At 37.5% G+C, this 69,497-nt stretch overlaps 8 protein-coding genes and 1 long non-coding RNA gene across 12 annotated transcripts; 4 read left to right on the top strand and 5 right to left on the bottom strand.

Annotated features, from left to right (window-relative positions):
- The first annotated feature begins 1,061 nt into the window (after positions 1-1,061).
- On the top strand, positions 1,062-11,400 carry LOC141656572 (K(+) efflux antiporter 5). 3 transcript variants are annotated; one of them, XM_074463519.1, is made up of 21 exons: positions 1,062-1,524; positions 3,121-3,164; positions 4,219-4,286; positions 4,459-4,543; positions 4,651-4,712; positions 5,115-5,190; positions 5,366-5,440; positions 5,966-6,037; positions 6,213-6,296; positions 6,401-6,469; positions 6,558-6,635; positions 6,745-6,833; positions 6,961-7,057; positions 7,609-7,662; positions 8,239-8,334; positions 9,238-9,426; positions 9,515-9,592; positions 10,033-10,077; positions 10,208-10,303; positions 10,808-10,895; positions 10,979-11,400. In XM_074463519.1, the coding sequence occupies exons 1-20, from the start codon at positions 1,287-1,289 to the stop codon at positions 10,892-10,894; spliced, it is 1,782 nt and encodes a 593-aa protein (XP_074319620.1). In that variant the 5' UTR covers positions 1,062-1,286; the 3' UTR covers position 10,895; positions 10,979-11,400. The 3 variants fall into 3 exon arrangements, with proteins under 3 accessions (XP_074319620.1, XP_074319621.1, XP_074319622.1); XM_074463520.1 differs by having other exon boundaries at positions 1,079-1,524; positions 10,984-11,400; XM_074463521.1 differs by lacking the exons at positions 1,062-1,524; positions 3,121-3,164 and adding an exon at positions 4,019-4,120.
- A 5,179-nt stretch (positions 11,401-16,579) lies between these two features.
- Positions 16,580-30,219, top strand: LOC141656571 (protein transport protein SEC24 B-like). The gene is made up of 25 exons (XM_074463518.1): positions 16,580-16,823; positions 17,269-18,161; positions 18,719-18,940; positions 19,703-19,777; positions 19,873-19,971; positions 20,346-20,457; positions 20,826-20,953; positions 21,803-21,922; positions 22,501-22,581; positions 22,670-22,747; positions 22,849-22,941; positions 23,993-24,047; positions 24,733-24,809; positions 25,667-25,738; positions 25,847-25,930; positions 26,647-26,766; positions 26,897-26,965; positions 27,176-27,253; positions 27,373-27,511; positions 27,599-27,763; positions 27,888-28,033; positions 28,300-28,479; positions 29,366-29,454; positions 29,546-29,577; positions 29,712-30,219. Exons 2-25 carry the CDS (start codon positions 17,325-17,327, stop codon positions 29,822-29,824), a joined length of 3,264 nt encoding a protein of 1,087 aa, XP_074319619.1. The 5' UTR covers positions 16,580-16,823; positions 17,269-17,324; the 3' UTR covers positions 29,825-30,219.
- A 305-nt stretch (positions 30,220-30,524) lies between these two features.
- On the bottom strand, positions 30,525-35,701 carry LOC141656570 (uncharacterized). Its single transcript, XM_074463517.1, has 16 exons — positions 35,135-35,701; positions 34,393-34,524; positions 33,562-33,688; positions 33,360-33,447; positions 33,033-33,083; positions 32,799-32,893; positions 32,677-32,713; positions 32,542-32,592; positions 32,394-32,455; positions 32,221-32,293; positions 32,073-32,138; positions 31,893-31,955; positions 31,716-31,781; positions 31,590-31,631; positions 31,403-31,506; positions 30,525-30,930 (listed from the first exon to the last, which is right to left on the bottom strand). Exons 1-15 carry the CDS (start codon positions 35,301-35,303, stop codon positions 31,417-31,419), a joined length of 1,212 nt encoding a protein of 403 aa, XP_074319618.1. The 5' UTR covers positions 35,304-35,701; the 3' UTR covers positions 30,525-30,930; positions 31,403-31,416.
- Positions 35,702-36,863: 1,162 nt separating this feature from the next.
- On the bottom strand, positions 36,864-37,670 carry LOC141654745 (1-aminocyclopropane-1-carboxylate synthase 6-like). Its single transcript, XM_074461862.1, has 2 exons — positions 37,459-37,670; positions 36,864-37,206 (listed from the first exon to the last, which is right to left on the bottom strand). The coding sequence occupies exons 1-2, from the start codon at positions 37,668-37,670 to the stop codon at positions 36,864-36,866; spliced, it is 555 nt and encodes a 184-aa protein (XP_074317963.1).
- A 6,085-nt stretch (positions 37,671-43,755) lies between these two features.
- Positions 43,756-44,136, top strand: LOC141654744 (uncharacterized). The gene has a single exon (XM_074461861.1). The coding sequence runs from the start codon at positions 43,756-43,758 to the stop codon at positions 44,134-44,136; it is 381 nt and encodes a 126-aa protein (XP_074317962.1).
- Positions 44,137-47,927: 3,791 nt separating this feature from the next.
- Positions 47,928-50,607, bottom strand: LOC141655849 (1-aminocyclopropane-1-carboxylate synthase 6-like). The gene is made up of 4 exons (XM_074462875.1): positions 50,153-50,607; positions 49,897-50,022; positions 49,345-49,502; positions 47,928-48,762 (listed from the first exon to the last, which is right to left on the bottom strand). The coding sequence occupies exons 1-4, from the start codon at positions 50,456-50,458 to the stop codon at positions 47,928-47,930; spliced, it is 1,425 nt and encodes a 474-aa protein (XP_074318976.1). The 5' UTR covers positions 50,459-50,607.
- A 782-nt stretch (positions 50,608-51,389) lies between these two features.
- Positions 51,390-52,860, bottom strand: LOC141655848 (pathogenesis-related protein STH-21-like). The gene is made up of 2 exons (XM_074462874.1): positions 52,599-52,860; positions 51,390-51,763 (listed from the first exon to the last, which is right to left on the bottom strand). Exons 1-2 carry the CDS (start codon positions 52,786-52,788, stop codon positions 51,474-51,476), a joined length of 480 nt encoding a protein of 159 aa, XP_074318975.1. The 5' UTR covers positions 52,789-52,860; the 3' UTR covers positions 51,390-51,473.
- A 4,504-nt stretch (positions 52,861-57,364) lies between these two features.
- LOC141655847 (uncharacterized) lies at positions 57,365-58,492 on the top strand. Its single transcript, XR_012548206.1, has 3 exons — positions 57,365-58,013; positions 58,121-58,208; positions 58,346-58,492. It is a non-coding gene; the product is annotated as an uncharacterized LOC141655847 (long non-coding RNA).
- A 1,898-nt stretch (positions 58,493-60,390) lies between these two features.
- Positions 60,391-63,223, bottom strand: LOC141656569 (putative aminotransferase ACS12). Of its 2 annotated transcripts, none has more exons than XM_074463516.1 (4): positions 62,748-63,223; positions 62,491-62,616; positions 61,939-62,096; positions 60,391-61,351 (listed from the first exon to the last, which is right to left on the bottom strand). In XM_074463516.1, the coding sequence occupies exons 1-4, from the start codon at positions 63,051-63,053 to the stop codon at positions 60,523-60,525; spliced, it is 1,419 nt and encodes a 472-aa protein (XP_074319617.1). In that variant the 5' UTR covers positions 63,054-63,223; the 3' UTR covers positions 60,391-60,522. The 2 variants fall into 2 exon arrangements, with proteins under 2 accessions (XP_074319617.1, XP_074319616.1); XM_074463515.1 differs by having other exon boundaries at positions 60,391-61,360; positions 62,748-63,221.
- Positions 63,224-69,497: the final 6,274 nt, after the last annotated feature.

The raw sequence follows: 69,497 nt of genomic DNA, 5'->3' as shown, positions 1-69,497 counted from the left end.
TTTTTTGTTTTCGACTGTACTCCTCTTTTTTCGCAAAAAAACTTTGACCGTCAATAACTCTTGGCTACGAGTTCAGAAATTGGTATTTTTTTTAATGACCAATTATCTCGTAAAGGCCTTTGATTTTAAAAAAAAATTACCACTTTCTAAACTTGTAACCGAGACTTTATGGTTAGTCAAATTTTTTTAAACGAATAAAAATTTGACCGACCATAATTTTTGATTACGAGTTTAGACATTGCTGAATTTTTTTTCAAACTGAATATTTGGTAAAGAATTTGAAAAAACAGTTTACAGTTTTCTAAACTCGTAACCGAAAGTTATTGACGGTCAAAGTTTTTTTTATGAAAAAAGAGAGGTACATGTAAAAAACGTAAAATTTGAGGGGTAAAGTGAGAATATTCCAATAAATTATTATACAATCTCACTACTTAAAATTTAAGTGCTCGTTTATGTAGAGTTTTAGGGGTCGTTTGGTTGCATATAGGAATTTGTATTACCTAGGAAGTCATAAAATACGTGAATTTGGAATTTATGTGAATTGCAAAAAAATGTTTGGTTGCTTGTGGAGGAAGTCTGCAATTCATGTATGGGCGTTCTAACTTACCTGGGGGCGCTGGGTAGTAAGAACTTCCTCCATTGTGGAGGAATTGGAATTCATGGGAACTTCCAATTCATGTGAATTGGGGTAACCAAACAACATACCCATTTTGTAATTCACATGAATTTAAGTTCCTGCATTATTTAGTGGGTAACCAAACAACCCCTTAGTTTCTTTTTAATTACAAGTTTAAAAGGAGCTGAATTAAACTAAACTAAAATGAACTGAATAAAGTTAGAGTTAATTTGTAAAGAAATGAGCTGAAATGAATTAAGCTGGAGTTAATTTGTAAAAAATGAAGCTAAACTGAATTAAATACAGTTGTACTAAATTATAATGAAATAAAATTTAGTTAGGAAGAACTTTTTTTTTTTTGGTAAAATGTGAGCGGTAGGGAGAACATGTCTTGAATATTTTATTTAAATTAAAACGGATTGTTTCGAGGTACGAGTATAAGTGTATAACCAAACTCGGTCCACTTCTAACGACTTTATTTTTTGGGATTTATTTATTCCGCGAATCAAAACAATATACTTTTAGCCTTTTCCGCAAATTTCCCACCTCACTTCGTCTCTCTTCCTTGTTCAAACCTTGGAGGGAGTAAAAAAAAAAAAAAAAAAACAAAACAAAAAAACACGAAAAACCGAAAAAAAAAACCCTCAATATTTGTTCTTGAATTGTAATAATGGCGGACTTAACTTCAATTCATCAATGGAGATTTTCTGCGCTTTGTTTGTGTATAATGCTGATAATTTCGTCAAATTTTGATAGTTTGGGGATTTTTGCGAGATCTGATCAAGAAATTCGGGAGCGATTCTATGGTAGTATTTTTAATTCGACGCCGCCGGAAGGCGGCGATACTATTGCGAAGATGCTTGATCACGTTTTGGAGAAGGAATTTTCTGAGAATGATCAACCTGAAGGTTTGTAATTGATTGCTCAAGGAATTGATATTGTGTTGAATTTCGTGTTTTGACTGAAAATTAGGGTTTTTTGTGATTGAATTGATGATTTGAGGTTAGTTTTGTGTGACATTTTGGTGTAGGGATGCTAAAAGTTTCGATTTGGGGGTTTTGCGGTTATTTATCTTGTTTATATTGCTAATTTTGAAATGAATTAGATTAAAGTTGATGAAGTGATCAGTGGTGTGCTATGAATTTGCTCGAAAATGTGTGGGTTTCGTGTGTTTTGCTGTGGATGCTGGTGAAAGATAGTTAGATAGCCGGTGAATGTCCAGGGGAAGTAACCTAATTGTACATTTATATATAGCTCCTTGATAATTGTTGGTAAAAGTACCGTTTACTTGGTAATATGATTTCGTAACAAGGTTGATTTAAAGTAAAGATCTCGATTAGGCGAATGAGCGAAATTGAAGGAAAGTAAGTCCATAGTAGTTTCAGTTAGATTAATCTACAATCTAATTGTGTGGGCTTCTCTGCGAGGTTCCCACCTATGGAAGGGTTAGAGCGCGAATAAGTGAAATTGGGGAAGGAAAGTAAGGGCATACCATCTACAATGTGGTCAAATCAAGTCAATTGTTTGTTTTGGTCCATAATAGTTTCAATTAGATTAATTTAAAATTTAAATTGTGTGGCTTCTCATGTGGTTCCCGCCTATGGACAGGTTAGAGCGCGCATGTAGGTTGGCACATCTGTAGTTCTGTACTTCTGTGATGCTATATGGCCTTTAGTTTGGTATGTTTTGCGAGAGATAAGTATGCAGAATATGTTGATAGCTGCCCAGTGTGTTTGATTTTGATCAATTTAACCGTTCATGGACTATTGCCTCTTTTGCCTTTTAGAAATCTATGGAAATTTCTGCAGTCACTGCCTCAAGGGTAAGGATGCGCACATCCGACACCCTCTTACCCTGCAATTTGCGGGTTCCATTGAGGAGCTGGGGTAATGTTGTTGTAGTAAGTTTGCTTTTGGATTTGGCAAGACATTCCTTGGAACTGTAAGGAAACAAAACTACATCATGTTGTGTGCCAACTTGGTCTTTGGAGCGTTTCTTCATACAAACTGAGTCTCCACCTCCTATAAGACTATCATATTCATAGCCGATGGATTTTTTTGACCTTCATGCTCAATTTGTTTTTTTTTTTTTTCAAACTATGGATCAGTTGAGCTCTCAGGATTGTTCCCTTGAAGTTGTTGATGCTGGTTGTTTTATTAAAAACTGTCGTAGGCTTGTAGCACATCTATATCTTCTGCATTTTCTCAGATAATCCACTGCATTACGTTGAATTCGGTGGACGACAATGGTTGCTTGCCTGGGGTCTAGTCTGTTTCTAGAAATGTGTATTTGGAAGTCACTGATTCCCTTGTTTCTCTGTCATGCGTTGTTTGACCATGAAGCATTTTAAGCAAAGTTTCAATATTATTGCCGCATGTTATGTTTATTGTGTCTGCCTCTAATTGACATCACTGCAACTTTTGAGAAAATTATCCTGTTATTTTCTTGTATTTGTATTTTACTCTTGTTCACAGTCAGTTCCTGACATGTATTAATTCTGCCAGCTTCTGATGCAAACAGTTTTAACAACAGCGTTGCTGATCAACAAGTAGGTCAACCTGTTCTTTAATTAATTTCATGATTTCGTATCATTCAGTTATTTTCTTTTGTAATTCAAACTGTCGAAAGCATTGAAATTTAATATTTTTTTTTACTGTGCCTAATCTGCCAATTGATTTAACATCCTACCTTTTTCCACATTGTATTTTGTCTTATTTTTTTGTTTTATTTTTTTTGTAAAGTCATTGGGTGCAGTTATAGACTTTAATTGTCAAGCACATAACAGATTATTAATAGTGATGACTCTGATGACTGAACTGGTAGTTTTCTTGTATACATCATTCATGCAATGCCCTTTAGTCTGATTCTTAAGGTAATTAGCCATCTCATTTTCTTGTGGAGTTTATACTGAAACCTTTATTTCTGTTAAGAGCTCATATTATAATGGTTATGCTCATGAGGAGGGAGTTTACTACTTTAGAAACCTAGGAGTTACTCTTATCACTAATGGTTTTAGGATGAAACCTTCTTGGTCTTATGAAAAGGGGACGGGTCACACCGCGTGCCATATGTCCTTTTCATCATGAATTTAACAATCTCATTTTGTTAAAAAACGCTCAGATATATAGGATTTTGTTTTTTGTTAAATTATGTGTTCTCTTCTTATGTTAATAACCTTCCCTTTGCCCTCCGTTCGTGTAGATATGACCATATAATTGGTGCATGCTGACCGCAAACATTATTTTATGACCATTTTTGGAATACATTTTTAATTAGCATTATAATGAAATCACGGCCTGCTCAACTGATGAAACCAGGTCCGTGTAATATCACCTTCTGAATGTTGTAACCTTTTGCACTAGATACTTGAAGTGGATCCAGGTTGATTTTCAATTTTATTATGCTGCAAAGTATTAAATGCATTATAGTGACATTTTGCATATCCCTATTGTTTTTTATGGAAGGTTATGTTCTTGGCATTTCTATTGTGAGATTTGTGACGTAGTAAGTTTGCTTTACTCACAGGCTGCTTCTTTATGTTTGAAGCATGATGTTGTTCTTGAAATTAGTGTGCTTTATTCTCTAGTTTTAATGTTTCACAGGCTGAACTCGAGACTGTTGCTAAAGTTACTCATGACAAAGGCAAGAAGAATGGCACTGGAGAAGCAAAGTAAGGGAGTATAACAAAAACAATAAATGATGCAGAATAAAGCATTGTTATCTTGTTTTTATCTATTTTTGCTCTTTCTCTTGGAGTAAGATTGCAAAAAAGAAAGGAAGCTCTCTTTCCATATTATTTTTGATGTTTTTTTTTTTTCTTTTTATTGGGGATGATGTGCCAGCGGAACAAAGTCATTCCAGATTCAAGATGTTTTTTCATTGGAAAGTGAAGAATCTGATGATACTGCTACTTTGATTGACAAAAAGGTGCAAGGAGAATGAGAATTGTTTTTTTTTTTTTTAAGTATCAGAAAACATTCTATTAGATTATTGTAATATATCTTCACCAAGCCTCCAATACGTTGTTCGGGCAGGATAATGTGTTTGTGATGTCCAACAAGAAATCAAAGTATCCGATCCTTCAAGTAGATTTCAGGTATATGACAAATCTGTCTATTGCAGACGTTTAGCCTTCAACATCAGTGATGGAGCGAGGGGGGGATTAGCAAGGGCGCTCGCCCTCGATGGCTTTGAAAATTCCGAAATTTTTAGTTAAAATTTTCAATTTTTCCGATGTTACTTTATACTTTTACCCCCTCGCCCCGGCTGACTTGAAATCTTGGCTCCACCACTGTTCAATATCTAGTTATCTCTTCTTCATATTGAGCTATCTTTTTAAATATCTTGCAACTTTTTACTTGGTTATTAATTGTTGTTACATGTAATGACTCAAAGTTGTTTCTACTGACTGCTTTACTGTATTGTTGTCAAGTCCAGTGTCCTTTTAACAAATTTTTTACCGACCACGATTTTACAGCTTTTAATTTGATTGTGACAGACTAATATCAGATTTGGTCTTGCTGATTGTTTCTGCTGCAGTTGGTGGGATTATATTCTCTTGTTTGGGACAACCGGTACTTTTTTCCCTGCAATTGTCATTGTTGGCATAGTTTACCTTACGTTTCTAATAATAAACTTATATGTTCTGTTTACTTTTCACTTTCCTTCGCTGTTCTATTTCTACCCACAAGTTGCGTACTTGATTTGATATGACTTTACATCTAAGCTGTGTTAATTTTTTAAATAAAGGTTATTGTTGGCTATCTTCTTGCGGGTTCAATGATCGGACCAGGAGGGCTTAATTGTATCAGTGAGCTGGTTCAGGTATAAATGGCTGCATGCTGTTATATTTCTATTCTATGAATGAAAATGTATTGCTGTAAAGCCTGTAATGTCTTTTCCCATTGTTGGTAATAAAAGACATACTCTCTCCATTCCAATCATTTTTATACATTTGTGTAATATATGTGAGTTATATTTAGTCAAATGTATAGAATTGATTGGATTGGAGGAAGTATCATTTTATATTTTTGGATAGTGAGCTGCATGAGCATTTATTTTTTGAAATTTCGATCGAAGAGCTTGTTATAAAGGAAGTAGTGATAAGCAATTTTAATATCTCTTATGCTTGCTGCTCTTTGTAATGTTCCATCTGTTACTACATCTTGGCTTTGAAAGTTTCCGTTCATGGCTTAGGTTGTTTTGTTAATGACAATATCATCTTTTTCACCTGTTCTGACTGGTGATAATTTCATTGATGCAGTACTTGATGACTTCTATTGTTTACCTAATGCTTTTCATATTCCCACTTCCCAGAGTTAACGTTAAAGCTTTCATTGTTATACACAGGTTGAGACTGTTGCTCAATTTGGTGTAGTGTTTCTTCTTTTTGCTTTGGGTCTGGAGTTTTCCGTGGCAAAGGTATGGTTTTCCTTCTTTGCCAGTTATACACTTGTCTTTGTGGTTAAATCTTTTGAGTTTTGAGAAACTGAAAAGGAACATTAGAATTGTAACACCAATAAACCAACCTCCAATTTGCTCGCCTTGATTTCCTTTTTGAAAATGATAGAAGCTGTTTTACTATGCTTTTATGCAGCTCAGAGTAGTCGGGCATGTAGCTGTTCTTGGAGGGATGCTTCAAATCATCATTTTTATGTTCTTGTGTGGCATAACAGCTGTGGTAAGAATATTTTGTTTGATATAGGAATTGTGGAATATTTCAGGAGTCAAGCTTCACATTACAGTGCGTCTTTGAATTAAGTGTGTGTTTTTCTCTTTTCCTAGATTTGTGGAGGAAAGTTGTCAGAGGGAGTGTTTGTGGGCTCTTTTTTGTCCATGTCATCAACAGCAGTGGTATTTCCTCAATGTTCAATTTGTAGCCTAATATCTTTTCCAATGTGGAACTGCGTAAAATTGCTTACATTTTAAGAATTTTCTATAGGTCGTGAAGTTTTTGGCGGAAAGAAATTATAACAATGCTCTTCATGGTCAAGTTGCTATTGGTACGCTTATTTTGCAGGTAATAGTAGGAATCTTACCTTGGGAAATGTGGGAAGTACAATTTGTTGTATGTCGTTGTCCCTCCCTCATATGGCCATGAAGTAACTCGTGTTTTTGAGCATTTTTAGGATTGTGCTGTTGGATTATTGTTTGCACTCCTTCCAATATTGGGTGGTAGCAGCGGTATACTGAGAGGCATTTTCTCTATGGGTAGATTGTAAGTTTCTTCTTTAGTTGTGAGATTTTTTCTTTAAAAGTACCAATTTTTTATTACATTACTATGTTGCGTTCTTATCAATATCACGCTCACTTCATAACTAATTGATATCATTCTTAAATTTCAGGTTGGTCGTCCTGTCTCTCTACCTTTTTACTGCCTCAGTGTTGACTTGGTCTTTCATACCTCGGTTTTTGAAACTGATGATACAGCTGTCGTCTCAGGTAATTGATGGTTTCACATTGGAAGTAAGATTATGTTTTCATATGATAATTGCTAAAATTGTGGTCCTTTTACTCTATTTTGGGAAGATTAAAGTGTGATTCTTGAAACTCTTGTATAGCTGAACATGGAAGTTCAAAATATGTTTAACTGCCAAAAATTTGCAAATTGATCAAGTAACGCAGAATCAACTTTAACCTTAAAGTGGATACTGTTACTTCATTTGTGATACATTTGGCTTATATTGCCGTTAATCACTTGGTGCTTTTGGTGCATAATATATATTTTCTGCTACTTCTGTTCTTAGATGTTCTTATCAACTCAACTCATATGTTAGTGTCAGATTGGTTATTCCTGCTTATGTAAATTTTGTTTGATGTCAAACCTTTTATGTTAAAATTTTTACGTACCTTTTGAGAACAGCTGCTCTAGTCCTCTATTACAAAGACTGCACACATTTTCTCAAGTTTATATATGTGTGATTTTTGTACATTTATTTGTTGCTGTCTTGTTTTGTCATCATATTGATTGATAGAATGGTTTTCTTTTCCAGACAAATGAACTTTATCAACTAGCTTTGGTGGCGTTCTGTTTGTTATCTGCTTGGGTAAGCTCGACTAGTTCGTTTGTTTCTTCCGTTATATGATTGCTCTTATTGCTGCATTTCCTTCTAACCAAATCTCACTATATTAGATGAGCCAAATTATAGTAGGTTTTCCTGTTACATGTTTTCTAGCTTAAATATTGGTAATAAGTCAATAAATCTTGATTGCGACACAGCTTGTTGACCAATTATCTAGGTTTTGAGAATTACGGCGACCATTTATGCCGCAACAATTGTTATCAGGCGGCAATGACAGACGCCGTGATCATGTCTCAAATTATGATTTAATACCATGGCTGAGACAGCAATGTGTACTGTGTTCATAGGCCATCTCAAATTGATTTTTTCTTGGCTTCCCCTTTTTTTGTGCTTGGGGTGTAGAGGGGATGGAGAAATGTTTTCCATGCGTTGTTCCCATTTTTGTGCTAGGGGTGTGGAGGGGACGAAGAGATGTTTTTCCACTGTGTTAATCCAAAATTGATTATTCATCAACTGCTACATTATTGTGTTCTGGTTAGCATTGACCAAATGGTGCCCAGCTGCCTAATAATTTATTTTCCAATTGTTTTCTTTTTTCAGTGTAGCGATAAGCTAGGTCTTAGTCTGGAATTGGGATCATTTGTCGCCGGAGTGATGATATCTTCTACGGACTTTGCACCGCACACTTTGGAACAGGTATGCTTCAGTATACTGAAATTATGTACTTCGTATTATAATACCTTGTGTTAAATAATTGATGCAGACTTGGCATGGACAGTTACACTTTGTTTGGAGGGATGGGGAGGGAAAGTACTCTTACAATAGAGAAATTGGCTGGAGAGAGATCCAAACTTTGTTTGGATAACAAATGTGTAATGTGGAGAAAGGGAAGGAATAGTAATTGGGAGACCGGCTTTCCCTCTCTTTTATTGATAGAAGATAAATTCATTAATAGAAAGCCAAACATCATTTACAAAGAAGTGGTCATATTGAATTTTCCTTGATGAAAACCAAAGATTAAACTTTTCTTATAGAATCAAGAATTCAAACCCAAAGATTAACTTGTATCTATTGAAGTGATGCCCAACAAAGCATCAAGTCATTAACAAATCACCATTGACTAGAACTAAAGAAATCGTAAAACTAAAAAACCGAAAAAAGTTCTGAAAACACCTCACAATGAGTGACTGAAGAGTCCTGCAAAAAATGAGAATTTTATTAACTAGATTGTAAAATTTCATGTTAAAACAAGTTTGGAGGCTTACCATAGATTATTTTTCAATGGTAGCCCGGCCCCTAGGTGAATTTTCTGGAGAGAGAGAGAGGATGACAACTAATGTTTGAGGTGGGTTTTCACTCTAGAAAAATAAAAAATCCTCTCGAAATTGGAAATATATGGAGAGATCCTCTCCCTCTAATGGCATGTGCGTGTCTTGTCAATGATTATGGAATTACATATATGCGCATGTATATCTTATTTGAGCAATTTGAATTGCTCACACTTATTGTCTGACCCATTTACTGTTTGTATTGGAGAAAGTTTTACATAATCAATAATCAAGCCTCTTGTAGTAACCTGTTATTACCAATATATGGCAGGTGGAACCTATACGTAATCTGTTTGCTGCTCTATTCCTTTCCAGCATTGGAATGCTTATACATGTGCAATTTCTTTGGAACCATGTGGATATATTGCTTGCATCAGTTGTTTTGGTAGTAGTGTTTAAGACATCTGTTGCTGCCGGGGTAACAAAGGCATTTGGCTATAATCTCAGGACATCCTTTCTTGTAAATGCGCTTGCCCAGCTTTTCTGTTTTTATTAAATATAGAGATACATCTTAAACTCAGCTCACTTGGCCTGTATTTCTGTTACAGGTTGGCTTGTCACTTGCTCAAATCGGAGAATTTGCTTTTGTTCTTTTAAGCCGTGCCTCCAATCTTCATCTTGTAGAGGTAATGTCTCTTTTCTTAATAATGTTGTCAAATCACTCATATCTGTCTGTCGGATCTTTACGTAGATAGCATATGCTTGAAAACGTGTTTTTGTGAGCAAATGTGAAATTAAAGGTGGCAAGATTTCATGGTAAATTAGAAGTGGTGATTCTGGTGAACTCACAAATGTTTTCTGTATTCTCTGTCTTTCTGCTCAAGCCTTCATATCTATTGATATAAATCAAGTTTTGATTCAGAACACATATGTTTCGCTCATGAGTAATGCTGGCCTTTGTGTAACTGCCGTTTTTGTTTGATACTGGTTTTGAGATGATAACTAGGATAATTGATGGATAAAGAAGCCTTTTTTTTATTATCTGCTTAGATAAAATTTTAGCAGTTTCAATCTTTGAACTGCTATTAACGGCACTGACTGATGCAAGTTTTTGTTGTGTATATAGGGGAAAATGTATTTGTTACTTCTGGGAACAACTGCTCTTAGTTTGGTAATTCTTTTATATTTTTTTTACCTTTTTCTCGGTAGATGCAGCTTTTCTTATCTTCAATGTCTAGTAGGTAAACAATGCTTGTGTCTTTCAAAACGTATTTATGTTAAATATTTTGTCTTTGTTGAAGGTCACCACCCCCATCCTGTTCAAATTGATGCCAGCTTTGACCCATTTTGGTGCTCTCATGCACTGGTTCCCTTCAGAAAGCAGCAAGCAGAATGAGGTTCTATTTTCTTCCTGCTTTTTCTCGCTTAAGCTTGTGGATACTGATGCATGGACATCCTTGGCGTTAATGATTCATATTCCTTGATATAAATTTCCTCCTAAAACCTGTTAGTGGAGGTGCCTTTAAGATAGTTTCCTCTGCCATCAACATGTGTCATTTAGTTTGTTGTTCGACCTGTTATAGACTTCTTTAAGTTTTGAATTGAGTCATCATATATCAGCATCAAATGACTCCTGGAGTTTCGAGGTAGTTTTCACTCTGGTGCTGGCATTTTTTTAAAGCTCACACTCCACCTCTAATCCTCTATCATGACTTGCAGAAATTTCCTCAACTTAAGTGTCATTTGTTCAGACATCAGAGAACCCAAAAGGAAGTCTAACTAATATGAATCATAAACGCCAAGGAATATAATATATGAATAAACATGGTTTCGCAAGAATATACTGTAATATATATGAATAAACATGGTTTGAATACAAAGTGACTTGCTACTGACTCCAGGTTACCCATGAATCAAGAGCTCTCATAAAAACGCCCCATGCACATGAAAAAGAGATGTATGAAAAGACAAACAAATTGCCTCTATAAGGTAACTTTACTTCTTTGCGTGAAGCTCATACTCCTAACTGATACTGTATTCTCTATCGTCTTATTTGCTTAATTCTATCGCAGGACAGAGATTCCTGACTGATACGCATAATACTCTAGCATGTTGTGATGTACAAATGTGAATTCTCAGCAACATCAAATTGCCGTAGAAGGGATAACAAATGTTAAAACAATGCATTCTTGATTGTTTCAACTGTGGCCACAAAAATGCCGATTTTGACAAAAACTCGAGATTTCAGCATTTAGATGTACATATTCTTGCAGATTTTGTATTGTTTGGAAGGTGTACAAATGATTTTTGGTGGAAGCTTGTTGAATGCTTTCAATAGTAGCCGGTGCAGGTGTTGATCTTATTATCAGTAACCGTAGCGCTCCTATACGTGATATAGCAACAGTCAGAGAGCTGTAGAATTTTGAAACGAACATTTTGTTGAATTTCGTTGTAATATTTCACTGTAATTCTAGCTGAAATTTCAGTTATAGTTGTCATTTATCAATGCATTTATGCAAAGCTTATCACAGATTAATTGAAGGTGCAGGTTTCATGCGAGTATTTTCCAATCATATATATCCTAAATATCGCAAAATTCTTATTTCAGACAGACTATTTCTCGTCTGAAATAAGACGAATTAAATGTAGCCATTTTACGATAAAATGTTACTATTTTCTGATAAAATGTTACCGTTATAAGGTAAAAAGTGACAACTTTAATTATAACATTTTGTCATTAAATGATTACATTCTATTAAAAAAATGGGCACATTTGATCCGTCTTATTTCAGATTGTCTAAAACAAGACTTATTGCCTAAATATTAAAACAACCACCACAGAGTCTATGTGGCGCTATGTGGTTGAAAGTCAACAAAAGTCAAAGCCAATAAGTCTCAAAACATGAATCATTCATACAACTATGGCTTGTGTGTGCTTGGATTGCGAAAAGGTAGGGTTTCCCTACTCAATACAGTGTGTGATTGATTGAATTGTTGTGATTGTTCGTCATTGTGAGTATATTATTGTGGTTGTTGAGATTGTTGGATGTTTAAAGTATGGAGATGGATATTTCGAGTCATGTCGGGAGATGGTTTTACGCCCTTATTTCGCCCCTTGTGACTCTGTCACAAGGGAGATATGCACATTAATGAGCTTGAGTTCACTCATTGTGAAGACCGGGATTTGATGTCCAGTGCCGCGGTCTGGCATTGGCAGGGGTGAGTTTCCTATTGCGATGAGAACCAGGCAACTCATTGAGATGAGAGCCATTGGTGTAACACCCTCATATACCAAGGTGTCTTATCAAGGACCACCCTAGCATACAAATGTGCTACCATCTGTGTTGCCCGATGTACAGTATATCAAAAGTAACCATAAAGAAACATGATTTAAAGTTCGACTATTTTAATGTATACAATTGAAAGAACGAAAACAAAGTACTACAATTGGCAAAACAAAATATCCAAAACTATGACAACTGTCAGCGAAAGACTAAAGATTCCAAACTAGGTCGTGACTCCATTCCAGCTAGATCCTGTGAGCCATCCACAAGAGTACTTGCTAATCAACTGCTCACCATTCTCGAATAGATCTCCATAGTTTTGTAAAACATAAACTAGGATAGTTCACTGAATAACCAAGATAAAAAGACAACAATAAGCATCCAAGCCAAACATTCGCATTCCTCCAACCTTCAATTCATCACCAGTCACTGACTACACACTAAAGTGTGTAGCACTGCCCGATTACCCATCACAACAGGTAATCCACACCGCCAATGGGGACCGCAGCCTTACCACCTAAGCCCCGCTCACACCAAGAGTGAATAATCCACATCCATTAATGTGCACATCCCCTTGTGACGGGAACCAAAAAAAGGCGAATCAAGGGCGTGAAGCCATTCCCGATGATGACTCAACTCAACCGAGGGCGCACCTCGCGAACAACAGATACAACAAGAAACCAAACTCACAATACCAATATTTACATGCGAAATCCAAAGTAACAATCTCAACAATAATAGTAATCATGCCAGTAAAACAATCACACCATCTTATACTTAATTACACAGTCAGCTGAGTAGGGAAACCCTATCTTATTACGAATCTGCAAACCCAAGCAACAGCGAAAGCTAGAATTGTTCCTCTACAAATCCGTCACCTAACAATAATCACAACCATACTCTATGTCACAATCATACCAAAAATCCCTTCTTTCCCCAAACCAACAATTAGGGTAGAACCCATAAAGGACAAAATACGAATTGATCAACAAGGCACTAGAGACTTACTAACGAAAACAGGATAAAAGACGGAAGTGTAGACTCACAATCGATCGCACTTGACTTAGGAGTGACTAGGGTGATTAGAGGAATGGTATACGTAGTTTAGGTTTTGATAAAAAGGATTAGTAACTATTAGACGAAATATTTATAACCTATAATCACCTTAATCAAACCGCGGAAATTAAACCCGTCAGATCGGGTACTCGACCGAGTAGGTCGGCCGAGTACTCCTGGGCAGTAACCTGACCAGAAGTCACACGACAACCTACCCGACCGAGTTCGCCTATTCGGCCGGGTAGACTAGGATCAGAAAATTGTGGTATTACAATTGGTTACTATGGAGTTTGAAGATGGTAGACTAATGTTAAGCGATCTTGTGTATTGCATGTTCTTTGTGTTGTTTTGTGAATAATTGTATAGTGGTAATGGCCTTGCGTGGTGTTTCTTTAGTTGTTGTCTTGTTTGTTTGTGTCTGTGGTGATCCATTTGATATTGCCGGCAAATAGTGAGGAGTAAGACCTTTCTTTCAAGTTGTCTATGGTTGCTGGTTTATTTACAGGGGTTGGTTGATGAGGACGCGACAACGTCGAGTTCAGCTAGACTTCATGATTTTAGAATTCCACTAGTTGCATTTGAGTTAGTAGATTTTGGGATTGTTTATGAGTTTTATCATTTGTAAACCTTTTGTACTAAATTACTTATATTAATAGGTCTTTTATTGTCTAATGATACTTATACCTCGGGTAAGAGATGTTAATGCTTCCATTTGCTAAGGCAAGCCTTGGCAAGACATTTTGGTAAATGAGGGTGTTACAGTCTAGGCTAGAGGTCAAATCAAAAGAGTAGAAAATAGACTCACAAAGAGTGGCCTAGATTAGACAAATAAAGTATGTTACTTATTACTTTTGGACATTGAAGGATGTGTGATTGGAGTAAAGATTATCGAGGTCCATTACCTCTTTAATAAATCAGACTGAGCTTTTAATGAAATAACCAACACGATTGAACCGGAAAAAATGCCAACCTGAATGTCAAGTAGTTTGTTCCAAAAGGATAAAAATGGTACACTTGAAAGTCCATCCTTCTAATCACTGACCTAAATGATCACGGAAAACCTAATCAATACACACTAAAAGAGAACTAATGCAGAAGGAGGTGATTGCATTGATTTTGTGCGAAGGGTAATCACGAGGGGTCCAATAGAGTGAGTTGAAAATGAGCAACAAAAATTATTAGAATAAAGCCATTGCGGGTCCACGGGGTCCAACACTGAGTGGACCAAAGTCACCAAATGATTAATGAAAAAGATCAAAAGTAAACCAAGACGAGTTGGAGTGATTGGGGATTTGAAACTGTTTAGGCGAACGGTTAAATTAAAGGCGTAGAAGGTAAGAGGGAGCTGAGAAAACCCCTACACAATGTGAAGCGAGGGACAGTCCCACAAAATATAAAATATGGATTTTTTTTTTTACAACAAACGTTGAATAACTTACATTATTTCAAATGTTACAAAGTAAGCTATTCGACTAGGTAACACCAGAGACCTACCCATCAAATCTAGTGTTACCAAACCAAGACTAAAGATTACATAAACATGAAAAATGATAACAACCAGAAGAGCGACAAGGATATGATGGTGAATGCAAGCGAAAGAGCCATGGGCCATAAAACGAGCTTCATAAACACGGGAGACCTCCAAAATTCGCCGATACAGACGAGCCGCAGAGTGACAATAGCAAGGTGTACTTACAATCTTGCGAAAAGATCGTAGAAAGACAATGCGGTAAGCAAGACGACTAAGTCCGCCCCCGATGGAGATAAAACTCCTACACCTTAGATATTGAACCTTTGATCGTAGGACCAACAAACAAAGAAATCCGACATGAAATGTCCAACACGACCACGAACCCAAAGGGATAGGACACCCACGCTCAAAGTCGGGTGCGAAGACACCATAACCCTACTTGGAAAATGAGACATGGCACTACAAGCCACCCCAAAGATTAAGGGATAGGACACCCATAACCCACAGGATGTTATTATTATAAACAAAAACATAGAATAAAACAACAGCATGAGATAAAAGACAAAGACCACCGAAGCCATTCAATCCAACGCCACAACCAACTCCTCTTAGACCAACCCGAACTCACCTCAAAACGACTCTTTAACACCAACACTGACCCACACCAGTCAAGGCCACAACGATACATCACAACACCAAGGGCAGACATAGGAGCAACTCGCCAACGCCAAAGAAACCCAAACGCCAAACGATGACCACAAGAAACCCAAACGAAAACCCGACAACATCACCAATAAAGACATACATGCAACCCCACTAAAGGACAAAGACCTATACAGAGACAAAAACCACGCAAAAGGAACCAGAAACACTACATCGAAACCCGTTTCACCAACCGGCACCTCCCAGGACCACCGTCAAACAACCAACCAGACCCGAAACAAAACAGACGCACACGAGAGGTGAAGAAAAAGGGATCGAATGGTGGGAGGAATGAGGGGATCACCAAAACAGACCCAAATCACGCCCTCAAGGAGCCACAGACGGATGAGCTATACTCATCGACTCACACGGAAAAAAAAGACAAAGAGAACCAGCCAAGAGGTGGGGGGAGTGGGGGGATCACCTCTGGGATGGAACCAAAAGCGACGATGACAGGACAAGGTGATGGAAGGGCGGAGACGACAAAGAACCAAGACTCAACCCGAAGAGGAAACACTCCCCAAAGACCGAAAACAACCTAAAAGCTAGGGAAGCCACCTTACCGGGGGTTGGGGAGAAACCCAGGGCCGGTGAATCACACCTCACAGCCGCATGCACGTCCGAATGGAGCAAGGAAAATGAGATCAAAGAGGGAAAAGCGGAACATCGGGCAACCATCACAAACAACACCCACACACACAAGAACAACTCCGGATCAAGAAACAACGATGAATAGCCGTTAAATCCAAAAAAACCGATTGTCGGATCAGTGAAGGGAAGACAAAGTCGATTAGATGAACGTTCGCCGGAGACGGGCCAAAAGAAGACCCCATCTCCGGCGAAAGGGTGACAGCAGGTGGGAGGTTAGGGCGTGGATGGAGGCGGAGGCGGCGGCTCAAAGATAATTAGGTTTTTGGTTTTTGGGGTTTTTTTGAGAGAAAAAATGAACTTGTTTTTTTTAGAGAAATATAAAATATGGATGATACTCTTATAATGACACATGTCATAAGAAAGTGAACCACGAGGTAACAATGGAACCATGATATATAACGTTTGAACAAAGAAAAAAAGATTGCTCCCACACTCACAAGTCACATCCGATGGGTTTACCTGGTGTGCACCTAACACAGTGGTTGCGGGTTTCTTCGTTATAAAAAAATAAAAAAAAAATTGCTCCTGCACTCACATTACGTAACCTCAACCAATAGAAACATGAGATTCACAAATTATGATCGCATAAATGTAATTTTCCTACCAAATCACAAAATAATGTACTGCCAAGTAAACTCATACTTATAGTTTAACAGTTTTTTGCCTTCTTAAATCACAACACTTTTTTTTTTTTTTTTTTTTCTAATTTGCCCTTTTCTCAAGATCAATTCACTCCGAGTATCATCTTCTCAGGTATTAATTATAACCCAGATCATTGTTTTTATTTTATTTTGTTTTATTTTATTTTATTGTTGTTGTAAATCTGTATCAAAGATTTGATCTTTGGGTATTTTTGATTGATGGGCGTTCCACATTTTGCCTAATTTTGTTAACGATTAATGTTTTGCTGTTTTACTGTGAAATCTGCAATTGGGTTTAGAAATTTACTTCAAATTTGGTAAAATATTATGCTGAATTTCAAATTCAATGGTATATAAGAGCTTAGTACCATTGAATTTGTTTTAGTTTGATCATAAATTTTATCAATTGAGTTGATTAATTTAATTTAAGTAATGTTATGATGGTGAACTCTACTTAATTCTTCATTTGATTGGAAAGTAGTTAAATTTTGGGGCCTAAAGCCCTTGCATATCATACTTTATGTTGTGAATTTGATGATCATTTTCTGGTATAACAGTGATTGCGATATCGGTTTTGCGAGTTTTGGTAGCGGAATAGTCAGTGACGAGTAAGATGGCAGCTAATGTGCCTCAAGGGGCACCTAGACCCAATACCACACGGCCCACGGGACCTCCACCTGGCTATAACCCTAATGCACCTCGTGGCCCTGATTCGTCGTTAGCTCAGAATTTCCAAAATATGCAACTAAATCAACCACAATATGCCCCACAACCACCATCTAGTAGGCCACCACCACCATTTGGTCAAAACCCACCTTTCCCTCCCAACGCAGCTCCTCCTGCATCGCCTTTTGGTGGGCCTTCGTCAGGGTATAGGCCAGGACCCCCGCCACCTGGAGCCGTTCCCAGGAGTGCAATGCCACCTGGTGGGCCTCCACCAAACATGGTTCCCCCCAATGTAGCACCTGGCAGGCCTACTTCGGGTCCTATGATTGGTCAGGCTCTGCCTTTTGGCTCTAGACCACCTCCTCCAGTGTCTCAGCCCTCTAGCGGACTTGTAAATCTTCCATCAGGGATGCGTCCTCCTTTTCACGGTTCACAGCCTGGCCCCCAGCCCTCCAGTTCCCGTCCTAGTGGAATTGGGTCTCCACCATTAAATATGGGCCCTGCTCCTTCATCGACTCAATCTCATCCCCTTAGTAATGGGCCTCCTGCAGCCCAATATGGAGGTTTTACTGGCGGCCCTCCTCCAGTTCAACAGCAACAACCACCAGTATTAGGGCGCCCACCACCAATGGCACCTTTTGGGTCCTCTATGCAGGCCGGTATGGGTCCAGGGTCTCCTCTTATGGGCACTCCATCACAATCACCATCTCCCTTTTCTGGTGTATCACAACGTGGACCACCGCCTTCTTTTGGGCAAGCCCCATGGCAAACACAAATGCGGCAGGTAACTATCAGCAGTTCAGCACCTAATGGTTTTATCTTTGATTTTTGCCCTTTACATATTGTAACAATTCCAATTAAAAGATGAGGTTTCAATTCAAAGCGAAAGCTCTGCAAAAATGTGTGCAATGTGTTAACCTTTATATTAATACTGCATATTCTTCACGCACGTTCATGTTGTGCTAACTGATTTACAAGCTTTTGAGATCTAAAATGCCTCCTTCATTCGTCCTCCTTTGTGTTCTGCATAAAATGTTAAAAAAACCAGGATAATGAGAAAAGAAAAGAAATAGAGACCTTGCCTTCACCTGAGTAACTGCACTTCTGTTTGAGAATTCCTGTCTCGAATTAGATATGTATCAACATTGTTCTTTCTTAGCAAAAGTTCTGAATTTGGTGTCAACGATTCGGCATAAAGCCATAGATATATAAAGACCATAATTTTGTTGCAGCATCTTTCAGTTCAAAGCTAGATGCCTTCAGTCTTGGGTTTTTCGTAGTTTATTTCATAATTTTTTGACTTCTTTTACATGTGTTGTGTGAATCAACTATATCTCCTAGGTGGCTCCTTCTATGGCCACCAGTTCCCAGGCACCACCAATGATGTATGGAATGCCTCCCCCATTAGATAGCCAAAACATGGCAGCAGTACGACCCGATTTCAATCAGGCAGGAGGTCCGATGACGTCAAAGGTTGATCCAACTCAAATTCCTCGGCCCATTCCCGAGCCATCAATTATCTTGTATGAGACTCGGCAGAACAATCAGGCAAATCCTCCTCCGGTAATCTTAATGATCCTTTCTAAAGCTTTAATAACATTCCATGTTAATTGTTTAGGTTTTGATACTTCTGTTTTTGGCTTCCTCTTTCTATGCTTTTTTTTTTTCAAAATTCTTTCTTTTAAAGAGCGTGAAATGACTAGTAGAGAATAAAGCACTGTTAAGGCTACTGAATCTTATTTTACAATAGAATATGTTTAAAGGAAAGAGTTTCTACTTTCTACTTGGAACAACTTGAAATGAGAGTGAGGTATAAAGGGGAGGAGATAGCTGCTAAGCTTCAAAGCCGGAGCTACGCACATCATTAATGGTCTAATTCCAAACTAAACCAACACTCAGTATCTAGAATTTTAGTTGTTCAAATTAAATAGTTCCGCCCTTTTCACCCCAGCTTAGCTTAATATAATGACAAGGGAAGCACACCGCATGCAAGACAATCCAGCAGAGCACAACATCCAATGAAAATAGCACTAACACAAGGTGGGAGATGGAGACACTAGCAATCTTTTTAATGAGTATTAGAGGATTCTTCACTTAATGGGTATATTTTCCAGTAAATTATCATCTTGGTTCTATTCGCCAATGCAAAGTGAAATCTCCATTTTAGAGTGCTAAGAGGAACACTGTCTTTTCTTCTTTCTATTCTTTGTCCCGAAGGTTGGGTGCATTCTGTGTGTGTTTTGTTTGGCATATACGGAGTATGATTTTGCATATGCTCATACGATCAAGATTTCTCAACTCTTTTTTTATTTATTTTTGTTGAAGCCTGCTACCGTTGAATATATTGTTAAAGACACTGGAAACTGCAGCCCTCGCTACATGAGGTGTACGATTAGTCAGGTAATTTGATCGATGATATATTTCAATGAAACAATGAAAAACACATTTTTTCATTCACGTTGGTGTAAATTTTTAGTTGTTTGCTGCCTCCACAGATCCCGTGTACAAGCGATATTTTGACAACATCTGGGATGCAGTTGGCTTTACTGGTGCAACCATTTGCTCTTCCTCATCCATCTGAAGAACCAATTCAGGTAATTATTGTCTCCTCTATTTCTTTTTTCTTTTTCTTTCTTTTTCGTTGGGGGAGGGATAAGGGAAGAAGAATGGTAATAGGATATTCTCTTAACACATTTAGTCGTAAGTAATGACTATATTCTATTTTCACCATGAGATGAATGTTGGAATGCACCAGTTACTTGTTTTGTTCCTTCACAAGTACTACGTTTCAAAGAACTATTGGTTGCCAGGAATGGTCTAGTTTAAAACATGACCGGATGCTACCAATTTCTTGTTCTATTCCAATTACTGCGATTCGAAGAACTGTTGTTTGCCAGAAATTGCCTGTTTTAAAAGTTTAAATTGCTTGACTTGTTTGTTTCTGTTTGACATTTCTATGACTCTGTAGGTTGTTGATTTTGGAGAAGGAGGTCCACTGCGATGTGCACGCTGTAAAGGCTATGTCAATCCTTTCATGAAATTTATTGATCAGGGAAGGCGGTTCATCTGCAACTTGTGTGGTTAGTCTTTGACAAAATTTTCTTTCCTAAATGTAAATTTCTTACTTCATCCCAGAGTATATCCTCTTTGTTTAATTGAGGTTTTGTAAAGCCTCGTGTTTTAGGCCTTAAGTTATTGTTAAATCTATTCAAAAATTTGGGATGATGGAAAAGCACAGGATCTCAAGAGATCACCTTTCTGTATTATCTGTAGTGTTTGTTCTTTCAATAATTAATAAACTTTGTGCTATTTTTTACTGGGTCTATGCATTGCTTTCTTTTTGTTATTTGGCTGGTGCTCTAATAAGTGGTAATGCATATTGGTGTATTACTATAAATTCATTTTGTTTACCGGTCAAGCGGTCATCATCTAATTCCTCCTATTGTAGGTTTTACTGATGAAACACCACGAGATTACCAGTGCAATTTGGGGCCGGATGGTCGGCGTAGAGATGCTGATGAAAGGCCTGAATTGTGCAGAGGAACTGTTGAATTTGTCGCTTCGAAGGAGTACATGGTAAGTCGTTCTAGCATTTTAGAAGTTTATCGTCTCCAGGAATTTCCATTACAAATGGTGCCAAAGATTAACTATCCTTTAGCTTTGAGTCAATGATGAACTAAGTCTTACTATTTTCGGGAAGGATCGACATCTGTCTTAGACTGCATTCTGAGCTTACTGCACTCTGTATCACAACCTTGCTTTTTTGTGGCTGGGTAACACCCTAATTTTCTCCTCTATCTACTGTCCTTTATTCTAAAGAACCTTCTTTAATCTTCCCGACTTCACTGGACTAAGCATTGCCACAACAGATTTAAGCACAGAAAAGCTTAGTGGAATTGGGGAAAGACGCTCCTAGCCTTCCGAAGTTCACGGGTTTCTGCAAGAGCCTCACCCCACAATTTGTGGAAGCTCGGCGCCCGTCACTGGGATAATGTTGTCGTCGTTGTAATACCTTCTTTTGATTCTCAAAGAGGGCTAACACTTGAGATGGAAATAATAAGAGAAAAGGAAGCGCAGTGAAAAAAAGAGAGAAAAATATGGAATCTGCATAACAATGTGTCTCGCTTGCCGCATCTTATGCACGAGGCAGTGTTCGTTTAGCTTTGAGCACGCCTTTTAAAACTAAAACAATGAGAATGCTCGAGTTAATTTTAAGAATCTATCGGTAGATTTTATTTGGGGCTTTGTGCTGGCATCCAGATAGATGCTGTTGGTTCTGGACATATGAAAAAAGACTTAAAAGAGTTTTTGGCTTATTTTTATGTTTCCACAGGAGACCTTTTATTGTTTTTACTTTGCTCCCCCTTTTACAATAAGGATACACAACTGATGAAATGTTAACTACCGAGCATTTCCTCCGTGTAGGTGCGTGAGCCAATGCCAGCAGTATTCTTCTTCCTTGTTGATGTATCAATGAATGCAGTGAAGACTGGTGCCACTGCAGCTGCTTGTAGTGCTATCAAGCAAGTTATTGGGGATCTTCCTGTAAGCTTTATGTCAAGTTGTAATGTTTCTAGGTTGAATTATGAATTTATATGTCAACCCTTAATAAACGAGTTCATTATACTCCTTATCATTGTAGGACATTGTGAGCTGATGGACTCACCTATATCTGCCTTCTGTTTAATTTTTCAACCCTTTTTTTTTTCTTTTTTTTTTCATTTTCATTTTTTTTTGTGCGAAGCTTTGACGCACTAGAAATTTGCTCATTCATTTTGTATACTACTACATTCCATTTCCAATGGAGCCAAAGATTCTTTGTTCCTTAGTTTTGATTATAATGGAATAACTGACTCACTAAACTGGCTGCACGTCTTTTTAATGTGAATTAGTGGTCATTTGATACAATTCTCGGCTCGGCTCAATTTTTATTTTGGGTCATTCGAAAACAGCCTCTCCTGCTGCCAACACAGGGGTAGTGCTGCGTACATCCGACCCCCTACCCCGCAACTTGCGGGAGCCCTTAAGGCACTAGGGTAATATTGTTGTTGTTGTTGGTGTATTTTGTATTACTACTGCTATTAATCATTCCTTTTTTCCTTTTTATATTTTCTTGATTATAGGAAGGCCACAGAACTATGGTGGGAATAGCAACATTTGACTCAACAATACATTTTTACAATCTGAAACGAGCACTACAGCAGGTCTTGTGATCAGTTTCCCTTTACTTTTCGTGTATGAATGAGGTCACTTTTGTTGTAACACTGTTTTACAATTTATGCTAATTTGCAGCCACTGATGCTCATTGTGCCAGACATTCAAGATGTTTATACTCCTTTGGAAACAGATGTCGTTGTTCAACTTTCTGAGGTGCTTATATTTATTTATATTGACATATTGTTTCCTTTATCTCTTCAGATTTAAGTTCTAGGTTTGGTTAATTAACTATGGTATTATGCTTGTGCATATAGTGCCGTCAACATTTGGAGCTATTGCTGGAAAGCATTCCAACCATGTTTCAGAGTAACATGACTGCTGATTCGGCCTTTGGTGCTGCAGTGAAGGTACACTTGATGTAGTTGGTGCATGATCTTATTGAACATGGATTATCTTCTTCATTGATGTTTCTTTATTTAAGCTAGATACACGAATTCAGGTCAGGAACTTCTTTGATTTTTACCATATCATTGAAGCTGTTGTATTGATGAAACCAGAGATCCATTAGTATTTTTTGTTAGGATATTTGGAGTGATAAACGACATCAAAAAAGGCTTTTAAACCCTCTGCACCTGTACAATTTCATGTTGTAGTGGATAGCCGTCCCTTTTTTGGTCAAATGCCTTGGAGAAAATCTGTGTTATAGCAACTGGCAAGTCAATGGTTGCCTATTTCTAACCCCACTTACGGCACTTGGAGTAAGAGTCATTTTGGAGGCACTGGGATAGTAATGATGAATGATCATGTCATTGAAGTAGTAGATGGTACTATGGTAGTTTCGCTCTAAATGACGGTTGATTGAAAATAACAGCTTGGTTGTTTCATATATAAAGTTGCGTTTTGGGAGTTATCGGAGAGATGGTAATGAACCTATCAGGAGCAGCACATATGCTGATTTTGGCAGTTTAGTGTGTTTGGTTTGAGTGAAACTCGAGTATTTTCTTAGAGACTCATCGTTCCTTGGTTATATACTTAATTACTTAGACTTGGGTTTGGGTAGTTTCATGACCTTAATTATGGAGGCAAGCAGCTGTTACTTTCAAGGGGCGGAAATTCTTGTAATGTTATAACGAGCACTCCCTCGCCCTCTTCTGTTTTTATGTAAACAAATTATAATCCTCAGAAAACTTGGATAATCAACTATCACAAAAATCATGCCTTCAGTTTTTCCTATCATTATCATTAGCTAGCCTGACAGGCTAACATTAGCGATGACACCATGATGGAAAGAAAATACAATGTAGTCCTAATAAACAGGTAAATTGAAGGTTCGAGGCATATGTAGGACATCTAAACAAATTTGAGCTGACTTAACCCTTTAGCAGTCAGGCTTGTTTCCGTTAATGATGATAATCAATTAGTCATATGAAATAATTCACTTTTTTTCGCTCTTTTCAGGCTGCGTTTTTGGCTATGAAGAGCACTGGAGGAAAGCTATTGGTATTTCAATCAGGCAAGTTCTTTGCAAGCCTTCTTCGGGAGACAACTATGCATGCTGTCCGAAATTATTAGTGTCTACTCATTTATATTTAGTCCTAAAAAAATCTCCGTATGTCATCTTTGCTTGTTCACACTGCCTTTAACGTCAATGCAATCACTTCCATTTTTTTCTGTGCTTTGTTTTATTAATTTTATACTCAGTGCCATTAGGGCATAATTATCTACTTATACCTGGATGTTCATCTTCATCAGCTTAAATTTGTATGATCGTGTGTGTTAGTTGAGGTATGCCTTAGTGTTTCACCAACTGAAAAGTCGCAACAATAATTAATTCTGCCATTATTGTCTTTGTGTTCTCCTCCCCCCCCGATAGATTGATTCTTACTGTTCCTATAAACCTTTGTTCCAACCTAAACCTGAATCTTTCTATTATATGTACCCTCCGGCTCAAACTATTCATTGCCTTCCCAAAGCTAGAATAATTTTTAGATGTTCTGAAAGAGGATGCCATGGGAATTCAAAACCAAATGGTACCACTATGGAAAAGTAAGATTCGCTTCAGGACACCATTAAAAATAACCGGATCAAGTAATCCTTGATCAGTTGAATTTTAATTTTTTTCATTTGCTGAAATATAGTGATCAGTTAAATTTAAATATAAGCTTGTATGTGAAACACATAATTTTGTGCATTTACAGTTTTACCATCAGCTGGCATTGGCGCCCTTTCTGCTAGAGAAGCTGAAGGTAGAGCCAATGTATCTACTGGTGATAAGGTAATTTCTTCCTTTTCCTATTAATGCTGATATTGCTGTTCCCTAAAAATTCGGCGTCTTCAATGTAGCTGATAGTGGCAGTTATGGTGCTATTGGTCAACTCGTTTATTTTATTTTTCATTATTTTGGTTTTAGTCTTTGATGGCCAGGGAAGTAGATCTTTGCTCTTAGCCGCCGTGCGAGCTTGAGCTATCTGGGTAAATTAAGGTTAACAATGACAATATTGAACTGTTGTCTGAAAAAAGACAATATTGAACAACTATATTTCAGCAAATGAAGTTTCAAGGTTGATTGTACTATGATGTCAAAACTTGTAGCAATTTGCCAATTCCTACCTTAAAGCCTATTCTTCCGATTACTTCATACTGTCTTGCTGGTTATAACTCCCAGTGATTTTTGGCCTGCAAGATGCAATTTTCTGTGGGGTCTTCACAAAAAAATTGAGCCACTGATGACTGAGAATGTCTTTTGGCTTTGCAACATTTCTGTCTGAGATCCACTCTACAAATTGTGAAACTTCATTAGAAGATTTTTGTGGTAGCTAAATGCTTGTCAAAGTAAACACCTGTCTTTTTTATATAGATGAGTCATGAGTAGTACTTCATTTTATTAAAAAGGGAACTATATGGGAGCCTGAGCCTGTGCGCTAAAGTTATTCGAAGTTTATACACTCCTGGCAGTCAGATCTTGTATACTTGAAAGTGCAAGGATATCGTACATCTAAACCCAGCAAATACCTTCTCCCTTGTTCTGGAACCCAGTATAATTTGCATTAACGATTCTGTAACTTTTATGGAAAACGAACCAGTAATACATGCTAATGTGTAATTTCTCTTGCAAAATTGGACCCATCTCAGGAGGTTCATAAGTTGCTGCAGCCTGCAGACAAGACCTTGAGAGAAATGGCTATAGAATTGGCTGAATATCAGGTGACTATATGATGTCTGCTTAGCTTTATTGCCAGAAAATTCATAATCTAGTCTGCATGTAAGCCTTTTCTTTCTTTTGATTTAACACATTATAAACTATCATTGCAGGTTTCTGTAGATGTGTTCCTTACTACTCAGTCATATGTTGATATTGCTTCTATTTCTGTTGTTCCGAAGACAACTGGTGGTCAGGTATGCCATTTGTAACTGAAAATTCTTCAGATCTGGTTTGTTCTTAATTGATGATCTCGGTAGTTCACGCTCTTCTAGTATGTACCAACTTTTCTGCAATTGTTTAAGTCAACCAAACTCTTCTGATAATTTCTTTTGATTGTTCTCCTGAGCCACGCATCCAAGTTGATATGTGTTTCAGCTCTAGCTCACCAGATATCCTTTAATAAGTTTGAGCTCTTTTGCTATTGCTCATTTGAAATTACTGGCATCAAAATGATGTGTTTTTCTTGCGCGATGGACTCTTAAGGTTCTTAATAGCATCATTTTTTGTGTGGTGAATGTAACTTTACACGGACGCTTATCTGGTAGGCTGAGAAAGACTGTGAACGTAATTGCTTACTTCTAAACTACGAGGGACTTCCCACTCTTAATCTGCACCATGAGAATCAGAAGAGAGCGAAAAGTAAAGCAAAGTAAACATAGATGAGTAACTGATTGACTAAATCCTGTCTAATGGATAGTGAATGCTATTGCAGGATTGTTGATTATGTTCAGTAAAATACTGTATTATGTATTTAAAGGGAAGTGAATGGGCCATTTGGGATGATTCTTTGGCTTGTCTATAAAACGGATAGTTAAACAGCGTTTGTCTATTCCGGATACTGATATTAAAGGTCTTAAAGTATATCATTGTTCAGGATTTTTACTAATCACGTACTGTTCCCCCTTTTCAGGTTTATTATTATTTCCCCTTCTCTGCGCTTTCGGATACAGCCAAGCTTTACAATGATCTCAGATGGAATGTCAGTAGGCCACAGGGTTTTGAAGCCGTTATGCGCGTACGATGTAGTCAGGTGCGTTATCTGTAGTAGTTGGCAGTTTGGCACTTGGCAGTACAGAGGGCCCATATCATTACCAATTACTACAGTCTATGTGGCATTTTTGTAAAGCATTTTTAATTATTTCTCTGTAATTTGACTTTAGGGTCTTCAAGTTCAAGAATACATGGGAAATTTCTGCAAGCGTATCCCAACCGACGTTGACCTTCCTGCTGTACGTGCATTTTCAATTTAATCTTAAAGAGTTATTTTCAACTAAAAAGCTAATGTGGGTAGTTTTATAAAATTAGCTCCTATACCATCTGTCAAAACACATTATTTCAATGTAGTAGCTTTGAAACGAGAAACGCTGCTGCGGAAAGCTTTTTTGGTATTGGATCTGATGTGGTGGTACCTGACTCTTCTTATATTGCATAACTTGCAGGTTGACTGTGATAAAACAATCGTGGTGACCTTAAAACACGATGATAAATTACAAGAAGGCACAGAGTGCTCTTTTCAGGTAAGGATCTCACACTATCTCCTTTGCTTAAGATTTCAAACCAATAATCACCGCGATCGCCTAGATAAGTATTTTTATAACCATTATTTGAAAAACATGTCGGCCGTGAATGGCCTCAGTGTGCCATCCTCTACACTACTGTATATGGTCAAAGAAGAATACGAGTCATGACCCTCTCTCTTCCATGCACAAGTGGGTTACCCAATTTATTCCGCTCGGCTGACTTGGATACTCAATTCACGTGCTTTTTAAAGCAAGGTTTGACTTCCATTCTGTATTTCTCTTGTTCTAGAGATTTTGTCTGGTTTGTCCAATTTGTATGAGCTTATGCTTCTTCTTTGTTAGCTGCAAGTGAAATTTCTACTACTCCACTCCCACAAGTCAGGGATCGTGTTACAAATCACTGCGTTGGCATTCTCCATTCATATCGAAAGTTCTGCTCAGCAGTCCAATCTCCTGGTCAACTCATTCTGCCTGAAGCACTCAAGCTGTTACCTTTGTATACCTTAGGTGTGCCGACGACTCCATTGTAAAATTGTTTTCATTTACATTAATGTGGATGATCATTCTTGGCCAAGACAAAAACTTTGATTCATAATTTTTGCTTGTTTTGTAATATACTGTTCTTTTGCAGCATTGACCAAAAGCACTGGATTGAAAACTGATGGTCGAATAGACGATCGCTCTTTTTGGATGAGTTATATTTCCTTTGTATCTGCACCATTAGCAGTTCCACTGGTGTATCCTAGGCTCATTTCTGTCCATGATTTGTCCTCTGAGGTAAATATACTGCTTGCTTTCTGCCTCTTCAATTAGTCTCATGAGACACGGCTCATATTAAATAATATGAGACCAACCCACGACAACCTTAAGTTCTACCCATAGACCCATAACCCGCAAAAATTGTAATTAAAGAAAACCTACTCCGTTATATGGGTTGGTTGGTTTCATGATGATGAGAGTACGAGACCGGCTCATCTTATATTAGAGTTAGTGATCTAGGTTTTCAGATTGACATCCCTTTGCCTCTTATGCTACGTGAACAGGAATCAGATGGCTCAGTTATTCCACCTTCACTCCCTCTTTCTAGTGAACAGATCAAATATGAAGGAATCTACCTTCTTGAGAATGGCTTGGATGCTTTGATTCATGTTGGGAATTCTGTTGATCCTAATGTTTTGCTGCAACTCTTTGGTGTTTCCTCAGTTGATCAAATTCCCACTCAGGTATTCTCAAGCAATTCCCTTTCAAGCCATTAATTACGTATTTTTCTTTTTGTAAAGTGAGTATTGCTGTTTATTTTTCATTATTTCATGTTAGAGTATTATTCTTTTTCCTGCAGTTTACTTTTTTTGTATTGTGTGTAGTCATTACTCATTAGTCGGACGTTCCCTGTTAATGTAGTTGTGAAAAAGAGTGGTTATGCTTTCTTGTGTGACAACAAATACTCGTCTTACATCAACCCTCTCTCATGGTTTAGTTTAAATTCTTTTCATATTTTCATCGAGAAATCTCCTCTCTTACCTTTGTACTACGGAGTATTTGATTACTGATGTACTTGCACAGTAGTAGTGCGTAAAAGTAGACAAAGGTTTTTTTATGCAATAAAGAAAAGAAAAACTAATCAATTAAACACAAGTTCTCATTATAGACGGGAGATATCTGTCTATAGTTATAGACGGGCCAAATATCCACCCAATTTAACATTAGACAAGCAACAAGTTGCATGGTGGGGCCCAAAAATGTCACCACTTTAAACATATTTGACCCGTCTTTTACTTTAGACGGATATATCTGTCTATAGTGAGACTAATTGTCAATTAAATTGTTTTACTGTTTTCTGTTAACAAATCTGTGACAGATGATAGTCACCAAGGTCTTTAGATAAGCTCTTTTTTTCCAATAGGTAAAAAAAACAAAGGTAAATAGACTTCGAGAGCAATACCAAAAGTGCTACCTCTTTCATTGTTATCCATTTGCCAGCCCGGATAACAGCTTTCTGTAATATACTAGGGGTATTTTCATTTCGGTTTTCAAAGTCTTCTATGGAAGTAAAATAGCACGGAGTAGTACTCATGTAAATGTGACAAGAGTGTTGTTTTGGCATTGCAGTTTGTGCTCGAGCAGTATGAAAACTCACTGTCAAAGAAGTTCAACGAGGTCATTAATGAGATTCGGCGCCAGAGATGCTCTTACTTACGGTATTTCAACTATTAAGTTTTCGCAAAGAAAATAAACCCCTTAAATCTCTTGTTCAGCGAAATGGCACTAACGTTCTTATGTTTGTAACAGCTTACAAATTTGCAGAAGCGGAGACCCTTCAGGTAATCAAGCAAGATTGTTATTTAGAGTTTGTAATTTCACAAAATCTTAAAAGAGACGTCTCACACAGGATTAATGCAACTTTTCTGCTTGTTTCGGCTCCTCACTGTGTTTTTTTTTTCTTTTTGTAATGCAGGAATGTTGTTTATGTCGTATATGATAGAAGACAAGACTCCAATGGGTCTCTCATATGTAGAGTTTCTGGTGCATATACATCGCCATATCGCTAAGCAGCTTTCGGAACAGTAAAACACACCCGAGACCCCTTACCCTGCTTAGTCGAGAGCATCTTTTGGAGTCGTTAGGGTCAAAGTCTTGGCAAGAGCCATTAGGTGGTCAAAGTTTTGGCGGATATCACAGGAAAGATTGTAGCTAGTTTTCATCATTTTTTTTTTCTTCGATTGAGCTACCATCTCGCTTTTAGATATAGGAGTTCAAGATTACAAGTACAGCTATGTTGGATAAATTATGGATTAGTTCTCTTGTTATTTTTGTTAATGATAAATGATTTACATCAAATCCTAAATCTGCAGATTGCACGCTTATGAAACCGAAGTTTGTTTATGTGAAAGGAATAAACTATATGTAGAGGAAATAATAATATACATTTTTAAAGGCTAATGTATTCTAGCCCAATGTTCGAGTTAGGATTCTCTTCATTTTCCAGGATTTAAATTATTCGCCATGAAGTCGTCGATGATAGAAGAAAAGATGGAAAGGTTCTTGACTCGGTATCCATTTGGATGACTGCTTACTAGTGTTAAAACCGCCATACTCGGTGGTTCATACAACTCAGAAAAGTGTTTTTTTTTTTTTTTTTTTTTTTTTTGACAGTACGAAAAAGTTTTACATTCCACTAATATGGCGAAAACTAGAAATGTTACACGAATGCCCGAATTTGGGATCCTGTACCGAATATTCATTGGTTTCCGATTTAAGACTCTTTATCGAATCAAATTGACCATTGTTTATAGTGAAACGGTCTTATAGGAAAGTCGTTGGTTAAACCAAAGACGAATAAATCTACTAACTTAGCGGTCATCCATTACTTTCCCATTATTCATAAATTTACACCCTACCTCCTCCTCCAGTTCTCCTGCAGACAATGCTATACAAATAATCGGAATAGGAGGCCCCATAGCTACAAAATCGGTTCATAAAATGATTGACCTCGCGGACATGCTGACAAGCATCATCTCCTAATCTCGATCGCCCTTGAACCCTATAATTTAATCTAAGGTATGTACAATCTGAATGAAGTTGTATCTTCCTGCTTCAACCAAACACGACGCAATGCATGATTATGATGATGGTTGGTTGGTTATCTTGACAAACTTCAGTGAATTGCCAGACTCCTGCAGCATTGGATCATAATGTTGTCATTGTTAATCAACAATATAAAATGAAACTCACCTTGTATTTATTTAGGTCAAAGTCAAGGGACCGCCCAGAGAGCGACAAACAATAACAACATTACCCCACTGCATCAATGGCTCTGGTAACAGCATTTAATGGTCTTCTTGATATCTTTTATGTACTTAAAATTTTGAATGTTTTACATGAACTTCCATACATTATAATAGGTCTTATAAGATATGTAAATATGACGGTGAGTACGTAAGATACACCAAGGAGTACATATGTTGTCGACTATATACTATATAAGCCGCTGGAGTTCATTCACCAGACGTTCTCTGAGGAATATGAATCAAGTTTCTGTTGCTCTTGAAAAGGGTAGTTGCCATAATTCAGTGAATTTCTTATAAAATGCGCATATTCAAGTACAGAAAAAAGCCTGAAACCAACATAAGCTGCATTATCGCTTACCTATCACCAATGGATTAACTTCCGATATCTATCATCCTCCCTCCAGCAGTTTGACTTTGCTTCAGACAACACCTTGTTGATTTCTCAGTAACCCTGTTTGCATTCTGAAATAGCACAAGCGGACTTTGTTCTTTGTATCAATTACTTCATCTAATCTTCAATAATTTAATATCTGATACTAACATACCTTGTTTTCCTTCATGGTGCATCGAACATTCTTCTTTAAATCCTTCATTAGAACACAAGGAATTTTTTCATCAAATTCGTTTCATTAAGCTGGCCATGTCGGAAATTGAGTTTATGGGACTAGTACCTTTGTTTGGAGTGCTTCATCATCCTCAAGCACTGAACTTGATTGATCTTCAGAGTCAAGAGACAGCTGACAATTATTCATGATAAACAGCATAAATGAAGTGATCAAGCATTGATAAAAAAAAGTCGTAGCGGGCAGGAAAAAGAGAACAACTGCATAACCATCACAATAGCATACCTGGCTGAACAATTCAGTTAGCGGAGTTTGCAATTGTTTCTTACAGCTGGTTCTCTTGCATTCCTTCAAGCGTAATTGCAACAAAGGTAAATTAGGAGTTCCACAGTACAGGAAACACAGGAAAGAAAAAAATTGGCAAAACACCTAAGCAATTAGGGGCAAAAATTAGTTGCAAATCACCTTTAAAACTGCGGTCTCTAGTTTGGAGTTTTGAAGAGCACCGATATCTCCTTTATTTGATAAACTCTGCACGGAAAATAGGTTTAGAGTATATGTCAGATGTAAAGCTTCCATCCTGTTGGAAAAATCATGCATCTTTTAAGCATACCTTCTTCGTTACTGCACGAGTTTTACATGTGTGATCAGATTTCTCATACATTGTAGCATTGAAGGATTTTGACCTGGAAACATAACTGTGTTAGCAGCACTCAGCAGTCACCAGGTTCGATATCAGCTAGTGCAAAAGGACTAAAAAGCATAGCAAGTCATTTCAATATTTACTTTTTTGTGTCAAGCAATTTCCCCTTCTGTGTTGCACCCTTGGCATGATTGACTCTTCCCCCCTGCACTAGATAAACAAAACTCTTAAGACAAAGCTATCCTTACAGTTGCCTTCGTAACTAGAACTGCATATCAAAGGAAAACTAACCTGAATCTCTGGAGTTAACGATTGTGTGCGCTTCAGCTTAGGTTCCAAAATCTGACAAGGCAAGCAAACTAATATTAAAACAATTTTAACTGTGACCATATCATCATCATATTGTCTTCAGTAAAAGTTACCAACTTTGGTATTCCGGCCTAGCTCTTCACTATCCTTGGATCTGAAATACAGAATACATGTCACTCACACATTAACAAGGCTACTAAGCCCTAATAGTACTTGATTCGGCATTAAAATGTGCCTACCTGTGTCGTTGTGCTCTGTTGGCTGTTTCTAGTTTGGGTTCCTTTGGAACAGTGACCTTTGGCCTAGCATGGCAGTTCACATCACAGAATCCAACCTGTATAGACTGACAGTCATGAATAACAGTACGGGCCATATGGTGACACCATGATGTTTAGGGAAAGACAAAATCTAGCACAGCTAATTAACTGTAAAATGACTAAAATCCAACTTTAGAATTTAAAAAATGATCTAACCTTTTTAGGTACCTTGTGCGAGAAACTCGTTTGGTGTTTGAGATGAGCAACCTGAGAGTACATCAGTAAAAACAGAAATAAGTCACAAACAATGCTGTTAAAGACACATTTATGTTTCCTGTGCAAGAAAAAAGATCCCTTTGTAGACAGAAATGGATATGAAACTTTTTGTTGTCTCCATCTCAGATATAAAACTCTAGCCACACCAGGAATTACTGAAACTGGTTAGCCTCTTCGTAACTCACGAAACCATAACCCACATTATAAAAAAAAGTTCAGTGAGTCTAGTGTCAGAATGTCATATGTGACACCAAATTATATATTCACCTTGAGCAAGTAACCATGCTCTAACTTTTGCCTTTTGGTGGCAGCTATATACCCAGGAGACTTAAGTGGACTTCCAGGCTTCTGAAACCTACGATTCGGAAATGAAATGAACAGTACAGTCAGAATAATGTGCAGGCATTTTGGCCTTCAATGAAAAAATGCATGTTTCATAGAGAGACAAATACAATGTATTAAATCATACCTTCCAGGATCTCTGACACTAATCTGATGATTCTGCTTTGCCAGAAGACTAGCTGTAGGTTGTAACAGCCTCGAGCTCTTTAACAGACACGGCTGATTCATAGACTTTGACCTCAACAAGGCCGGACCTGTAAATTTATTTGTTCCATTTTAGAATAAAATTACCGTACTTTCTGTGTAACCATGTCCAAGGACGACTTCTTAGAATACCATTAACTGATTAAGAACATCCTCAGAAATGAATATTAGGAGTATCACAATCATAGAAATGGATAAGGGTAAAAAAAAGCAGAGAAAGCATGTAACTTATTTCGTTGTTCAGGCAAGCCTCAATCATTTACGGAGTACCTTTTTCCATAGACAGTTGATAGTCACATCCTATAAGAACAAGAACATTCTGCAGCACCTCAAAGGTACTGATCGGGGGGTAAAGGGGCCAGATTTACGCAGCCTACCTACTTATTTTCAACTCAGACATATTGTTTCCTGATTTCCCGTTTAGAATATTTCAACGCGGATTGCATCAAAGTGATCAAACACTTGCTACTTTGAAATAAAAGACTTGCAACTAGCACATCGAGTTATTTTTTATTCAATACTTATATAGAACCAAATATTAGCGAGTTTTTAGCTCCATTTGAAATGGATAGTGGTCACAAGACCAATTTTCTCAGCATCAGTTGAACTGAAAGGCCTACAACACGAGATATCTGAACATTATAGCAACACGATAAAGTTCTCTGATTTTCACACAGCAGCACTAGTTACCAGTGAGAAACATATAATACGAATTATTCAACAATAAGCAAGATACAGATCAGTTTTGCCAAACCTTTTTTCCCTTTATCTCGAGACAAAACTTCAGATTCTCCACCTTCATTGGTTATAGAATGCGCGTACTTGGGGGAAGAAGTATCACTGCCTCCAAACTCTTCTGCTACTAGTCCCAACTTCAGTAATATAGCTGTTAAAATGATAGCCAAGTTACGGATTGAAATAAAAAGTCTACCACAGTTAGAAACAGGATACAGTGTTCTACTAATTACTTTGTATACGACATGATTACTATATGATCTTCGCAAATCACAAGCATATTTTCCATATAGATTATCAACAAAGCATTCCGCAAATAATGGCATCTTACATTACTACATGAACTAGTTATATCTGGCCAACAACGCTCGCAAAATGGCTAATGATGTCTGAAACTTGCATTTATCAGTAAAAGTACCAATAATTGTGAAAGTTTCAACAACTCTACACCATTAGTACGCCTTTTCCCTAAGCGTATTTATTGAAAACTCTTATATTTTGCGAGTATATCTCTCGCTATGAACGTCATCATTCACATATAAATTACTCCGTAACATATAAACTCAACTACAACAATGACATTTTATTCATCAAAAAAACATTCTCCAATATCACCCTGGAATTGCCACACACATTAAAACATACATATCTCATTTGAGACCGTCTTGAGCAAGGTTAAGGGCTAAGACGGTTTTAAACAAGACTAATTAATAAAACGCATCAATTAAAAAAACTGAACAAAATGATTAAATCAAACATACGAGAAGGAGGATGGCCTTGAGCTAAATTAAACCAACGTTCAGAATCCTCAACATCATCAACCGTCTCGGGTCGTAAAAAATCAAAATACTTGGCAACATCAAACTCATAATCAAAATCAATGTCTACCGATTCCTCAAATACACATTCTTTCTCACACGCTTCCTCCATTCCTTTCTCCAAATTAATTTCCGTTCAAGTTAACAATTCATTAATAATGAAAAAATTAAAAAATACATCATCAATGGAGGAATCCACAATTTTGATTAAGATTTAGGCCTCCATTGATGCCTAAATTAAGCAAATTTATTATAAAAGGCGGGTTTCTGAGGGGAACAGAAACCCTAGGAGAGAGAAAATAAACAGGAGGGATTAGCGAGGGATTTAGCTGTTGTTGTTGTTGTTGTTTGTTAAGCGTGGGAATTGTGAATTCTGGTAACAAAAGAACAACAGAAAATAACAGGAATTCCGGGGAATTTGAATTTGATGGGGTCCACCTTTCTTTAAGAATCCGCTCCATTTGATAAGGATATGTGATGATTTGGCTTTTTTATTAGTTTGTGTGGGACGGGTTTCGATTCATAGAAAGAGGTGTTCTTTTATCTAACTGGGTAGAAATCTAGTTTGTAAAGGTGAAAAGGACTCGTAGACTCGTAGTTGGGATGATAATTATGGTCCAAATCGAACCGAACCCGAATCAAACTGGTGGAAAAAATTCGAGCCAAACCCATGCTTTAAAAATCCATACCCGATCCATTATCTAAAAATATATATCCAAATCCACTATTGGAAAACCTGAATCAAATGCAACCCGATCCATTCATAACCGAACCCGATTTAATCGGATATTTTTGAAAATTTAGGCTATATTAACTTGAAATTTTAGTTTTGCCGTATAAAATTAGTTTTTTTTTATATAGTCAAATCAAGTTTCGGATTTGATTATATGGTGGATCAGTTTTAGATATGGATATGTAATCCAATAAGTATGTGGATCAGATTTAGATCTTCCAAAACTCGTTCCAATCTGACCCATCGCCATCCCTACTCGTAGTCATAAGAATCGACCGGGTCCACCAACCCTTACTCTTGACTCGTAACTTGTTGACCCACTCAATATAACCCGAACGTGAGTGTTATTGTGCACAACTGCACACTAATCATTATTCTTAAATACCTTGATAATACTTTGTTTAGAAATCACCAACGAAATTTGACCGACTCAATTTGACCTAAATTCTTACATGTGTTCCATCTATTCAAACCGTTTTATTATTTAAAAAATGTTCGTCTCAAGCAAAAATTTGTGCAATGACAAAATAAAGACGCAATTCAAAAGACCCAGCAATAAGTCAATAACATCTGATCTAACAAGGACACGATTTTGACTAGCTAAATGGTTGCTTCAATCTGGGAAACAATGGTTGTCTGACACTACAACTTTCTTAGACCACATCTTCAATGTTTGCTCAACTCAAGTACATAGTCATGTGTTTAAACTGTTTGTTTTAGTACATTATGTTTGCCCTCGAATTTATTTAACGTACTTGGTAAAAAGACATCGATGGTAAATTCCACCGGTTTAGAAAAATACCTCAAAACTAATGACTAATCCCTTGGATCATTATTTGAACCCTGTGTGAGACTTCATAATGATCCGAAGCGACAATCTTATAATTTCATACAATAGACGGTCTTATACAAGTCTATTTGATTCGGAACTTACTCCATTCATAGGGTAGCAATCCCGCAAGCTTTTTGAATCCTATCCATTACCAGAGGAATATCATGTTCAGATAATGTACTAAAACAACACCTGAACCACCCATGTTCAATGCTGTTAAAAACCGACCCGGGTATTAAAAACAACTTCCCTACACTTAGTAGTTTCTTCCACAACTCCATCTCTCCTTTCTCGTTGGCGGGCTTGATCAGCCCGCTCATGTCGACCCAACAAAATAGCCCTGCATCACTCTTGGCGCAGGGTATCCCCAGCTGCTTCAAACCCGACACGAACAAATCATGCATCTTCTTGAGCTTTATTTCTTTTGTATCCAAATATTCTTGTATAAACCTGTCAATATAACAAAAAATGTACATGAGACGGTCTAACACGATCAACTCGTTGACTCTATAAGTCAAAGATAAATACATAAAGGTCTCACATATAAGTAGACCTGACAAATAGGTCATATAGGTCATTTCAGGCACGTTCATTTCAAGTCATAATTATTAAGGTTTTGTTTCAATTCAATCGGGTTTAAGTCTAGTCATTTGAGTTTGGACTTAAATTTATGTGAGACCGTCTCGTACAAGACACACTAACCTTTCGTTAGAGAGCATGGAAATCAGCAAACGTTGAGTTGGAGCAGAAATTGAAGAAAAAGTTGATAACTTTTTAGCAGCAGTCAGCACATTATCATTAAAGGTGTAAATTGACCCGACCCTAAAACCCGCAAGAGAAAGACCCTTGGATATCCCATAAATGATATGAACCCGGTGCTTATCACGGTCTTCTTCTCGGACAATTTCCGTCATGCTTATGAACTCCTCAGACCCATACACTGAACCCGCGTAAATTTCATCAGAAATAATGTGAATGTTTTTCTCCCTAGCAAAGGCTAAAATGGTGTTCAATGTGTCCCTAGAGAGGACATTTCCTATTGGATTTGACGGGTTTGAGAATCGGATTCCACGGACTTTAAGGCCTTGTCTTGTAGCATTATTGTAGGCTTGATCGAGGGCACTGGTTGTTAACGCGAAGTTGTCAGTGCTCCGACAATGAACTGGAAATAGCTTCACTCCTGTACGAATTAGGTCCCTGTCGAAACTGTCCGAATTTTATGTTAATACAAAAACAACAAAAACAATAATCTCTTTCGAGGAACTGAAGGTAATTTAATGGGTTGAGCCCTCCTAAGTTTGGCTTTTTTATTCGTAAGAGTCAGGAATCGAACCCCTGACCACTTGTTTAATAGATGAGAGCCCTTACCACTGACACCAGTCAACTTTGGTAGAATGTTAAAATGCTGTGACAGAATAGTTAAGGAAATTCCCAGAGTAGTAAGGTGCCGGAATAAGAAAAGCGTCACCATGATCAGCTAGACAAAAGGAGAGTATCTCAAGCGCAGGAGTCGCGCCACTAGTCAACACTAATCTTGAAGGATCAAATGTCACATTTCCCATAACCTTTGACATGAAATTTGCCATTGCCTGCAGAGCAGAGCTAACAACAGTTAATCCAAGAAGAAAATTTTACAATGTTGGAAATTACCAAATTATGCTTATATATGCTTTGTAAACTAATGGTTCGGTATAGGTGGCAGTCTAGTGGTTAAGACTAGTTACTCGGTAACATTATTAAGGAGTAGTTTTAAACACGGGGCACAAAGCTCGAAAAATTACCAGTTTCAAGTCCAACAGTCCATCCAAAGGCTGGTATGGAGCAATTCCTTTGATCCCTAGTTCACTGTCATTTCCAATTGATGTGTCCCAATTTTTGGCTACCCATTTTTGAATCAAATCCAAACATAGCTACAAACCACAAAACATATAAAATTATATACCAAAAAAGTCTTCTACCATATAACATTAAGCGAGATAAATGAATAATAATTGGTCCTGTTGTGCGGAAGCGATACGGAGTAGATGCAAAAATAAAAGACACAAAGAATTTAACGTGGTTCACTATCAATGCGATAGCTACATCCACCAGGGCGAGGGAGAATAATTCACTATGTCGGGAGAATTACAGATTACAAAAGATGAGCACAGAGTTTTTCTAGATCTGCCTCTTAAAACTCTCAATGTTTGCCTCACAAATCTCTCCTTAAAGAATAACTAGGTTAAGGTAGTGTTTATATATTAAACTACCCTAACAAAGATTATCCTAATTAAGAAATATAATTAATAATAATACAAAAACTATTCCTAATAAACTAAGGAAACAAGAAGTGATGACGTCACTTTTCTAATCAAAAGTCAACGTTAAATCTTGTGTGCAGCAATATTCATAAAGCACTTCTGATTTCACCAGAAATCCATGCGACCCGCTGGACACTCGCCCATATTTTTACTTCTTTTCTTTCTTAGTCTAATTTTATCTCACCGTAATCAAACTCCGACATACTTTGTATGCGACTGTCATGAGCATAAATAACTACCATAACAAACTGCTGAGCTGACATAACAGAATTGCTGAAAGTTAGGGCCAGTTAGTTAGAATAAGTTAGTTAGTCAATTGCTAATTTGCTATAAATAGGCTCAAGTCATTCATTATAGAATCATCTGTTGTATTACGTTCTCTACACTTCTTCTTCTTCTAAATTCTCCATTAATCTTGTAATCATCAAGCTTCCATTAATAAAACTTTCTGCTCGATTGTGTTCTTCAAATTGGCAATCCTGCAATTAGTTTCTCGAATTTCTTCGAATTGATTCCTAGAAGTTCATTCCAAGTGGTATCAGAGATTCGCTCCTGGCAATCTCCTGAATCATTCTGGAAATATCCTTCAAATTCTGTAATAAACTCCATTAAAATACCTCAAAAACTCCATTAAAACCTCTCTAGCAATGGCGACAAAAGCACAAGCAGCCCTTGAAGAGTTTCAGAAAAGTATGAAGGATTCTTGGACAGAATTTCTAGCTGAGCAACAAAGACAGCAGAATGAATTCAAGGATGAGATGCGTGCTCAAAGAGACACAATGCTTCGAATTACAAATCAATTTCAAGAAATTGGAACTAAAGTCACAACATTAGAGAGGAATGCGCTCAACAATGGCGGCCACCTGAATAACAACAATGGAGGACAGCAATTTAACTCAAGTTTTGCCAGATTTTCTAAAATTGAGTTTCCACGCTTTAATGGTGAAGATGTGCAGGGATGGGTTTATAGGTGTGAACAATTTTTTGAGGTGGACTCGACAAATGAAGATTTGAAGGTGAAACTTGTGTCCATACATTTGGAGGGAAAAGCTCTATTGTGGCATCAATCTTTGATGAAGACTAATCTACAAGGATTATGGCCTGTATGGGGAGTGTATAAAGCGGCAATCTTGGCTCGATTTGGGAGTCAACCATATGATGATCCTATTTCGAACTAATGAATCAAAACATTCAGAACTGTTGAAGCATATCAGGAGAAATTTGATGCATTGTTGATCAGAACTGATTTGTCTGAAAGCAAGCAATCAGTTGTTTTCTCAGTGGATTACAGCCTGACATCCAGAGCACTGTAAGAATGTTCAAGCCACAAACTTTAATTGATGCTTATACTTTGGCTCGATTACAAGAAAACACCTTATCTTGCATTAATAAGAGAAATAAACCTCTCTTGGAGAAACCTGTGACCAAATCTTTTACATCATATCAGCCACAAAACAGTCCAAAACCACTGTCAAACCCCAGTGTTCAATTCAAAACCACCAGACAAAGATTGACCCCTGAGTTTATTGCTGAAAGGAGGGCCAAAAATTTGTGTTTCTTTTGTCCTGAAAAGTTTGTTGCTGGTCATAAGTGCCCAGCTCAGTTGCACTGCATTGAGGTGGTTACAGTCACAGAAGATGAGACAGTGGGGGAGTCTGAAGTTTCTGAATTATGGCAGCAGGAGAGTAGTGGTGATGAACTACCTCCCTTAATCTCCCTAAATGCCATCACTGGGAATGCTGCATTTCAGACAATGAAGGTCACAGGGAAAGTTCGTGGTACTTCTTTGAATATACTCATAGATTCAGGGAGTACCCATAATTTTCTAGATGAGAACACAGCCAGGAAATTGGGGTGTAAAGTTGTTCCAAGTTACCCCGTGGCCGTGTCGGTGGCTAATGGTGAAAGTATTTACAAAAAAATGTGGTGAAACAATTTAGGCCGATTCTGCAAGGTGAAACTTTTCGATCGATATCATGTTGGTGCCCTTGGGAACCTGTGATATGGTGCTAGGGGTACAATGGCTCTCTTCATTGGGACCGGTGTTGTGGGACTTTAAGCACTCGAATGCAATTTCAGTACAAAGGGAAGAAGCATGTGCTAAGAGGGGGAAAGCGAGCAGGAGTAGATTGGGTTAATGGCAAACAGCTACAATCTCTCATTGTAAAGGGCATATCAACAGGCTGCTCACCCCAACTGTTTGCATTATCTATTCAGTCCACTGAAGAGCTTACAACATCTGAAGGTAATCCTGTACCTACTGCTGTACAAACAATTTTGGATGACTTCAAAGATGTTTTTAAGACTCCCACTGAATTGCCTCCCCATAGAACCTATGACCACACCATTCACCTTAAAGAGGGAACCACACCAATCAATGTGAGGCCTTATAGGTATCCTGTTGTTCAAAAAGATGCTATTGAAAGCATTGTGAAGGAAATGTTGGAATCAGGAGTTGTTAGGCCAAGTCAGAGCCCTTTCTCATCTCCTATAGTGTTGGTTAAAAAGAAAGATGGGACATGGAGACTTTGTGTTGATTATAGGGAACTAAACAAGTACACTGTAAAAGATAAATTCCCAATTCCTGTCATTGAAGAGTTGCTAGATGAATTACATGGTGCTGTGATTTTTTCTAAGATTGACCTTAGATCTGGATATTGGCAGATTAGAATGCATCCAGATGATGTCCCTAAAACTGCATTTAGGACACATGAGGGCCATTATGAATTCTTAGTCATGCCCTTTGGCCTAACTAATGCCCCTTCAACATTTCAACACCTTATGAATACTGTTTTCAAGCCTTACTTGAGGAAGTTTGTGTTAGTGTTCTTTGATGACATATTAATCTACAGTAAAAGCTTGGAAGAACACACACATCATGTTGGGATGGTTTTATCTATCCTTAGGCAACATACACTTTTTGCTAAGATGTCTAAGTGTGTGTTTGGAGCCCCAGAAGTAGAGTATTTGGGACATGTGATCTCTGCCAAGGGGGTAGAAACAGATCCCACCAAGGTTAAGGCTATGGTGGATTGGCCAGAACCAAGGAATGTTAAGGAATTGAGGGGATTTTTGGGTCTTACAGGGTATTACAGGAAGTTTATTCAAGGGTATGGGATTATAAGTAAACCCTTGACCAACTTATTGAAGAAAAATGGATATAAATGGGATGCTACTGCTGCTGCAGCATTTCTGAAATTGAAAGATGCAATGACTAAAGCACCTGTTTTGGCTCTCCCTAATTTCTCAATGGAGTTTGTGGTGGAAACAGATGCTTCAGATAAAGGCATGTGGGCTGTACTTACTCAAAATGGTCATCCCATTGCTTACATAAGTAAGGCATTTTCTCAAAAAACACAAGCTAGCTCCACCTATGAGAAAGAACTGCTAGCTGTCATCTTGGCCATTGAGAAATGGAGGCCTTACCTCAGCGGAAGACATTTTAAAATTAAGACTGATCACTTCAGTCTTAAGTATTTGCTGGAGCAGAAGATAACAACAGCATTCCAAAGCAAATGTTTGCCCAAGCTCTTGGGGTTGGATTATGAGATTATATACAGGAAGGGGAAGGAAAACGGAGCTGCAGACGCCCTATCTAGAGTTAATGGCACTGAATTAATGTCCTTAATTTTGTCACAACTCAATACTGATCTTAAGATTCAGGTTTTGAACAGTTGGCAGAATGATGACCAATTACAAGCCATAATTCAGGAACTACAAAATGGTGGGAATAAAAAGCATTACTCATGGGCTCAAGGGGAATTAAGGAGGAAGGGTAAACTGGTAGTGGGGAATAATGGAGAATTGAAACAAAAGATTATTTCCTTATTACATGATGCACCAGTTGGGGGACACTCAGGAATACAGGCTACCCAAAGGAGAATTACAAATTTATTTTACTGGAAAAAGCTTAAGAAAGATGTTAGGAATTACATCAGAAAATGTAGCATTTGTCAACAATGCAAGCCTATTTTGGAAAAACCTGCAGGGTTATTACAACCACTTCCTATTCCACAAACTATATGGACTGACATCTCCATGGACTTTGTGGAAGGTCTACCTAAATCCCAGGGTAAGGATGTTATACTTGTGGTGGTGGATAGGCTTAGCAAGTATGCACATTTTGTGTTGTTAAGTCACCCCTTCTCTGCAGTCTCAGTAGCTCAAGTATTCCTAGATCAGATTTTTAGACTACATGGCATGCCTAAAACCATAGTATCTGATAGGGATAAGGTGTTCATTAGCACTTTCTGGAGGGAGCTCTTTAAGCTGCAGCAAGTTGATCTTCTAATGTCTTCTAGTTATCACCCTCAAACCGATGGACAGACCGAGGTGGTAAATAAATGTCTTGAAACATATCTAAGATGTATGACAGGGGAAAAACCAAAGGATTGGGCTCGTTGGATTCCTTTAGCTGAATGGTGGTATAACACCACATATCATTCATCTGCCAATGCTACTCCTTTTGAGATTGTGTATGGGCAATCTCCAAATCTGCATTTGCCTTATGTCATGGGGGACATCTTTGTAGAGCCGATTGATAGGAGTTTAACAAAGAAGAGAGGAGTGCCTTAAGATGCTCAAGTTTCACCTCAAAAGGGCTCAGGATAGGATAAAGAGTCAAGCTGATAAAGGGAGGGTGGACAAGGAATTTGCGAGGGAGATCTAGTGTATGTTAAATCGCAACCTTACTGCATGGATGTCCTTGGCTTTTAGGGCTTCTGCTAAGATATCTCCTCGATATTTTGGTCCCTTTCCCATCATTGCTAGAGTTGGAAATGTTGCATACAAGTTACAGTTGCCTCCTGAAGCAAAAATCCATCCTGTGTTCCATATATCTGTACTAAGGAAGCATGAAGGTCCTCTGCCATCAGTGTGTTCTGTACCAGATATTGATGAGCAGCAGCAACTAAGAGCGGAGCCTTTTGCTTTACTGGATAGGAAGTTGGTCAAGAAGGGAAATCAAGCAGTGGTATATGTTTTAATCCAATGGTCCAATGGTGATGTGACTGATGCCACATGGGAGCCTTATGATGACATTGCAAAAAGATTCCCTCAGTTCAATCTGGATGCAGCTTGAGGACAAGCTCAAATTCAAGGGGAGTGGATTGTCATGAGCATAAATAACTACCATAACAAACTGCTGAGCTGGCATAACAGAATTGCTGAAAGTTAGGGCCAGTTAGTTAGAATAAGTTAGTTAGTCAATTGCTAATTTGCTATAAATAGGCTCAAGTCATTCATTATAGAATCATCTGTTGTATTACGTTCTCTACACTTCTTCTTCTTCTAAATTCTCCATTAATCTTGTAATCATCAAGCTTCCATTAATAAAACTTTCTGCTCGATTGTGTTCTTCAAATTGGCAATCCTGCAATTAGTTTCTCGAATTGATTCCTAGAAGTTCATTCCAGCGACATACGAGTCACATACTAACAATTCTCCACCTTGACTCGGACAGTCGCATTTAGCAAACGACTTCCAAATCACTCGACCAATATACAAGTCACTCAAGTAGACTTATATCTGTCATGTTCTAGAAAATTGAGCTCTCACACTAGAACACCATAGACTCCACCTCGAGTCTATAACCATCCAATATACCCTGGACTGGGTCTGCCGTCCAATAAGCCCTGGACTAGGCCTGCGTCCATTTTGCCCTGGACCGGGCCGCTCAAGGATGCTCCACCTTAAGCTCAGCACCCCGAAGGGTCAGGGACTTCTTTTATTTTATGAGCACTCTTGCTAAATTTAAATCTGTGTTTCTTACCAAACACACGCTGCTCATCAAACTCAAGGTTATTCAACTTGACACCATTAAGAAGATCCCTCTTGCACAATTGTTGTATCCCTCTATCACCCATATGACGACCAAGCCGCTTATGCCAAACCTTAGTCTTCTTCTTGTGATTCACGGATGCACAACTTGCAAAATTAGTCAGTGTTTCACCTTGCAATACATACAAGGAATTTTGTTTGACACCTTTCAGCACCAAACTAGAACCCTTCGTGACAGACAAAATCTCCCCTTTACTCTGGAACTCATATCCTAAATCACTTAATAAACTAAGTGATATAAGATTCTTCCCTAAAGCTGGAACATGTCTCACATTAGTCAAAGTACACTTCTTACCCTCAGCCGTCTTCACCTTGATTGACCCAATACCCACTACCTCACAAGTAGCATTGTTACCAACAACAACGCGACCCTCATTAAAGGACTCATAAGTATTAAACCAATGCTTGTGTGGACACATATGATAAGAACACCCCGAATCTAGAATCCAACGATCAATAGGACGAACAGAATCAACCACAAGTGCATAGTCCGCCTCAGAATCGTACTCCAAATTCTTACTTTGAACTACAACCGCATTAGACTTAGCTTTCAACTTAGGACAACTAGGTCTTTTATGCCCTGTTCTTTACATAGATAATGAGATAATGAAATTTTCAGCAGATTGGTGTCCGGAATATTAGCCTTAGCCTTTTTCTTCTGAACTCCACCCTTTTTAGTGTTATCAACAACTAAGCCTGCCCCTGATCCGTTTTCTAAGTCAACAGTTGCTTTTTGTCGCAACTCCCTAGTGCAAAGTGCTGACTTCACTACCTCTAGGGTCAATGTTTCTTTACCAAGAACAAAAGAATCCACAAAATTCCCATACGACGCAGGTAAAGAAACCAGCAGAATTAAAGCAAAGATCTTCATCCTCAATCTTAACATCTATATTACGCAGATCTAGTAATATAGTATTATATTTGTCTAGATGATCACGAAGTGACATACCTATCTGCATCTTGAAAGAGAACAGACGTTGTTTCAACAACAACTTATTGGTGAGCGACTTTGTCATGTACAAACTCTCCAATTTCATCCATAACCCCATTGCGGTCGACTCATCCACTACCTCGGTTAGGACATCGTCTGACAAACTCAACAAGATCGATGAATGAGCCCTCTCCTCCATTGTTAACAAGGCGGATCTTCCGTCTCGGTCACCCTAGATTCAAGACTGCAGCCGAAGCTTCGCCTTTGTCACCTTCGTGGAGAAACCCGGCGTCAAGGGTTTCCAGATGCACCGCTCCTTTAGCAAAGCCCTCATCTTTATCTGCCATAGTGCAAAACTATTCCTCCCGTCGAACTTCTCAATCCTTATAGTGTCAGTTGCCATCTTCTCCTCCCTGGATCCAAAAAACCTAAGCTCTGGTGCCAATTGTTGTGCGGAAGCGATACGGAGTAGATGCAAAAATAAAAGACACAAAGAATTTAACGTGGTTCACTATCAATGCGATAGCTACATCCACCAGGGCGAGGGAGAATAATTCACTATGTCGGAGAATTACAGATTACAAAAGATGAAAGCGAGTTTTTCTAGATCTGCCTCTTAAAACTCTCAATGTTTGCCTCACAAATCTCTCCTTAAAGAATAACTAGGTTAAGGTAGTGTTTATATATTAAACTACCCTAACAAAGATTATCCTAATTAAGAAATATAATTAATAATAATACAAAAACTATTCCTAATAAACTAAGGAAACAAGAAGTGATGACGTCACTTTTCTAATCAAAAGTCAACGTTAAATCTTGTGTGCAGCAATATTCATAAAGCACTTCTGATTTCACCAGAAATCCATGCGACCCGCTGGACACTCGCCCATATTTTTACTTCTTTTCTTTCTTAATCTAATTTTATCTCACCGTAATCAAACTCCGACATACTTTGTATGCGACATACGAGTCACATACTAACAGGTCCATTTTCATTTTAAATTGTTGTTGTGGAGCGACTGGGTTGTACTCTATACGGTTTGAACCCACGTCATGAGCATAACTCTCATGACTTTACCAACAAAACTAATTGACATCTGATAACACTTGACATATCCTACATATATAGGTACTGTCTACAAAATCCACAAGTTTTTTGTATAAGAAGTCTATAGTATGACCAATACAATTACTCATACAATTCGAATAAAATTAAATGAACTAGAGTGTATTGTAGACCTATAATAAGATCGTTTTACGCAAGAATTGTTACCAAAAAAAGAGGTGTACCAAATTATCAGCTAAGCCAAGCTGCATAACCCCATTAGGATTAAGGTCCACATGGTAAGGGTCATCTCTAGCCTGGTCCAACCCCAAATAATAAGGTGACACATTAGGCTTCGAGAGACCGTGAGCCCTGGAAGAAACCGGGGCAGGTTTCAGGGAGGACGCTCGAGGTGGCCTGTGACGACGGTGGTGGTAGAGATGGAAGAGGTAATAGAGGGCACAAGGGATGACTGAGCCTAGAATTAGGCCAACTCTACCTTTGACCACCACTTGAAATGGTACAATTAGCTTCATTGTTGTAACAACATTTAAAAAGGATATTATCAAATTATTGTTGGAGATAACAGCCTGTTAATATTGTTTCAAGCTAAGACTTATAATAACAATGTTAGCTAAGATGTCACAAGTGTACTAAAAATTCCGTCAGCATCAAAATCGACCTTGTGGCTCCCTTTAGACCCAAAAAAAGCATATATGTCATGGTTTATTGACATAAGACATGAAAATTTCAAATAATTATCTGTATTAATATATCTATGTTCATCCAATTATAATCTTCAATTATTGAGTCTTGTTGTCTTATAGTTTGATCATTGATTGATTAATTAAACAAACATTTTTCTTTCATGAATCAATCACGAGTAATAATTGATAAACACACTATTGATGACTCGGTCTTACTTGTGACGGAGTACTACATTAATCCAACAAATATAATAATTAATCGTTTCAAATAGTATTTCGTATTTTTTTCATAAGTCATTTAGAAAGTCTCGCCTACATAAATTAAGAAAATATTGGAAAATATTGCGCTATTAGTCAGCGACTCTCTGTATCCTCTCCGTAACCAAAGGAACATCAATTTCAGACAACGCACCAAAACAACACCTAAACCAGCCAGGCTCAATGCAATGAAAGTCTGAACCAGGTAATATAAACAACTTCCCTACTCTCATCATTTTATCCCATAATTCCATTTCTCCTTTCGGGTTATCTGGATTAATTAGCGCGCTCATGTCGGCCCAACAGAACAACCCAGCATCACTCTTACAGCATCGTATCCCGACCTGTCTCAGACTTTCAACCAACAAACTGTACATCATCTTAAGCCTGTTTTTATAAGTTTCCATGTACTCCTTGATAAATACTTCATCTGAAAGCATTGTAATTAACAATCGTTGAGTCGGGGTAGAAATTGAGCAGAACCTGGTCATTCTTTTAGCAGCTTTTAGTACATTCTCATTAAAAGTATAAATTGACCCAACTCGAAAACCTGCAAGAGACAAGTCTTTGGATATTCCATATATGATATGAACCCGATTCTTATCAATCTCATTTTCTTTGACGATTTCTGCCATGCTTGTGAATTCAGAATTCCCATGAACTGACCCGGCAAAAATTTCATCAGAAACAATGTGAATGTTTTTCTCCCTGGCAAAATCTAACAGACTTTGCAGTGTTTTCTTAGGTAACAAATTGCCTACAGGATTTGAAGGGTTTGAGAGCAGGATTCCGCGAACTTTTGAACCTTGATTTATGGCTTTACTGTATGCTTGCTTGAGGGCAGTGATGCTTAATGTGAAGTTGTCCGAGCTATGAGAATAAACAGGTATCAGCGACACTCCTGTACGCACTAGATCCCTGTCAAAACTGTCGATTTTCATGTCAACTCAAGTAGATTTTATCGACTGAGCATTATTTTTAAGAAAAGTTAACAGGAATAATTCTCTGTTCGGTGTATTTCCCAAGAATAATCCCAACTTTTAACCATTTATTCCGATTTCAGGTTCGTGCTGACGGATAATCTACTGTTAACTCAGAATCAAAATAAACGGTTCAAAATTTGGGATTTTTTTTTTTTTTTTTTTAATGGCGAGGGGGTTTAATCCCCCGGGCCCATGCATTCCCGCACCACCACATGGACCATGTAAGCCACCCCCTTTGGGGGCTGCAGTGGCCAAGTGATCATCGCCTAACTGGTAGTCGAACCCGGAACCTCTCAATTCCTGTATTTCTGCAAGCTTCAAGGTTTAACCTGGCTACCAGTGGACTAACACCACTTGTTTAAACCATTGATTGAAAAAAAAAAAAAGTTCGGGAATATTTTGGATGGTTTAAACCACTGATTGAAAATGAAATGTGGACCTTCTGTTAAATTTTCATCTGTTTAGAAGAGTCTCACAAATACCATTCCTCGGAAAATCCGTTATAACTAGAAAATGATGTACCTACCCAGGGTAGTATGGTGCTGGAATAAGAAATGCATCACCGGGGTTACCGAGACAGAAGGCAAGTATCTCAATTGCAGGAGTCGTGCCACTCATCAACACGAGTTGTAATGGATCAATGTCAATATTACCCATAACCTTAGACATGAAATTGGACATTGCCTGCAAACAAGACAACCAGTTAATGTATTATACAACTTATTTAATGTAGTTGAACTTTGTTATAAAGTTATCGAGCTCTACTAACAAAATTATCGAGTTATGATACAAAGTTACTGAGCATAACAGAATAATTATTAAGCTCAATAACTTCATAAAATAGTTCAATAACTTGTAAAATAGTTCAACAACTTTGTGTAAGAGCTCAATAACTTTGAGGCGGTTGTACAATGTTACTATACAACTGGTTGTAGAATAGTATTTGTGCAAGACCACTACAGTTAAGAACAACATTATAGCAGTAAAAATAATAGAGCTGACAATCAAACTGAATGAATTCGCTTCACATCTAAGAACTATACGCGACTGACATAAATAGCAAAACTGTAAGAAATACCATTTTCAAGTCCATCAATCCATCAAATGGTTGGTAAGGAACTATCCCCTTAATCCCTTCAGCATTGCTTCCAACCGAATTGTTCCAATTTCGCGCAACCCATTGCTCAATTAAATCTAAACAAAGCTACAAACGACAAGCATGCACGATAAAGCTAAGACCTTGTAAAAAGTTGTAGGGCGAGACATGCTATTCAAACCTCGTCTGCATCAATTTGAGAAAAGAAAGTACATGTGCTAACATATCAATTACCTACCAAATTATCGGCCACACCGAGTTGCATTATCCCATTAGGATTAATATCCTTGTCATAAGGGTCGCTTTTGGCCATGTCAAACCCGAATTCAGACAAATCAGTACACTCAGAAATCTCATGAGCCAGGGAAGAAATGGTAACAAGCCCAAGAGGGAGGGAGGGAGTAAGTGACAGACGACGAAGACGGTTCTTCTTGAAGTACAAGTAGAAGAGTGCACATGAGATGATTGGACATAGAGCAAGGCCACCTCTACCTTTGATCACCCCTTGAAATTGCAACAGTATCTTCATTGCTGAAATTTTCATCCAAATATGTTTAATTAAGTCGCTACGATTGATTTGCTGGTATTTGTAGACTACCTGTGGTCTGCGGCGACTTCATGTGAGCAAAATCTCATTTAAGACGGCCTAATATAATGCTGGTATTTGTAGACTACCGTATGTGTTAAGCTAAATAAGACGATCTTAAGTAAGACTAAGTTTTTGATGAAAATGTCTAGATCAGGAAAAGGCACATAAATTCAGTGAATAACCAATCTACTAAACAACGCCACGCCCTTGTTTCTGTTAGTAGGTGAGTGAAGAAGAGGCAAAACTTCAAAATTTGGGGGCCCTTAATGTGGGAAATTGTTGTCACAAATTTGTGTCACTATTGCCTGATTGAATAAGTTTGAAACAATTCGCAATTTGCTCGCATCGAGTGAATATGGTAACCTAGACTCAGATGACCCAATTAGGATCCTCCCCATTTCCTTTCTCTCCATTTCCTCTCAGAAACTCATTTAATAATATTATCCCCTCCATACTTTATTAACCCTTTATTTCTATGCATAAATCGTGAACCGTTCGATGTTGATAGAATCCAATCTCGTCCGTTGATAGGAAATGGACTCTCCATTTCTTTTTAGGAAATGGAGAGGATTTTGACTACTGTCTCATTCAATCCGACTAATTTGTGTTAAATTTGTTCACAAATTGTTTTGTACCTTTAAATGATGTCGGATTTGAAATGGTTTGTTGATTATCGTCTTTGTTGTTAATTCCCGTCTTTGATTGTATAATAAACAAGAGAAATATGTAGAAAGAGTGAAAGTGAAGTAGAGAAAGGAGACTGACAAAATCGGAAATGTTATACAAAAAGGGTGACGATCCGTTGTAAAAGAAAATCCAACAACTTTTAATAATCGGGTTGAAAAATGCATATAAACTTAAAAATCACCCTCAAAATAACAAAAACATACAAGTAAAATTTATTCCAGCAAATAATCTTTTCGATTACATGTGATATATGATCGTTATAATCTTTGAAGAGAATACGATTTTAAGCATAAAGTTCGGGATGGTTGATAAGGTATTGTTCGGCCGCATTGAGGGCCTTAACAACACCTCCTAAATTGCACTTAACTTCGTCGTCGGTTGCCAATTCAACATCTCCCTTAGGATGAAAGTGTCCAATCATTTTAAATTGACCCGTTGCTTCAATTTTGGCTTCATACACAATGTAGTCAATATTGTCACCAAGAACGTCTCCTTCAAATGTTTTGTACTTTATGTAGTTTTTCTCTACATCAAAGTCAAGATTCTCCGATTTAAAGTATTTGTGTGGAGTCCCTGGAAAAATAAAATATTGATTAATTAGTAATTTCTTACCCATTTGCTTTTCTGGCGATACAAACGTATTTAAGTAACTGTCGTTTTATAATACAGTAATAAAATCACAACAATGAACCGTGGCGAACCCTCGGACGACCTAGGTCGATTTCCTAGAATTGAGTATCGTCAATAATAGACCTGTTAAACGGGTTGGATGGGTCTAGTCTCGAGTTGGATCATACAGATCGATTCTAGGGTTGGATGGGTCTAGTCTCGAGTCGGATCATACAGATCGATTCTAGACTTCTATTCAATAATAATATTTTTTGGTGTTGATCAGGAGTATCCCCTACCGACAGCTGGGGTAATCTCTTTCGGGGTACTGAAAACAATTTAATGGGTTGATCCCTCCCAAATTTAGCTTTTTCATTCGCAAGAGTTAGGAATCGAACCCCTGCGCACTTATTTAAGAGATGAGAGCTCTTATCACTCACATCAGCCAACTTTGGTTAGTCAATAATAATATAATCTATCTATTTCAGTATCGAGTGCGGCTTAAACGTAAATGATAAGTAGAAACAGAGTACTAGAAATTGTATAAAACCGTCTTAAAATTGCAACCAGCTAAGGGTGGTTGTTATTGAGTGACAAGTAGACAATAGTCTAGTAGATGATCAAATTACCCTTTAAAAATATTCCTAATATAGAAAAATAAATAAATGACTGAGACACCCATTAATAGAATAGGTAAACGCAAATGACCAGGACATGGGTCATAGGAAGTACGTAGATATTGTGTAAAACCGTCTCACAACCAACTAAATAACAAAGCAAAACTAAATAATGAACTAACCTTCAGCAAAGTTAAATTGTTTGACACATCCAACAGAATCAAGATCACCCTTAAGTAACTCAAAACTCTTAATATAATGAGGCATAGCAAGAGTGTAAAAATTGTGGTTGTCAAACCACATAGCCTTGAACAACCTTGCTGGTGTAACTGCACATTCTCTCTCGACTACTGTGAATGTTACTACTCCCATTTTTTTTCTTACAAGATGATGAATATATTTTGAGAAATAAAATGAAGTGTATTACTTTGATAGTAAGGATTTGAATGCATGAAGAGTATATTTTTGTTGATATTTATAGACCACTATAGTGGTGTTGGGGAAGCGTCCTGTAAACCCGGTGCGGGAAGAGTCTCACCCAACAATAATATTAGGATGGAACACAAACAACAAACGTAAGTAACAACAAATAAAAATGACACCACAATTTATCACGTGGAAACCCTTCTCAACTAAGGGAAAAACCAGGCTCTCTCGACAAATTAATTCACTTAATAAGATATTACAAAGTTCGTAAGTACAATCACTCACACTAGTATTGTCACTTTCTCTCAAACTTTGCCCCACTCTTATTATTTCTAATGGATGTTGAACACTCTGTTTTCACTCTTTAGAACAAGAAGTATTCTCACCTATATAATGTAATTTGTCTTTCTAATTTTGTGTGTACTAAAACTATTAGCATCAACATCAATTTATACTAAAAGTTCTCATAACTTCTAGTAAACCATTAATTGTTTTCATTAAAACAATTTCATAACCTTTTGTGCATTATATATTTCTTCTTCCAAAATGTAAATAATTTACGTATTATTTTGTGAAACATTTAACACTTTATTTCAACATTTAATTGTTGGAGTTTTTGGGAGATTAATCCAACAATTTCCTCCCTCGACCAAAAGCTCCAAACACCTCAACTATCTCGGAAAAGCGAACTTTCTTCTTTACGCCGACCTTCGTTTTCACGCTATGTCCATCCACATAGCAAATGTTATTTTTCTTTTTCACCCCTTGCATTACCAAGTTTCTTCCACGATACACTTTGCACCACTTACCATTACCAACATATCGGTTCCCTTCCCGAGTCGTCAAAGACACCCAAAGAAATAATGTTGGAACAAGTCAGTAGGGACATACCTCACATTTTTTAAAGTTCTCATAGTGCCATCATGGAGTTTCATCCTCACACTCCCTACACCCTCAACCTTCAATTTGAGGCCGTCGCCCACTTTGACATGCCCAAAGGCTCCATTTGTTTGCAAAGTATCAAATGCTCCTTGGTCTTTACACACATGCACGGATGCACCTGAATCCATCACCCATTTATCTTGACATTCCACCTCATCTTGAGTAGTCAAGTATATATCTTCATCACTACTATTACCACACACGACATTTGAAGAATCACCTACATCATCAACCTTTGCCTTGCCCAACTTTTCTCTTAAAGACTTCGCACTTTTCAAGTCTTCCTTCATCATTGGACAATTTCGTTGAATATGGCCCATCTCATGACAATAATAGCACTCCACACTATCCATGTCCCTCGCGCGCGACTTCGATTTACTTCTTTGGCCATTTACATGTCTTTGTGATCTTCTCCCTCTTTCACAACCATCTGCCACTAGTGCCCCATCACTTGATGATGCATCTCCATCTATTTTCGCCATCATCCTCTCATTTTCTCTCACCACCGTTATAGCTTCATCCAAAGAAATTGTCTCTTTACCCACGAGCATCATCATCACAATGGGTCTAAAACTTTTTGGCAATGAAGCCAATAATAAGAGAGCTTGCTCTTGATCCGTTATCTTCTCATCGGCATTCAAGAGTTGACACACGAGCTGGTTGAATTTATTTATGTGGTCTTGTAAATTTGTATCACCCTCCTCCATCTTGAGTTGATACAACTCCCATCGCAAACATAATCGGTTGGTGAGCGACTTTGACGCATACATGCCTTGTAACTTTTCTAACAAGGCCCTCGGCTCCTTCTCGCTCAAAAGATTATACTTAATCTCCGGTGCTACCGCCAACCTTATCATACTCACGACTTTCTTTTTCTTTGACTCCCAATTAGATTCACTCATCTCTAATGGCTTAGTCAATTCCAAAGCCTCATCAAGACTCGACTGGACTAGCAAGTCTTCAACTGTGCTTTTCCACACCATAAAATTCATCTTCCCATCAAATAATGGAACATGAAATTTCTCCACCATCTTACTTACGATAAATAAGTTCCTCCCTAAATCGGAATCTCCCACACCTCCCGGATATCGTAACCTCCGTCTCCGATACCACCTTGTTGGGAAGCGTCCCAAACTCGGTGCGGGAAGAGTCTCACCCAACAATGATATTAGGATGGAACACAAACAACAAACGTAAGTAACAACAAATAAAAATGACACCACAATTTATCACGTGGAAACCCTTCTCAACTAAGGGAAAAACCAGGCTCTCTCGACAAATTAATTCACTTAATAAGATATTACAAAGTTCGTAAGTACAATCACTCACACTAGTATTGTCACTTTCTCTCAAACTTTGCCCCACTCTTATTATTTCTAATGGATGTTGAACACTCTGTTTTCACTCTTTAGAACAAGAAGTATTCTCACCTATATAATGTAATTTGTCTTTCTAATTTTGTGTGTACTAAAACTATTAGCATCAACATCAATTTATACTAAAAGTTCTCATAACTTCTAGTAAACCATTAATTGTTTTCATTAAAACAATTTCATAACCTTTTGTGCATTATATATTTCTTCTTCCAAAATGTGAATAATTTACGTATTATTTTGTGAAACATTTAACACTTTATTTCAACATTTAATTGTTGGAGTTTTTGGGAGATTAATCCAACAAGTGGTTGGATATAGAGATTTGTCACATGGGAGTATGGGACCATGTGGGCACCTTTGTTTTAATATGTACTCCGTTTTATTATGTACTTCCTCCATTCAACTCCACTTACCTATTTCTATTTTCTACACTATTTATAAGTGCACATTCATTCTCGATTTTCTCTCAATACCTAAGTGAAAATATATTCATGTGTGATCTTGTTTGATTCGTCTTTACGAGTACATTAAAAATATCTAACTTTCATAATTTTTGCAAATACGTAGCTAACAATATTTATCACGTAAAACACGCGTTGACAAATGTGAAAAAGCAAAGTGGTAGAGTGGAGTTGAATGGAGGAAGTACACAAATTCAAATTTGTGACTGTCACGTCATACTTCTCACACGGATTAAAGTAATGGTAAATGAGAGGGAGGGTTGTGACTTATGACGGTCATAAGCGATATTTATTATATTTTGTATTTTATTATTGTGCTGATTAATGATTCTAAATAATAATGGTTTGATCTAGAGATGAAGTAAAAAAATTGAGTTTAGACTATGTGACAAATGTATAAACTCAAAATTTATTGTTAAAGGTAGTGAAAATTTTTAGGAAAGAATTAATATTTTTTGTCTAGTGTAAAAAAATGTCATAATGGCCAATATAATGTTGAAGGGGTGAGTTCCACCCCTCGTAATTTTATAGTTAAGTTTGTTGACATCTATAAAAACGAATTAACAACAAATGTATTGTAGCTAGTGGAAAAGAATCAAGTTATAATAAAATTTTAATATTTGTTGATTGAGTCGATTGTATATATATGCTAGCTTATTTCTAGTTTCGCCATAAACTTGGATGAATTCAATAGTCTTATTTACAAGTTTATGAACTATTATCATACTATATATTAATCCTACAAAATCCATGATGACATGGCATCACTACATTACAATATTGCTGACTTGGCAATACAATAGAGAACCTCAATGAATCAAAACCGTTGCCCCACTACTGCTCCAATTACAATTATCAGTAAATTATTTAATTACAAACAAACATAGTCAGCGACACCTTCCACAAACATAATGGCCAATAATAATTACCTAGAATTACAATGAAAGCCACAAACGTAAGTTTGTCCTAATTCTTTCCTTTTTTTTTGACAATCTCCCATAATATTATTATTTCTTTCCTAATATCATGCCCACTACTACTCCAATTACAATACTACAATTACAATTAATTAATTACAAAGATAATTACCAAAAATAGTTACCTATAATTATATGACATCCACAATTTACACAGAAATATTATTATTATACAATTATACAATATACAACAATATACAATACAATGACAGCCACAAAGGATCTCCTATTTCTTTCCTTTTTTTTTAAATACAATCTCCCGAAATATTAGTATTTCTTTCCTAATATCATGCCATTAATTATGCATAATCTTAAAATCAAAATATGAAATCAAAAAGTTGACTATGAAAACGAGCAAAAAATGATCCTGCAAAACAACTGCACAAAATAAGCACTATAAAATATTGAACTGGTAATATTATTGTATTATAAATATATTTTATTCCACAAAATAAGCACTATAAAATATCTCTACCTAACTGTTGTGATTGCTAGGGATAACAATCACAAAAGATTCCTTCCCTTCCAGTAAATGATTAGGAAGAAATTATTCCAAAGATAACTCACCAATCAAAATGGACCTGCAACATAAAGGAATCAAAATATGAAATGAAATAAAAAACTGACTATATAAAAACGGAATTGGTCAAAGATTGACTGATGAGTAATATTAAAAATATTATTACTAAAGTTAAAAATATTCATATAATTACAACTACGATTTCTGAATATCTTTTATAATGGTAAATATTTTTGAAAACGCATATAAATATAACGTATCATAAACATCTCTCAACACCACAATTTCACGTAGCAATCATAGAAAAAGAAACACAGAAAACAAAAACTCACCACCGCAAAAAATGGCTCAAAAGAACTCTCAAGTGGCTTGCATGACCCGAAAAAACACATTTGTGTCATCCACAATAACCCAATTGAAAGAAAAAACTAGGAACCAATCTCTACATGCTAGGGTTGTGCGAAAATGGTACCGTCCCGACTTTCGTGCTCCTAACCAACATGGAAGTATCGAGATGCTTTTACTGGATATAGAGGTACTTTTTAAAAATTTAAATTATAATTTATTTCTCTTATTATATTATATTAATTATATAGTATGATGACATTTATAATTTCTATTTGCCTATAGAATAACATCATTCAAGCTTCGGTCAGAAAATTGATAATTGATCGATTTGATCCAAGGATAGTGGAAGGTGTCGCGTACAGGATAAGTGGATTTACCGTATCTGCAAACACTGGAGCAGAAATTGCAACCCCTCATCCATTCCGTTTGCACTTTGAATTTGGTACCTTAGTACTACAATCAAACCTTACCATCCCTATGTATGGTTTTTCCTTCTATGAGTTTGGTGATATAGTTGCCAATGAATCCTTAAACAGGCATTTCATAGGTAACGTCTTATATCTAACTCATCATTTGATTCAATAATCACAAATATACGTACGACTCAAACATTAAATAAATGCATGACAATAGAGATTGTATTTTCAATTTCAGATGTTGTTGGTCATTTCGTCGGAGTAGGAGAAGTGAAGCAAACTACCGGAGGTCATCCACTCAGGACAATCAAACTAGAGAATTTGGAGTAACAACTTTTATTTTTCTTAATTTTTCTTAATCTAACTGTTGCACAACTTTTCTCTAATTCATTTATAAATAATTTAACTATTGAATAAACAAAATGTTTTATCTGACTGATGAACAAACTAATTGCAATTGTAGGGGTGAACAAATCACGTGTTCTTTATGGGGGAAATATACCAAGGAAATAGACGAGTATATTGCAACCCAGAATCCATCAAGTGAACCAACAATTATGGTCATTCAGTGTGCACAACGGATACTTTTCCAAGGTATTTAAGACATTAAGAACCTGACCTGACCGATTATTTAAGTCATTCTAAATATTAATGTTTCACACAGGACAAGTGAGGGTGCAGACATCAAGGTATGCAGCAAAGATACACATAAATCCAGACATCCCTGAGGTCGATGCTCTCAAGAGAAGGTAAATTTTAGTATCTTATGAACGCATTATTTTAAATATAACATTAATAAGAATGATTGGGACAGATGAAGTAATAATAACTGTCTGTTTACTATAATATACTAATATAACAATTTGGATATGGAGTAGTTATTACTACTATTAGTTACTCTGTTCTTCCATTAATTATGTTGTCTAAATATCATGCTCATGTTTTAAACTCTTGATCGTTTCGTTAAAGTCATATGTCATACGGATTGTACACTTAACCATTTAAGTTATTTCCATTATATATTTACAAAACGATTTAGCAATTATAACTCAATTTTCAGTGATAACATATATTAGCTGATCCTATTCAACTTATCAGATAACAGCCCGTGAATTTCACGGGTTATAACCTAGTTATTAATTGATTTTGACACTAAAGTTTGTGCGAATTATGTCGTTCATTTCACTTATTAAACTCAGATGAAGCGTTATGTTATCTTTGCATTTATATACATGATTTAACTCGTATTAAATCAAATACTTGAATTGCTTCAATTATTTAGTCAATCATATATAAAAACGTATTGGATGTTTTGTAAATAATTAATTGGAATGGAGGAATAATTGGTCTACTTATGTAGACGGCTCATACTTTGAACTGGCTATTCTTTTACACAAATTCTCATTTGTGACATGCAATATCCGTCACTTTGGAGTGACGGATCACGAATACCATTTCACCTCATAAAGTACCCACTTTTTCTCTCTCTGCAACACTGTTCATGTGGTCCCCTTTCTCCACTAACCCATTTTGTTACCATTTTTATTCACAAATTATCCGTCACAAAATTAGAACCCGCAATCAGTGAGACCAATTGATTCTTTTAATAAGTTAGTACTTCGTGACCAAAAGAGTCAAAGACCCAAAGTCAGCACTCAGCATCAGAATGAAAGCTTGGTTTTGTTATTATTCGTGTTTTCAAATGACTATATAATGGAATGGAATATATATAGTTTTTAGTCAAAATTGGCATGCCTCTAAATAATAGTCCATACTCCTCTCCATAACCTTTCAGATTTTATTTCGGAATGATTGAACGGTTGACTGTTTTGAAAGAATGGAGAGGGTAAATAATTTTATATTGTTGTATTAGAGAAAAATGGAAGAAAATTGAGAGAAAAGGTAATGAAGATGATCTATCCCCCATATAGAATACGTGAGTGAGTAAGAAGACATATATTCATCTGTAATAGGTGGGTAGCATTACAACTCAATGCAGTGTAGCACATATGACATATGGCTGGAAAACTATTTTAGACCTAACCTTAGGCGAAAACAAACAGCGTAAAAGAAAGCACAAACGAAAAATAGAGCAACCAAAACTACTACTTGATGATTGGAACTATCCTTGGCTATGACACGCCTCCAATGTCCTGCTACATGAAGCGATAAAGCGGAGTCGGTATGTCATCAGGTTCCCACACAACTACTCGCTCGCTGAACCTGCTCAACTCCCATATTTGCAAGCCAATCCGCACATCGATTTGCCTCGCGATAAATATGGTGTACCTCAATGTTTCTCGGATGGTCGTTTAGGAAACACTTACAAATCTGGAACAAATGAGCATGTGCCACCGGTAACTCTTCTCTTTCCTTTACACAAATAGAATTCGGGAAGAGATAGTTCATAAGAGCAATTGTGTTATTAATATTCTTCGTTCGTGTTTCTAACCATTACAATTACTCCGTATTTATAGTACTCTAGTATATCTAAACAGAATCATAATATCTTCTAATAATGTTAACATAATAATAACTTATTCCATAATTGTGGAATTATTCGGATTACCATATATCACAATATCGTAATTTTCTCTAACATATTCGATTACAACTAATTAGGAGGGAATGACGAAATGTTCATTTGTCACAAACTCTTTGTATCCTCTCTATAACCAAAGGAACATCATTTTCAGACAATGCACAAAAACAACACCTAAACCAGCCAGGCTCAATGCAATGAAAGTCTGAACCAGGTAATATAAACAACTTCCCTACTCTCATCATTTTATCCCATAATTCCATTTCTCCTTTCGGGTTATCTGGATTAATTAGCGCGCTCATGTCGGCCCAACAGAACAACCCGGCATCACTATTACAGCATCGTATCCCGACCTGTCCCAGACTTTCAACCAACTGGCTGTTCATCAGTTTTAGCTTCTTTTTATAAGTTTCCATGTACTCCTTGATAAATACTTCATCTGAAAGCATTGTAATTAACAATCGTTGAGTCGGGGTAGAAATTGAGCAAAACCTGGTCATTCTTTTAGCAGCTTTTAGTACATTCTCATTAAAAGTATAAATTGACCCAACTCGAAAACCTGCAAGAGACAGGTCTTTGGATACTCCATATATGATATGAACTCGATTCTTATCAATCTCATTTTCCTTGACGATTTCTGCCATGCTTATGAATTCGGAATTCCCATGAACTGACCCGGCAAAAATTTCATCTGAAATAATGTGAATGTTTTTCTCCCTGGCAAAATCTAACAGACTTTGCAGTGTTTTCTTAGGTAACAAATTGCCTACAGGATTTGAAGGGTTTGAGAGCAGGATTCCGCGAACTTTTGAGCCTTGATTTATGGCTTTACTGTATGCTTGCTTGAGGGCAGCGATGCTTAATGTGAAGTTGTCCGAGCTATGAGAATGAACAGGTATCAGCGCGACTCCTGTACGCTCTAGATCCCTGTCAAAACTGTCGATTTTCATGTCAATCCAAGTAGATTTTATCGACTGAACATTGTTTTTAAGAAAAGTTAACAGGAATAATTCTCTGTTCGGTGTATTTCCCAAGAACAATCCCAACTTTTAACCATTTATTCCGATTTCAGGTTCGTGCTGACGGATAATCTACTGTTAACTCAGAATCAAAATAAACGGTTCAAAATTTGGGATTATTTTATTTTTTTAATGACGAGGGGGTTGAATCCCCCGGGCCCATGCATTCCCGCACCACCACATGGACCATGTAAGCCACCCCTTTCGGGGGCTGCAGTGGCCAAGTAATCATCGCCCCAGCTGGTAGTCGAACTCGGGACCTCTCAACTCCTGCATTTCTGCAAGTTTCAAGGTTTAACCCGGCTATCAGTGGACTAACACCACTTGTTTAAACCATTGATTGAAAAAAAAAAAAGTTTGGGATTAATTTGGATGGTTTAAACCATTGATTGAAAATGAAATGTGGACCTTGTGTTAAATTTTCATCTGTTTAGAAGAGTCTCACAAATACCATTCCTCGGAAAATCCGTTATAACTAGAAAATGATGTACCTACCCAGGGTAGTATGGTGCTGGAATAAGAAATGCATCACCGGGGTTACCGAGACAGAAGGCAAGTATCTCAATTGCAGGAGTCGTGCCACTCATCAACACGAGTTGTAATGGATCAATGTCAATATTACCCATAACCTTAGACATGAAATTGGACATTGCCTGCAAACAAGACAACCAGTTAATGTATTATACAACTTATTTAATGTAGTTGAACTTTGTTATAAAGTTATCGAGCTCTACTAACAAAATTATCGAGTTATGATACAAAGTTACTGAGCATAATAGAATAATTATTAAGCTCAATAACTTCATAAAATAGTTCAATAACTTGTAAAATAGTTCAACAACTTTGTGTAAGAGCTCAATAACTTTGAGGCGGTTGTACAATGCTACTATACAACTGGTTGTAGAATAGTATTTGTGCAAGACCACTACAGTTAAGAACAACATTATAGCAGTAAAAATAATAGAGCTGACAATCAAACTGAATGAATTCGCTTCACATCTAAGAACTATACGCGACTGACATAAATAGCAAAACTGTAAGAAATACCATTTTCAAGTCCATCAATCCATCAAATGGTTGGTAAGGAACTATCCCCTTAATCCCTTCAGCATTGCTTCCAACCGAATTGTTCCAATTTCGCGCAACCCATTGCTCAATTAAATCTAAACAAAGCTACAAACGACAAGCATGCACGATAAAGCTAAGACCTTGTAAAAAGTTGTAGGGCGAGACATGCTATTCAAACCTCGTCTGCATCAATTTGAGAAAAGAAAGTACATGTGCTAACATTGTCAATTACCTACCAAATTATCGGCCACACCGAGTTGCATTATCCCATTAGGATTAATATCCTTGTCATAAGGGTCGCTTTTGGCCATGTCAAACCCGAATTCAGACAAATCAGTACACTCAGAAATCTCATGAGCCAGGGAAGAAATGGTAACAAGCCCAAGAGGGAGGGAGGGAGTAAGTGACAGACGGCGAAGACGGTTCTTCTTGAAGTACAAGTAGAAGAGCGCACATGAGATGATTGGACATAAAACAAGGCCACCTCTACCTTTGATCACCCCTTGAAATTGCAACAGTATCTTCATTGCTGAAATTTTCATCCAAATATGTTTAATTAAGTCGCTACGATTGATTTGCTGGTATTTGTAGACTACCTGTGGTCTGCGGCGACTTCATGTGAGCAAAATCTCATTTAAGACGGCCTAATATAATGCTGGTATTTGTAGACTACCGTATGTGTTAAGCTAAATAAGACGATCTTAAGTAAGACTAACTTTTTGACGAAAATGTTTAGATCAGGAAAAGGCTCATAAATTCAGTGAATAACCAATCTACTTGGCAAACATATCCGGAATACGGAGTAATAAACAACGCCACGCCGTTGTTTCTGTTAGTAGGTGAGTGAAGAAGAGGCAAAACTTCAAAATTTGGGGGCCCTTAATGTGGGAAATTGTCACAAATTTTGTGTCACGATTGCCTGATTGAATATGCTTGAAACAATTCGCAATTTGCTCGGATCGAGTGAATATGGTAACCTAGAATTTATGTTAAATTTGTTTACAAATTGTTTCGTACCTTTAAATTATGTCGGATTTGAAATGATTTGTTGATTATCGTCTTTGTTGTTAATTCCCGTCTTTGATTGTATAATAAACACGAAAAAATGTAGAAAGAGTGAAACTGGAGTAGAGAAAGGAGACCGACAAAATCGGAAATGTTGTGCAAAGTCGGAAATGTTATCCAACAATGTTTAATAATCCGGTTGAAAAATGGAATTTTTTGGTTAATTTGCGTTAATTAACAAATTAATTAGGTAATTAGCGTTCATTTGAAACTATTTGGGTCCATAGTGTCCACGTCATCCTTTTTTATTTTTTTCCAATCCCCCCTAAAAATTCTCTTATTTTTCTCTCCAAAAAGCATCTAGCTAAATAAGGTAATAAATACAATTTTTTTTCATTACATTATCATCTTTTCAATAAATATATTCTTATAAATAAACTCTAATTTTAAAAATAAATTCATAATTATGATTTTTTTATTAAAATAAAATAAAATTGATATTAAACTATAAAGTATAAGTGGCTAAATTTTTCAGTAATGTAATAATTATTACTGTAGAGAATAGCTTGACACATGTTTACTATTAACTTCGTGACAAAAAAACATTCACTAAAAAAATTCATAACTTATTTAATTTTTTTTATTAGTTTTCCATTTTAATTTTTTTGTTTCATATCAAAATACAATGGAGTGAGCTGATAAATATTAATGAGGTGCAAATTTAAAAAGTATAAATCCTCCTATATACTAAGGCCCTGTTCTTTTGGACTTCAAGTCACTTAATTTAAGTTAACTTCGATCCTATAAGTTGATTCGATTCGATTCGAGATCCTATAAGTTCGATTCGAGATCATATAAGTTCGATTCGATTCGAGATCCTATAATTTCGATTCGATTCGATCTTATAAGTTCGATTCGAGATCCTATAAGTTCGATTCGATTCGATTCAAATCCTATAAGTTCGATTCGATCCTATACTCACTTAATTTAAGTTCGATTCGATCCTATAAGTTCGATTCGATTCGATTCGAGATCCTATAAATTTAGTTCGATCCTATAAGTTCGATTAAGTTCGGATCCTATAAGTTCGATTCGATTCGATTCGGTTTAGATCTAATAAGTTCGATTCGATTAGATCCTATAAGTTTCATCCAAAAGAACAGGGTCTAATAGAGAATACAACTTTTCTAAAGTTTTTCCTTCAAAATGCTCAAACTTATATATGGAAACAAATTATATTTTCATTTATTAAACTAATTTTTCATTTAAAATAATCTATACATAAAAATTGTATCTCCTATTATTAACTTCGTGACGGAAAAAAAAATTTAAAATAATTTGATGTAGTTAAAATATTTTCATAAAAAACACAATTTATGGAATTATCCAATTCTTTTGATTAATTTTAATATTAGTTATTTTTTATAAAAAAAATCCGTGATATATAAATGAAATATCTATAACTAATACACTAAAAATTAAGAGGCCTATATTTACCGCGCATTTGCGCGGGATCTACACTAGTTTTTATATGAAACCGCTAAGAAACGGCTTCATTTAGTTTTTTTTTTTTTTTTTTTATATATATAAAAGGCAAAACCGTTAGGAATCTTAGTGGCTTACCATATCAGTACTGTCATTTTGTAGTGTACCTAATGCAAATTGTTGGAAATTTGTGGAATAAGCTGTTGAGAATCTCAGCGGCATTGCTTTTCATTTTTTTTTAATAAAACTGATACAAATATTTGGACGATGACATTTTGTAAAGCCGCTATGTTTCTTAGTGTTTTTGTATAAAAGTTGAAAAATAAAAGGGTAAATTGATGATTACTCCCTTATATAATCCAGTTTTCGAAACTTACTCCCTTATATAAATTTTTTCGAAACTTACTCCCACCAAATATACTACTTATCAAATATTTCTCCCATTTTATATTTCCGGCCAAAAAAAGGAGAATATTCCGTCAGAATTTAAAAATTTGTTCTAATTATTGTATTTTATGACTATTTTGCCCTTTTATTAAACCATTTATACTTAATCTACTTCTACCCAGATTTGTGTAGTCTACTTCTTAATTCCTCTTTCTCTCCAATTTTCATCTTCATCTTCATCACCGGTTCAATTTAAAGAAGACAAATATGTTCTAACTTGAACGCATAGCAATTATGGGAGAAGATTAGAAGCTTGGGCGCATAACTATTTTGAAATCCTGACCCGTTTATCTATAGTAATTGAACGAACTTACACAAGGGGATATCATTCATATCAACTAAGAACACTTGATATCAACTGTAAATTCCTATTACCATAAATATGCAGGAAACCCCCAAATTGAACAAATTAGGGTTCTACCCAACATGTAATACGAAATTACAATCAACAAAATTACAAACTTTATACCAAAATACTATCATAGTAAGTCAAGCACTAAACACTTAATATTACTCAAGTGGAATTCAAAGTCACGAAATAGTGAAGTAGAGAAAGTGAATACATAGCAAATCATACCAAAATCGTGTATGAGAATAGTGTTATGAGTTTGTCTATGTTGATATGGTGTTGATTATGTAAGATTCTTTAATGTTTGACTAAGTGAGTGTATTGTGAGGATGTTGTTTTAGTTTGAGAGAGATGAAAGATTCATCAGGGTGTATTTTAATAATACATCATGGGTTTATAACAAAGGGGTAATTCGTTCATATTCTAATTTTTTTGGCCGGAAAAATAAAATGGGAGCAATATTTGATAAGTGGTATATTTAGTGGGAGTAAGTTTCGAAAAAATTTATATAAGGGAGTAAGTTTCAAAAACTGAATTATATAAGGGAGTAATCATCAATTTACCCTATAAAAAATAATGTGGCGAATGTTTTAATTATTATAATAATATTTCCTATATTAAAATGGGTTATAATGTGTATAGTGTTTAATTATTCAAGTTAATGAGAATGAGAATATAAAAATGAGTTGGGTATAATTTCATTACAATGAGACCAAGCAACTCACTGAATATTAGTCAAACAATTAAGCGGACAACAATTAAATTGATGGGGCATATTCTGCACCGCTGACCAAGTCAACATACTGAGCAAGGTCAAAGATACCTACAGCAAGTCAACGGCTTAGACAGCCTAGCCGATGCAGCCCATCGGCTGTCGGCTGGGTCTCGGCATGGCAACCGCGCCAGGGACACATACCCGCGTACTCATATCCAAGACCCCTCGGCGGTGAGTCAACACGGCCCGCCGGCCTGCCATAGGTCCCTCGGCCGAGGGGTAGATCAGTCTTTCCACCTGCTAGCCACTTGGCCACTTGGCCACTACGTGACAAAAGGTGAAAGCCTATAAATACTCCTCAACCTTCATTGAGGAAAGGATCCACAACTTAACCTAAGAAACACTATTCATCTGGTATTATCTTCCTTATCTCTCTACAATACATACCTAGCCAAGTAACACAGCTTAATCCTTTAAGTTTACTGACTTGAGCGTCGGAGTGAGTACGCTTGGCATAAAGCCAAGCCCTCAGTTCGTTCATTGTTGCAGGAGAGGCCGAGAGGAACGATAAAGACAAGAAGGGTTCAACTCAAGACATTGTTCTACAAGCCAAGGGTGGTAACAGTACTTGCTCTGGAATTATCCCGGAACAATTGGCGCCGTCTGTGGGGAACAGACACTAGAAGCTAGTCACATTCATTCCCAAAAAAAAAAAAAAAAAAAAAAACAACATAAACCCACCCAAAAAGCTAAGAAGATGTCGAAACAACAAGACGCAGTCGTGACCGACGAAACCACATTCTACCAAGATGAAACCTTCAACAATTCTGGAGTCGTGCAGCCCTCCACCGGCGGAGTAATCCAACCGGAGTTCGGGATGCCAATAATACAAGACACGCCGCTGCCAGCCAACCAGGTCACAATCATGGGACATGTGGTTGACGTAGCAAAACTGAAAATGCTCCTGGACCTAATTAGTAATACGCCTGCTCACACTGTCACGCCGACAAGAGCGGCGGAAACTGTCCAGGAGACCAGGGCCCAAAATGTGACTCCGAGAAATTTGAACGGAGCACTAGGAGAAGCTGACCCAGTCAAGTCGCCGGGGGAGCCCAAAGTGGGCGTGGTAGACCTAAGTCCTTCCCGTAATGGGAGGACAGCGTCCCCGCAGCACGAACGAGGTTTACCCCAAAGGAGCCAGAGGAGTCCGACTCAGCAGAGTTGGAGGAGAAGTCCGAGTCGAAGAAGGAGTCCTTCCCGCTACGAGGGGAGGAGCCGGATTAGGAATGCGAGGAGCCGATCGCCGCGTATAGTTCGACACGTGGTCAGACAGCCCCTCAGCGCCTACGTCCTAGAAATCCAGGTGCCAACCAAGCTCAAGCTACCACCTCTATCATACAAAGGAGATAGTGATCCAGCCGACCACGCTGAGGCTTTCGAGTCTTACATGTCGGTATGGGAGCAGCCCGATGAGGTCTGGTGCCGAGTTTTCCCAACAACTCTGCATGGGATGGCTCAAAGCTGGTACAAGGGGCTCCCCGACGGCTCGGTATACTATTACGCCGACCTAAGGGACGCCTTTCTAGCCCAGTACTCTTGCAATAAGAGGAGGGCCGTGGAGACGTCGGACCTCCTAACTATTAAACATGAGGGGGGCGAGTCTCTACGAAGCTATGTGAAAAGGTTCGACGGAAAGGTCCAGCAGATTCGAGAAATTAATCCCGAATTGGCGGCTTTCGCGCTGATGAAAGGCCTCCCAAGGGGAGAATTAAAAAATGAGCTCATCAAGTGCGGAGGCCTGGGTTTGGACGCCGCCAGGAAAATGGCCGACCAGGCCATCAAGGTAGAGGACTATCACAAGACCTGGGTAGGCCCAGCGAGGCCGAGCACTCAGAAAAGAAGAGCCGCCGGGAGGACAACCCGGATGAAAGACGCCGCGACAACAACGGGTCACGGTCCGAGGAAAGACGCCGTGAGAATAATAGGTCACGGTCGGACAAATCTGCCAGGAAACAGGACTCGACGGGCACCGGGTGGAGTTCAGGAACGTACCACCAGAGGCGGTATAGTGATAAAACCCCTCTCGTCGTATCAGCCGCCGAGGTCTTCGCCCTGAGCAAGGACGAGGGCCAGAAGTGGGAGAGACCCCCCAAGCCAAAAAGTGACGGTGACACGAGCCGATCGTGAGTACCACGGCCACACCGGCCATCTAACCAACGATCGCCGCATCAAGAATGCCATTGAAGAGCTGATCCGGAAGGGGAGCCTCGGCAAGTACGTTGCCAAAGGCCAAAAGACCGACGCCGATAAGTTCAGTAAGAAATCCGTCTTCGAACGGATAGGAGTGATCCATGTCGTCATCGGGGGCAACGAGAACGGAGGGTCCGCTTATGGGCATAAACGGCACCTGAACGAGCTATATCAGGCCATCAACTTTGTGCCCAACACAGCGACCCCTGCTTCCAACATCCCCGATATAACCATTGGAAGGAAGGACTACGAAGGAGTCATCGCTCCTCACAGCGACCCACTTGTAGTCAATTTGGACATATCCAACCACCTGGTCAAGAGGTGCCTGATTGACACAGCGCGTACACGAACATCATGTTCGGGAGTGCTTCCTCGGCCTCGGCCGAAAGTCAAGGACTTGAGCCCCGCACCAACCCACTATACAGACTTCTGCGGGGCCGGCCTGGTACCACTGGGATCAATCAGACTCCCGGTGACGTTCGGCGAAAAGAATGCGGCTAAGAATGTCCTAGCTGAGTTCGTGGTCATCGACGGCTCGTCCGCCTACAACGTTCTCATAGGCCGAGTCACCCTGAGCGAGGCTGACGCAGTGATGTCCATCCGGGCCCTAACACTGATGTATGTCTCGGACCGGGGGGAAGCGCATAAGCTCGTCTCCAAAGACGAGAATGATGAAGTGGTCAACGTCCAGATAGCCGCCAGAGGATGCAACATGCAATCCCTCAAAGTAGCAAA

This window comes from Silene latifolia, chromosome 5 (genome assembly GCF_048544455.1).
Source record: "Silene latifolia isolate original U9 population chromosome 5, ASM4854445v1, whole genome shotgun sequence".
NCBI classification, from domain to species: Eukaryota; Viridiplantae; Streptophyta; class Magnoliopsida; order Caryophyllales; family Caryophyllaceae; genus Silene; species Silene latifolia.
Note: the sequence above shows the minus strand (reverse complement) of the source record. Positions and strands in the feature narration are given on the sequence as shown.

Excerpts from the sequence above, each read along its gene's own strand:
- LOC141656572 (XM_074463519.1), top strand. The coding sequence starts at position 1,287 with ATGGCGGACTTAACTTCAATTCATCAATGGAGATTTTCTGCGCTTTGT. Across the intron at positions 4,713-5,114 it reads ATCCTTCAAGTAGATTTCAG|ACTAATATCAGATTTGGTCT; the intron begins GTATATGACAAA and ends TGATTGTGACAG. Across the intron at positions 10,078-10,207 it reads GAACAACTGCTCTTAGTTTG|GTCACCACCCCCATCCTGTT; the intron begins GTAATTCTTTTA and ends TCTTTGTTGAAG.
- LOC141656571 (XM_074463518.1), top strand. The coding sequence starts at position 17,325 with ATGGCAGCTAATGTGCCTCAAGGGGCACCTAGACCCAATACCACACGG. Across the intron at positions 19,778-19,872 it reads TGAGGTGTACGATTAGTCAG|ATCCCGTGTACAAGCGATAT; the intron begins GTAATTTGATCG and ends CTGCCTCCACAG. Across the intron at positions 26,767-26,896 it reads TGCGCGTACGATGTAGTCAG|GGTCTTCAAGTTCAAGAATA; the intron begins GTGCGTTATCTG and ends ATTTGACTTTAG.
- LOC141656570 (XM_074463517.1), bottom strand. The coding sequence starts at position 35,303 with ATGGAGGAAGCGTGTGAGAAAGAATGTGTATTTGAGGAATCGGTAGAC. Across the intron at positions 33,084-33,359 it reads AGCATGGTTACTTGCTCAAG|GTTGCTCATCTCAAACACCA; the intron begins GTGAATATATAA and ends ATGTACTCTCAG. Across the intron at positions 32,139-32,220 it reads CTCGTGCAGTAACGAAGAAG|AGTTTATCAAATAAAGGAGA; the intron begins GTATGCTTAAAA and ends TTTTCCGTGCAG.
- LOC141654745 (XM_074461862.1), bottom strand. The coding sequence starts at position 37,670 with ATGACGGAAATTGTCCGAGAAGAAGACCGTGATAAGCACCGGGTTCAT. Across the intron at positions 37,207-37,458 it reads TCCATGCTCTCTAACGAAAG|GTTTATACAAGAATATTTGG; the intron begins GTTAGTGTGTCT and ends TTATATTGACAG.
- LOC141654744 (XM_074461861.1), top strand. The coding sequence starts at position 43,756 with ATGTCCTTGGCTTTTAGGGCTTCTGCTAAGATATCTCCTCGATATTTT.
- LOC141655849 (XM_074462875.1), bottom strand. The coding sequence starts at position 50,458 with ATGAAAATTTCAGCAATGAAGATACTGTTGCAATTTCAAGGGGTGATC. Across the intron at positions 49,503-49,896 it reads GATTGATGGACTTGAAAATG|GCAATGTCCAATTTCATGTC; the intron begins GTATTTCTTACA and ends TCTTGTTTGCAG. Across the intron at positions 48,763-49,344 it reads CCAGCACCATACTACCCTGG|TTTTGACAGGGATCTAGTGC; the intron begins GTAGGTACATCA and ends GAAAATCGACAG.
- LOC141655848 (XM_074462874.1), bottom strand. The coding sequence starts at position 52,788 with ATGGGAGTAGTAACATTCACAGTAGTCGAGAGAGAATGTGCAGTTACA. Across the intron at positions 51,764-52,598 it reads ACAATTTAACTTTGCTGAAG|GGACTCCACACAAATACTTT; the intron begins GTTAGTTCATTA and ends TTATTTTTCCAG.
- LOC141656569 (XM_074463515.1), bottom strand. The coding sequence starts at position 63,053 with ATGAAAATTTCAGCAATGAAGATACTGTTGCAATTTCAAGGGGTGATC. Across the intron at positions 62,617-62,747 it reads TCGGTGTGGCCGATAATTTG|CTTTGTTTAGATTTAATTGA; the intron begins GTAGGTAATTGA and ends TGTCGTTTGTAG. Across the intron at positions 61,361-61,938 it reads CCAGCACCATACTACCCTGG|TTTTGACAGGGATCTAGAGC; the intron begins GTAGGTACATCA and ends GAAAATCGACAG.